At 37.6% G+C, this 72089-nt stretch overlaps 3 protein-coding genes and 1 pseudogene across 5 annotated transcripts in view; 3 read left to right on the top strand and 1 right to left on the bottom strand.

Annotated features, from left to right (window-relative positions):
* Positions 1-3479, top strand: part of gmpr2 (guanosine monophosphate reductase 2) — a 7590-nt gene extending 4111 nt beyond the window's left edge. The window contains exons 9-10 of the mRNA XM_036596203.1: positions 1153-1312; positions 2098-3479. Coding sequence (XP_036452096.1) covers positions 1153-1312; positions 2098-2287 — 350 coding nt within the window. The 3' untranslated portion in view covers positions 2288-3479. The remainder of the gene's footprint in view (positions 1-1152; positions 1313-2097) is intronic.
* A 9343-nt stretch (positions 3480-12822) lies between these two features.
* LOC118825540 (butyrophilin subfamily 1 member A1-like) lies at positions 12823-24446 on the top strand. 3 transcript variants are annotated; one of them, XM_036596196.1, is made up of 11 exons: positions 12823-12897; positions 16769-16828; positions 16971-17321; positions 17738-18010; positions 18137-18241; positions 19787-19813; positions 20090-20116; positions 22153-22179; positions 22442-22468; positions 23114-23140; positions 23849-24446. In XM_036596196.1, the coding sequence occupies exons 2-11, from the start codon at positions 16771-16773 to the stop codon at positions 24394-24396; spliced, it is 1470 nt and encodes a 489-aa protein (XP_036452089.1). In that variant the 5' UTR covers positions 12823-12897; positions 16769-16770; the 3' UTR covers positions 24397-24446. The 3 variants fall into 3 exon arrangements, with proteins under 3 accessions (XP_036452089.1, XP_036452091.1, XP_036452090.1); XM_036596198.1 differs by lacking the exons at positions 20090-20116; positions 22153-22179; XM_036596197.1 differs by lacking the exons at positions 22153-22179; positions 22442-22468.
* Positions 24447-32820: 8374 nt separating this feature from the next.
* LOC118825396 lies at positions 32821-45062 on the bottom strand (annotated as a pseudogene).
* A 4117-nt stretch (positions 45063-49179) lies between these two features.
* LOC118825838 (butyrophilin subfamily 2 member A1-like) lies at positions 49180-59294 on the top strand. Its single transcript, XM_036596683.1, has 10 exons — positions 49180-49245; positions 49415-49765; positions 50788-51063; positions 52350-52454; positions 52691-52717; positions 54287-54313; positions 56686-56712; positions 57059-57085; positions 58241-58267; positions 58581-59294. Exons 1-10 carry the CDS (start codon positions 49212-49214, stop codon positions 59126-59128), a joined length of 1449 nt encoding a protein of 482 aa, XP_036452576.1. The 5' UTR covers positions 49180-49211; the 3' UTR covers positions 59129-59294.
* Positions 59295-72089: the final 12795 nt, after the last annotated feature.

Genomic DNA, 72089 nt, shown 5'->3' with positions numbered 1-72089 from the left:
ATTTGCTGTTAGAGGAAATTAGGGATGTCAAATGATTAAAATCATTTTTTTAATTAATTGAATTATTTTATGTACTTTATCAGAATTAATCACATTTTGTCCTTTTTGCAAAAAGAAAGATTTTTGTCCAATTTAAAAAGCAGTGAATTTTATTATAGCTGTGTGAGTGGACAAAGCTCCATCAGAATTAATTTCTTTAATAACTTTCAATAATTCATAATTCATAAACATTATTTTAATCATGAAAATGCTTTTTCACCTAAACCTGAACATGAATATGACATGATATACACATATTGAATGCAGTTTTCAATTTCCAGAGAGCAACAGTGTCTGCATGTTCCAACCAATGAGTGTTTATATTGTATCTCTGTTGTTGGAACAAAATCTTCAAATGGTAACTTTACAGAAGAAGGAAAAAACATACTTTACTTTTAATGTAAATCAATGGAGCAAGAGTTTTTAACAAGACATTTTGGGCCGTTTCTTTTAATCCATTCGTCATGAAATTTACACACAACGTGAAGGCCAATAGGCATTTTCAAATTATGTCAAAAAATGAAAAACGTCAAAAATGGAGATTCAAGGTTTTGTCCGACAGCAGCAATATATATCATATATGCAGTCAATGGTTCCAATTCTACCATGATTATAGCCCCTCGCTCTTGTTCTCACTCATGCAACTCTTGTTACAGTGAAGGCTCTTAAGATGAACTGGTGCTGCTATTAGTTTGCTGTATGTTGATTTATCGGTAGGTTCTTTACAAGCACTGTCCAGTGTAGTCTGCCAAAGGTGCTGGTATTAGTTTAAAAAGCTGTATTTGAATGAGAGGGCTACAATTGCCATGTCTGACATAGCAACATACAGTGTACTGCAGCTGGGCTTCAGCCTGAACTCCTATGGATGGTTAAAAGGGTCAAACTAGGAAAGTGTGTTAATGTGTTAAAAAAGTACTGGAATAAGTAATTTTAAGTAACTTTAACTACCCCAGAAATAATACATACTGTTAAGATAATTCTTCTTGAAATGTCTCTGAGTGCTACTACCACATCTGTTACTGTAGCCAAAAGATAAATTCTGTGTTTTTTGTGCTCCTAGTGTCTGAAATCCATTGAACTTGAATTTGATTGGCTATTGTGTGTGATGGACAGGTGCAGGAGCAGACTTTGTGATGCTGGGTGGGATGCTGGCAGGTCACAATGAGAGCGGGGGTGAGATCATTGAGAAGAACGGGAAGAAGTACAAACTCTTTTATGGCATGAGCTCCGACACGGCCATGAGGAAGCATGCAGGAGGAGTAGCAGACTACAGGTAAGAGGCAGAGAGAGATAGAGGCTGAGATGTGCAAAACTGAGAGATTAATGTCCTGGTTAAAGTCACTACATTTTAATCAATATTTGTATACTATAGAAAGTTTAATATGCATCATTTTAAGATTCCCAGCAGTTACTCTTGTATGCTACATATTCAGGACTCTTAATCAGGTGTGAAAAGATCTTTGGTTTTATTGTCCCCTCTGGTACAAGCGGAAACTGATATATGCTCAGTTTGCTAGTTCAGACTGTGCCTTCAACATAAGATGGTAATATAAGGAGAGCCTATTTGAGGGAGCGGGGAGACTTCTAAGAACATGGACTGCAGTTCTGGGCAGCTTCTCCTTAGAGCTAGAAGGCGGGATGGAGGTGAGGATTGCAAAAATTTTGTCGCAGAAAACGGAAGGTAGAGATGGGAGTTCATATGCCGTTACATTGGAAGGAGGAAGGGTTTCAGGCAGGATCCCCCCCCCAAATTTCAGTTATTCCGTAACTCCATTATGTACTGGATTATGTACTCACACTGTGGTTTGAAATAAAGAAGAATGTCAATATTTATAGTCGTTTTTATAGATTTTCCAAATTGCTTATCATCTTAGCCCTAAAGCCCAGTATAATCGCTGATTAAAAAATAAACAGAACAGCACAACTTCCATTTGTCCCTCTAATTCTCACTAACTGCTATAAAGAGTTTTTAATCTAGTAATTAGCACAGTGCTACTGGGTAATGGTGCATGGTGGTTGTGGTCACTAGATGTATCTTTTTTGTGTGTTTGGGTGCAGAGCATCGGAGGGGAAGACGGTGGAGGTGCTGTATAAAGGTCCAGTGGAGGACACTGTGAGAGACGTGCTGGGAGGCGTTCGCTCCACTTGTACCTACGTAGGAGCCGCTAAGCTGAAAGAGCTGAGTCGCCGTACCACCTTCATTAGAGTGACTCAGCAGCTTAACACAGTGTTTGGTACTGATAACTAGACCACTACTGTTGCAGGTGACCGCTGGGCTGATCTGAGAACAGTCCAGTCTCAAGATGTAAACAGGTCCTTAATGAGCAAAATAGCCTTTAATGAATCCATGCAGTGGGTAATATATTTTATATAAATATCTACTACATTCTTTCTCTAGTAATAATCTGAAACAACGAAACATACGTTTAACTCATACACGGCACACACCAGCGCAAACCGCACACATTTTCCTGACACAGTGTTTTGTTTTTTGCCAGTTCAGCTATGAGCAGTTGTATTCAATAAGCAGCAGTGTTCAAAATGTAAAGAAATGATCACCTGTATTAATTTTCTCCCACTTAACTGCACTGATGAAGTGTACACTTCTGACGTTGAAGACCAGTTCTCATATTCCAGCCTTCACTGCCGTTAATTTATTCACACTGTATGTATTTGTCTTAATTTCAAATCTTGTTACTGAGCCTTATTTCTTTTATGCATTTTAGGAACTATTTTAGTCTTTAATTTTATTTATGTTTTTAAAATCTGCACTCATTGTATTTTCCTAATATTGGACCAAATTCAGAAAGCACTTCCACTGTGTTTGCCATTCCACATCACTCTTCATTTCAGTATAACTAATGTCTTAGTAAAGTCCTCTATGCACTGATGAATGAAGGAGACAGCTGTAGGTAACGGTTCGATCCTGCAAGCAGTTTATTTAAAAGTGTTCTGGTTGTGTGGTATAGAGGAACTGTATATGCATGCCAGTATGAGACACTGGACACACGTTCATTCCTTTACACAATTCAAGAGTGTTTTGAACAACCTACCTTTCAGTTTTATATGGAGTATCTGCAGTCTCCATAATCTGTAGTCAGGATTGTATTGTAGACTGTGTTCAGTGATTGATGTGCATCCTGATGATGTACATTCTGTTTCTGACACATGCTGCTGGTTATTAATGTAATATAACTGAAAAGATTATTTCCGTTTGGCAGTTAAAATGCTTTTCTTACACAATTGGCTGCAAGTTTCATTTTTAAATAAGTGTCATAAAAAGAAATGTACACCTTTTATCTATGTGTGTGGCTGATATACTTCTGGGAGGCTCTGCAAATTGAGTTTCTCTTCAGTCTTTTTGATTCTGGCAGTGAAATAGATCACAAACGTTCCATATGTTTCATATAAAGCTAATTAAAAAAGGTTATTAAAATCATGGCGTCTGTTAAATTTGTTCTTTCATGGATGTTTCTTATGTTTTAAATACAGATGTGTAAAGACAGATGGGTGCTTGATTTAGACTAGAATGCAGAATTATAGCATGCGTTTTCAAATCACAAATCACGTCATTGGGAGGAGCAGTACACAAAGGAAATTCGTAAATTTAAGACAAAAGAGAAAAGGAACTTAGGTCAACTGTGGGTGAGGTGCAACCAAAAACCAACAAAAGTTATCAATATTTTGTTTCCCACATTCAAGGCCTTTGTTAGATGTACAAGACTCAACATGATCCTCCTTCAAGGGGCCACACCTGTTCTTAATCTTAGAGAGGTATTAAATTGTTCCTGTTTTGATTCCTTAAAGAAGGATCATGTTAAGTTGTGTATTTCTGATGAAGGCATTGAATGTGTTAAATAAAATATTGTTAACCTAATAAAGGGCTGTTGTGGGTATAGTGAAGAGTGTGTTGCACCTTTTTCTTGATAAACATTCACAAGTTCAGACCATGTCTGAATGCACAGCAGATAATAACATACACTACTGGGCAAAAAAAAATGGGCCAAGCCCAAAATATTATGGATTTTACCAATGGCTTTGGCCTAGTCAGAGTCCAGATTTAAGCCATATAGGGAATATGTGGTTTTACATTAAAGACAAACTAGCTTGGTAATGTTTTTCAACTGTATAAAGAAAATCAGTGGAAAAATACTGACTACTCTTTGTGTAAAGCATAGATTTTTTAAAGAAAGCAAAGGGAAAGGCTATTCTATATTCATTATGACCCTCTACTTTATCTATTTGTTTATTGTTATTAAGTCCATTAAAAGCTTAATGTTTTGCCATTTTGGGCTGGGCCCTTTTTTGTAGTTGGGTGAAAGCTAGACAAAACAGTGGTAGTGTTGGTCAGATCAATTACATGCAGATGGTATTTGTCTACAGTGGATGTAAGTTTTCCTGTTGAAATAGTGATGGAAACACTGCTGCAGGGGTCGCCACACCTCCAAAGTGGTGGGACAACACAAATTGGTTTTGGTGGCTGATCTATTTCTTTACACTGTCTGCAGTACCCTGCTGAAAAAGACCATTAGAACTGTTAGAATTAAAGCCTGATGGTCTGCCTCTCTGCTGGGAATTGGCTTAATGGTTACCATGAAAGACCACTTGTTTCCTGCGGGACACCTTTAGGAAACCATCAGATGCATCTGGAGTGAGTCCCATAATACCTGTTACACCATTAGAATCCTTTACACTGTGATGTCAACCCATCAGGAAAACAATATACTGTTAGTGACTTGGACACCACCAGAAACCAACAGAAATTTTTATTGGTTGCTATGATTATTTTTCAGCAGGGCACTCACTGGATAATTACAACTAAGTAAAACTTTGAAACATGCTGGGTTAAGTGCCAGTTTGCCTCTGTTGATACAGAAGCTAACAAAGCTAAACTTTACCTGATTTCTGCTTCTATATGATTGGTTTACAAATTTGAATTCAACCAATCAGGTCATGAAAGTATGTTGTGTTTTGTTTGTATTACTTTATTGCTCATCTGCCGTTATTATCAGCAGCTCATGCTGCAGGACCTATATGATAGTCTTTAAGAATAAAATGCTAAAACAGGTGGATTATGTGGACAATACAGCTCTTATATGCACTGAGAAAATCACACTGTGTTGAATTCTCTCATTTGGTGTGCACCAAATGTGTTCCCACCAGCAGCAAAATGAAGCAGGGGTATCTGGTTCATGGTTCAGTTCTTTGGTGCAGACATGAATAGGGGTGGAGAGTTGCAACCTACCGTGTGTGTGGGGTGTTCATACATCAAAACATGCTCTGTGTAGTTTAATTTCTGCCAGAAAGACTGAGGAGGCAAAAGTGAAGGAAGACATTTTTAATCCTCGATGGGATTTCAGAAGTTAAAAGATAACGATTCAGTAGAACTTAAAGAGTCTTTGGTGTAGGCCCCATCCTTGGTCCAGGTTTAGCAGTGTCAAGAAAGATCAATGTGTCCTGATTTTGTTACACAGAGCCTTATGTTTTCCTCCATGTACATTACCATGTAAGTAATTCATTTAATTTACTTTTTTAAATCTGCACTTGCTGGAACAGATTCATCAACTTAGTGGTAACAGTGTTACACCATGCAAAATATGCAGCACAGTAAAAAAGAGCTATTATAAACTCACCTATTCATAAAGTCTTTTTAATGCTGCTGTGTTTTAACCAGTGTCCTAGGCAAGAGCAAATCAAAGCTAATATATTAATGAAGTCATACCCATTAAATACATGTGCTAGTGAAGCTCCAGTTTGGCTGCCAAAATGGATACAGAAAAAGAAACAAAAACAAAAAAACAGAGAAAACCAAGAATTTGAAAGAAAGAAGTGGCGACACAGAAGAAAACTGTGGAACATATAATTGCCACAGAAAATGTGATATGAACTGTTGTCCACTGTCAAAAGAATGAGATGTGAAAGAAAAGCAGGAGTCTCAGCACTCATCCTTTAACTTTTAAACTTAAAAAACAAAGTATTTTTTATCAGAAAATGCTGTTGATATTAGAAAAAATGGTGTATAAAAATCTAATTATAGCATCTTACAACTCAACTTTTAATTTTAATAATATTATTTTAAGATGTGAGGTTTTATTTCTCATTAACATGCAGCATTTTTCCCCACACAATTAAAAATGAAATTGACATGCTGAAATTATAATCTCCTGTTTTATCAGAAATTTCATTTGCACAATTCCACTAGTAAATTTTAAATGTTGGGAGTTTAGTTTTTACTTATAAGAAATAATTTTCACTAGTAAAATGTCATTTTCACATGTGTAAATTCAAGTTAAATTACTCTTCACTAATTTGGATTACAGACTAAACCTACTTTCCATAAACAGGAGGGGTTCACCAAACATGAAATTCCCTCCTTGTGTACTAGTGTGGTTAGAAGGTTTGGCATGATACTCAAAGCATCTGTTACGACCCTCTGTTAAGTCCAGGGGATGGGGGTCGCAAACATGTGGAAGGTGTGGTGGAAGAAGAGAAGTGATTTATACACAAGACACTAAGATAGAAATCCACCACATATGTTCTACAACATGTAGAAGGTAGGCAGTTCAATAATACAAGCATACAGAGTTCCAGTGTCAGCCTTTCTATAAACCAGGAAAAACAGGTTGGTGCATCTCTACAGATGGCACCAACGAAAAGAACTAAGCAAAACCAAACAATCTACCTAACCCTAACCTAAACAAAAATAAGACATCTGTCCGCCCTCTTACCTAGTGTGTTTGACAAAGGGCTTCCTATGTGTTGTTAGATTACAGGTGCGCTGCACGTTTCCCCTAGGTTTTAAAAAAGCCACCAACTGGACGAAACTTCCCAAGGAGACTTCACAATATTATCAGCAGGGCTAACAAGGAGTTTAATCTAGGCTCTTAGATGTGCAAAAATATTATAAATTATTATAAAGCAAACTGTCTACAGCATCTCTTTTACAAACAAAACAGCAGCAGCAGACAGTATAGTAAATATGTGCAAAGGATAGAAGCTAACATAATTCTAAAAGTGTGTCTGAGGGCTTCTGAGTGGCATATGGCAGCCTTTCTGCTGTCTTGTCTCCACAGGTTCCCCTTTCACTGTTGTTCTTCTGGATTGTTCACTTGAGGAAAACAGAATCCACCAATGGATTCTGGGGCAGACAAAGAGAGACAAACAAAGAGCACACAAAACACATACTTGCTATGGCACATAACAGTGTCTTTTAAAAATAATTTGTCATAAAAATAATCAGCTGAATGGTTGAACATGCATAATTTGTTGATCACTTGTAAGTGCATGCTTTCAATGTTTCATAAATGAATCTGATCGTCTGTTTTTGTTCTAGTTATTGTTTAAATCTGAACACCTTTTCATTAACATGTTCTGGTGTTCAGAATTTCTGATCACCAGTTTAAACTTGTGCATGTTTGGCAACCACTTTTCTTAGTTCCTGTTTGTCATTGTTTGTTTTGCTTTATATGCTTCTGCAGTTGTTTAGATCATCTATTCGAATGTCTGGGTTTGTCATCTGGTGAGGAATTAAATATGATCTGACTGAACATCACTGATTGTTGCTGTGGATCTCTGAGTTTATTGAACTGCTATAAACTCAGAGTTTTAAGTTTCTGCTGCTGTTCTGCGCTGACATGTTCCTCTGAGCTGCCTTTACATGTTCCTGTATCTGCATGTTTGGCTAGTTTGTGAGTGAGACTGCACTCTCTTTGGTGAAGAGAGCTCGTACAGACTGTGAGTAGCAAAAGTAAAAGTGAGATGTTATTTCATTTTGAAAGCTATTTTTCTGATGTAAATGCCATTAAAATCTTTAAGAATTAATGTAATGTAGGCAGAGCTCAGTGTGTAAAACCTTTCATAAGCAGAGCCCATCATATTTGATTGCTTCATGCAGCTCTATTCTGATGGCACATGACACATCAATGCATATAATCTACAAAGCTGTTACAGAGAGGAAAAACGAGACTCATAACCTACCGGACAGGTTTGTGTAATGTTACACAGTCATATCTTTATCTGTCAGTCATTCATAACTTTGCATCAAGAAGTTGAAAACAGGGACTTTCTGACTTTCAAATAAAAACACTATTAATAATCCTGTAGATTCACTTGTTTTAGGCATTTTTTGATGTGTGCAAACTTTCACAAATAATGTGTGATTAATACCCAATTAATTTATTCTCATTATATACTTTTAATTTTATGATTTTTATTCCTAGAAGATTTGTATGCCTCTATGCACTCTGAGAAGAACAAATAGGTCTGAGCAGTCATTGATTGACAAGCAAGTTCATATATTTACGTAATTCTGGGAAGCACTCATTAATAAACATTCTTAAACCTGTAGGGTGTAAGTAGAGCCATCATGTGGTGGAAATATACAACTGCAAGTGTATCCTTCACATTAGTGACTTAGAGAGGTGAATGAAAGGCAAGGCAAGTTTGTTTATACAGCATATTTCATACACAAAGGCAATTCAGTGTGCTTTACATAAATAAAAGAAAATGGGAATAATATCAAAAGGAAAAATAAAGTGCTAACAACTTAAAGAAACAAAACAGATAATTAAAATAAAGCAAAAAGTACATAAAAAGGAATTTAAAGGAATTTAAAGGAATTTAAATGGCTTAAGTGTTATTAAAATTTAAATGTAGCTTCAGCAGTCTAGCCCAAGAACTCTGTTCTGGTAAATTGTGATAAATTACACATCAGTGTTAAAACAAACCTGTGAATGTACAACACTGCGAGTGAACACTTTCTCAGTGTGTATATACAGTTGCGTGCAAAAGTTTGAACACCCCCAGTCAAATGACGTTTTAGTGATTTTCTAGGTGAAAAAACACATCCTCTACAGAGGACACACTTGCAGACTTTTCTGCAAATTTTAGTGCACATTTTAAAATGTATTTATTTAATTAAAAAGGCAAACATTTACACAGGTTACAACTTATGTTTTATTTTCCCCACAATAAATTCAACAAATAACAGTAATTGTGTATTAAAAAGTACAGGAGTGTGTTCTTCTAAAAGCAAATGACGTTAGCTGTTCAGATAAGGTATGCTCTTGATAACATTCTCCCTATCTAAACTTGTCTCTCTAAACACATTATGACTGAATTGTTTTTGTAGCAGGGTGCTTCCCTGTTTTGCTCTATTTCGCTCTGTTTTCAGAACTAAATTTTTAAATTTAACCAATATTTCTTCTAATTGGTAAATTAACTTATTTTTACTCTGTAATTTTATTAAAAATTAAAGTAGCGAAGTAAAAATACTTCATTAAAAATTAACTTAAATAAAAAAGTACTATTATTTAATTCTACTTTAAAACTACCTTTACAGGGCTAACGTACAGTAACAACAGAAAATATTATTTGTTACTTTTCACTTCAATAATGCACAGGCAACATAGAGTAAAGGATTGTTATTTTGTTAAAATGTCAAAATTATTCTACCAATGCTGATCTTCCGCAGCTCCACATGGTTTCAACTATTCCTTACCTTAAAACACCAGATCCAGCTCATCAACTAATTAACGAGCCATTATGAGCTGATTATTTGTGTTGGACCAGGAATGAATCTGCGGTGCTGTGTGTTGAGGAAAACACACAAACTTATTATACCGAGTCAGATTTACCATACATAGATGCTGTGTTGGGTTCAGCCAAACATGTCAGTGGTGCCGCCACTTTGGGGCGGTCAACATCATTGCTGGATTGTGTCCAGTACCATTACAGAGCTGCAGTTTAAGAAAGGTACTGTCCAAAATTACACAATTTAAAGAATATTGCACCCAGAAAGTGGGACAGGATTATATAATGGTGAGATCTCAGTGATGCATGCTCATATTGGTGTGATATTTATGTGTAGATATGGCTGTGTGGTTGGTGAGGCACAGAGAACCTGCTCCTTTTATTTTAAGCTTTTTTCATTTAATAGCATAAACAGGGGATCTTAACTTGATGTAGTTGATATAGTTGGGGCAGGTAAAACACTCAGTACTGAGCAGTGGAAAAGTAAGTGTGGAAAAGTAGAGGAGAGTGTGCTGCTTTACCTCTTCTGTTGGAATGGAAAGGTGATAATGTATCATATGTTTTATGTTTATGTAGGCCATCTGCTCATTTGCTGTGGCAGTTGAGAAAGCACGCTGATGGTACAAAATCGCTTGGACAGACTTGGCTGTCATTATAGCCTTGCTGTACTGCTCAGAATGGAGCTTGCGCTTGCATCATGACAACATTTTTTAACAAGACTACGTGCGAAACCCTGCCTGCATAGCTCAAGGCATCTGCGTTTGCATTCTTGCGTGAAGTATGTTTCGGGCCTTAATGCTACCATGCAACCTATGTCTGAGGATTATAACAAAACAAATTTAGTGAAAATCATAATAAGGAAGTAATAAGGCAGTTATGGCCATTAACAAGCACTACAATATGTAGTTATATCAACACAGTTAAAATGTCTGTGCTAAAAGGAAGCCTTATGTTAACCATGTCCAGAAGCATCTAGGATGGATCATCACACAAGGGCCTCAAAGTGAGAGTAGAACTTATTAATCTCATCCTGCAGTGTGGCACAGCTGTTTGTGACCCCCCTGCTCCTCTGCTGGTAATCTGTGATGTAGTGCAGGCCTTGCAACATGCAGCAGGAGTGCACAGTGATGTAATATCCCTGTAGTCTGATGAATAGAGGAACACAGAGATGTGGTCGGACTGTTGCAATGATGCAATGTATAATTAAAACTTCATGCCGAGGCCTTTTTAAAACATCGTGCCACTTTACCTGAAAATATGAACATACATAATCTAGAACATAAAGAATATTTAAATCCTTCATTTCGCAAAGCATGTAGTTGGTTGCAGCATCACTCCAATAGTGTTTTGTTGCCATCTTGCAGACACTGTGTTAAATGCTGTTTATTACTGGTACCACAGTATTTGCACATGCACAGACTGAGAAATCCAAAAGAAATAAGAATAAAAGTATACATGCCCTGAACAATCCGATTACTGAGCTAAACTCCAGCTCTCGTTCTTAATCAGACTTTACTCCGATCTCAGAAATCAGAGTATGCTGTTTACATGACCCTTTGAATAATCAGATAACTGCAGAAATCTGTTCATTCCTTTGCACAATTTAAGAGTGTTTTGAACAGTTCTAGTCATTCCACTGCAGCAACATACGGAGTATAGAGTATCTGCACTCTCCATGTAATCAGGATTGTATTGTAGACTGTGCTCAGTGATTGATGTGCATCCCAATGATACATCTGATATTCTGTTTCTGACACATGCTGCTGGTTATGAATATCATATGCCTGAAAAAGTCAGGTCGATTTGGCAGTTGAAATGTGTTGGCTGCTTCATTTTTATATAGGTGTCAATCAGTTTTACACTTACACTTGTGTGTATATGTGTGTGTGTCTGATATACTTCTGGGAGGCTCTACAAATTTCTCTTGAGAATTTTTGATTCTGGCAGTGAAATAGATCACAAATGTTCCACATGTGAAATATAAAGCTAATCGATTGTTAAAAAATGTTATTATGAATCATCGTGTCTGTGATAAATGTGTTCTTTCATGGATGTTTCTTATATGTAAGATGTGTATAAATGCAGCGAGAGTTTGCAGATTGTTCTTTGGGATTAGCAGAACTAATTCATAAAATCAAGGCAAAGGAGAAAAGGTGCTTCAGTCAACTGTAGGTGAGATGCAACCAAAAATCAAAAAGGCTGCAAGGTAAAGGTGCAACATTTTTCTGTCCACATACAAGGCCTTCATCAGATATACCACACAGTTTAAAACCTCTCACAGATTAAGAACAGGTGTAGCCTCTGAATTAATGTAGGACCATGTTGAAGGCCTTGAATGTGGGAAATGAAATGTCATGTTTAAACCTTACGAAGTCTTTTTTGGTAAAGTGATGAGTGTGCTGTGCTGTATTTTTGATACACATTCACAAACTCAGACCATGGCTGAATGCACAGCAGATAATAACACATACTGTTAGTCCTGCTGTAGTTTGAGTTTAACTGAAAGCTAGAAAAAGACAGTGTTGTCAGATCAATTACATGCTGATGGTATATATATTCAGTAGTTGTAAATTATCGTGTTGAAATTAGGCCCAATAGTGACTGATAACACAACTTACAGGAGTCGCCACAACTCCAAAGGTGGTAGGACAAAAGAACTTCTTGTGGTGGCTCATTTTCTCTTTCTCTATACTGTCTGTAGTACTCACTGGATAAAGCTAAGTAAAGAAGTAAACTTGGAAATATGCTGGGTTAAATGACAGTTAGCCTCTGTTGATACAGAAGCCATGGCTGCTTGGAAAACTTTCTGAGAGTTTCCTGCTTTTCAGTGCAAAGCCAGGCTAAGAATCTGACCACTATATCAGTGGAATGGAGTGTTTTTTTTGTGTGTGTGTGTGAGATGAATAAACAGTATCTGAATGTCTGAAAAGCACAGAGTTAATACGCCTTCTGAGCTACAGCATAATTTCTACAGTTAATGTTCTAGGATCTTTCAATTAACTCAGCAATAATATGTGGCAGATTTAACTAGTGGATAATCAAAGAAAGCACAAGACAAACTGTGAAGTTGTTTCCATTGTTTTTTTTTTTAAACTGATAATCTGTTTTGTTGTGATCTGTTTTATGTGTGTAGTTTTCGCACAACATCTGAGCAACTTTTAATTTGACTAACATGTACTGGTGTTCAGAATTCCTGCTTACTGGTATAAACCGGAGAAGTCTGTGTGAGCCGTGTCTGTATTATGTGTGTGGGTGGGGACTAAAAATGAAAATGAAAGGTAACTCTCAGAAAGTCTTTACTGAGAGTTTGAGGACAACAGGTAACAGGTATGTATTCTAATATTAAGTTTGGATGAATACACGCTTGATCTGTTAAGCACGATAAATGTTAAGAGTTTGTGCTTCATTACTATATAACAATGAATTTAAAAAACTGCGGGGGTTTGGCAACCGCTTTTTAGGTCCTATTTGTCACAGTGTGATTTGCTTTATGTGCTGCTGCTGGTGTTTAGCTTGTTCATCTCTTGGTATGTGTCTTGCTTTCTGGTGAGAAATGAAATATCTGAATGTCACAGAAATACTCCAAAATCTATCAGAATTACACCTCTGAGCTTTGCTTCCGAAATCTTTTTCTTATAACTGCAAATCCTGATGAACGAAATTGGTTCAAATCGAACATTTTCACAGCTCTGATTGTCTGTTAGTAACTCGAGCGAAAGTGTTTGTTTGTTTGTTTGTTTTTAATCGTGAAAGTTTATTTCCGACTCAAAAGCCATGAAAATCGACGTAAAATCATTTGCTGTAAGCAGAGCTTGAAGTGTGAAACTTGTTATAAGTTTGGTATGTTTGATTGCTTCATACAGCTTTCTTAATGACACGTGACATGTCAGTTAATTTAACCTGAAAAGCTTGTTTAAAGGAATGAGATCAGAATCAGAACTCCACGAGTGATGTCTGTAATGTTTCACACTCACACTCACAGACTTTGTGTCATTACATTGAAAAATAGGACTGTCTGACTTTGGAGATTTTTTGACTTTAGAAGTTCTAACACAATCAATAACCGTGCAAATTCACTTATTATTATTATTATTATTATTATTATTATTATTATCTCCCACTGATTTGTGATTTTGTGATAACATACTTCTTTGTTAAAGAATGGGATAAAGGCTAACTTTCTAACAATAAATACTGATGAAACTAAAGTTACTGAACAAACTGAACCTAAGCTACTTGGTTTGAAACTGCAGAAACATCTTACTTCTTGACTTGATTAATTAATTCCTTCTTCACTGATCTGCCTTCAAAAACCCTTCTGAGATTTCAGTTTATTCAAAACATGGCTGCTAAATTGTCAGTACCACTAAACATACAGAGCCAGGTACACCAACTGTCAATTTAGTCATGTAGAGGGGCCAACAAATAAACAAGTAATTGTACATTGAAATGTGCAGAAGTGTGTTTCTGTAGGGCATGTGTTACTTATTTTCACTTAGAAAATCAACAAAACCTGATTTTACCAGGCGTGCCTCTTTTGTGTACGACTGCAGTCTACAGATTCAAGTAAAACATGCTTCTGGTCATCATCTTGTATTTTCATAGCTTGATCATCTGCAAATTCTGACAGCAATCAAACAGATATTTCTCCAGATTTTGCACTATAACAGTAACTTCTTTTCATCAGAACTTTTTTTAAGTTACTGCGCTGTGAATGTAAATCACAGAATTCATGCTGATCTAATTTTAATCTCTCTCTTGGTGGCTGTAATACAGCACCACTTTAAAGAATGTAAATAACTCACAGTGAGAGCTTTCCAGGCTAATATGCCACCTCCACATGTTGTGTTCATGTGTCCATACCTCCCATTATAAATTGTTATTCACACATTAATCAAAAACATACTACGGAGGTAACATAAATAACACACATTTAAATTTTATCATGCTGATATTTGCTGTTCTACTTAAAAAATCAATTTGCCAGTGATACATGTTTTGATGTATATATATTTATGTATTTAGGCTTTTAGCTTGTCTGGTTCAAACAATATAGAACTATGTTAAATTAATTGTGTTTTGCATTAATTTACCAGACATAACAAAACTGTCAAAACTAAAAAAAACTTTCCTTCCATCTGTTAATCCCACTTATCTGGTAAGTTCCAGGTTGTGCCCTTGGGCAAGGCAACTAACAGTGGTGCTCAGCTGGCATCGCTGTGCTGCTCCCAGATTGGACATAGTTAAGCAGCAAAATGAAAATTTTCCCTTGTAAGAAAACTAACTAAAAGAACATCAAGGTGAGTGATAAAAGAATAAAAAACAATTCCTCCAGGACTGAACATTGGAAAAGCAGGAAGACCTGATGGCCCTCATAAGAAAAGTTAATGAACAGAATGAAAAGATGGGTCATTAGCTCATTATGAAAAAAACAAGAATAAAGGAGCTTGAACAGATCTTCAGATGTAATAATGTGTCTCTATAAAAAGATGAGAATATCAAATTATCCAGGCTGTGGTCTTTTCTGTGTTTTTTTTATGGACATGAAAGCTGGACAGTAAAAAAGCAAGACAGGAAAAAATATTGATGCCTTTGAACTTTGGTACTGGAGAAGACTTTTAAGAGGACAAGAGTTTTCTTTGGTTAACAAAGAAAATAAACATAGCCAAATCAAGCCTCAGCTCTCACTCGAAGCACAGAAGCTCTACTCTTTTGGATATATTATGTAGCAGGGAACCCTAAAGGCCTTCTAATGATAAAAAAATGCATGTTTGTAATGTTTTGTTAATTTTTTTCAGTAGAATTATGTTTGTATTTGAACTCTGCCACTGTTATGGTACTGCTTACATTTCATTGTAAAGTTTTGGATGGAAACATAAGGCTTACATTCATAAGGCAAACACAGTGGAAAACTGGCCAATCAGTAATACTGTTTCTCTCTGGTATATAGACAGATTTAGCCAAGTGAGCTCTGCTGTTGGTTACGACTTCTAGAGCTCAACTGAAGTCCTATCAACTCTAGGGCTTTTGGAAGATATGTCACTAAATATAAGTGGTAGCTTGATCAATGGGTTGTTAGAAATGGGGAACAGTGGCAGCAGCTCTACATCAGGGCTCTCTACTGAAAAAGACACTGTGAAACTACTACAAGGTAAAATATATGCTAATATGTCTGCCACAAGCTTGGACCAGACAAAACATGGACCGTCTTAAAGAAGCTTCATATGTCTGAGTTTAATCTATAGTTGCCTTTTTAAATTTTCCATCCCACCTTAAATGTTGCAGCAGTTACACTCTGTTGCCTAAATGCAGCATTTAAGGCAGAACAGAAAATTCGAACAAGAAGCTAACTTCCACATCATCAGAAAGTGTTAATGTGAATCTCATTAGCTTAGCACTCACAAACTACTAGAATCCTATAGAGATGCCAGCAGAAGTTAGCATTATTGTTTGGGTGGGTTTTTTTACCTCATGTTTTGACCAAGTTGTGACATTTATGGCCCAAATTAAAGGCATGGCTCTTATAGAAAAGGTTTGTCCAGGTATTATGAGAAGAAAGAATTCATTGGAAAAGGCATTTATGCTTGGAGCAGTTTACAGGAAGGTGAAAGAGGAAGAGCACGACCAGCAACAAAATGGTTATAGATAATCAGAGAAAATGTGAGCTATTTAGAAGCCTGAAGACCCAAACAGAATTCTTCTTCATGTGCTACTTCATGTGGTAACAAGTAAATTAGCTAGTTTTATTCAACCTAAACTTTACGTTGAATGAATTATTCATTTAATCAAAGTCATTTTTGAGTTGAATAAAATTAGTTAATTTACTTGTTACCACATGAAATACAGTTTTTAGATTAAACTGATTAACCTTTTTTTTTTTTTTTACAGTGTAACCTTAGAGCAGAGGTGTCCAATCTTATCCGCAGAGGGCTGGTGTGACTGCAGGTTTTCACTCCAACAAAGCAGGAGGTCACCTGATGAAATGTTTGAAGACTAAGACCAACTGATTAAACAGGTAGAATCAGGTGTGTTTCAGCTTGTTTGGAGTGAAAACCTGCAGCCACACCTGCCCTTTGCGGATAAGATAGGACACCCCTGCCATAGAGATTAGTTTAGAGTTTGTGGAGGAGAAAGCTTTCAAAGATACCAACATGACCCAAATTACCTTAATTCACCAAAAAAGTGTTATTATTTTCAGAAATGAAGTTCCTCTGTGTGATTCTGCTGATTCTCTACAGCTGTATGGAATCTAAATCAGGTATAAATTTAACACACAAACCTCTTTCTTTTCATGTTACTTCTATACCTCAAAAATGAATCTGACAACAGAACAAAAACCTAAAATCAAAGGACATATTGTTTAGTCAGTTTTCTTTGTTTCTGGATGTTTCTCTGTACAGAGCATTTTAAGGTGGTTGGTCCAGCTGCTCTTCTTGTTGCTGAAGCTGGTGAAGATCTGGTTCTGCCCTGCTCTATCCAACCCAGCACCAGTGCTGTGGATATGAGAGTAGAGTGGTCCAGAGTAAATGTGGTGGACTCATTAGTTCATCTCTACAAGGATAATGAAGACAAAAATGAAAACCAGGATCAGTCATACAGAGGAAGAACAGCACTGTTCAGAGAGGAGCTTCTAAAAGGCAACACTTCACTCAAACTCTCAGCAGTCCGAGTCTCAGATGAAGGAGCTTACAAATGTTTCATTAAGGACAAATCCTGGTATGATGACATTACAGTTAATGTCATTGTTAAGGGTAAGAAACACTTGCTTAATTGATAGGCTGTTTATTTTAGGGCAACTGTAAAAGAACACATTACATCCTATTAGAAGAGTTAGAAGACCCAATGATTCTATTGTTCATTTTCCCCAAACACCTTCAGTGTTTTGTGTGAGCAATTTGAATTTACTGTTTAAACAATTGAAAATGTGCAGGAACAGAAAATTCAGGATCATTAAAACTATCCTGTACAATACAGTATAAACATCAAACAGTATTGTTATAATTACAGTAACATAAAGACTAGAGACAAATGTGGGTAATAGACTGAAAATAAGCAGAGAAATATTACAAATAGAACCTATATTTTAATTTTAATTTTAGTTATATTTTGCTTTAACTTAAATAAAATAACATGATGCGATTTCATCCCACCATTTTATTCTCTGTAGCTCTAGGAACTCACCCAGTGATCACTATGGAGGGCTTCAACTCAGGAGGGATCAATCTAGCATGTGAATCTAGAGACTGGAATCCTGAACCTGAGGTTTTGTGGCTGGACAGAGAAGGGGTCACTCTGACTGCTGAAGATACAGAGACACACAGAGACACTGAGGGCTTCAGAGTGAAATGCAGCATCACTGTTTATAATAGTGACTCCAACAGATTCTACTGCAGACTTCAGCAGAGACACCACATGAGAGAGACAGAAATCATCATCTCTAGTAAGTGTACATGATTAAATCTATTATTAATTATATTCAAATTTAAATTGTGAATTTTCACTTTGCTTTTACAGTGTCAACCCAATTTCAACATTACATATTAATTATCACTGGTTTGAATTTCAGGTCAAGTTTTTAATTCTTGGACGTCTGTTGTCGCCGTCATTTCCGTTTTAGCAATAATAATTGCTATGGGATCTATTGCAGTTGCTGTTATTTATCATAAGAAAGGTAATGTTTATAGGTAATATTGATTGTGATTATTTCCATTAATGATACCACAGATGTACATTTACAGAGCTGTTTTGAACTCTCACAAAAGTAGTAACAGCAGAAGAATTTTACTTTGTTCCAGCGCATAATCTTACTCTTGGCTACATCCAGTTATTTTTATATATACACATGTATGTGTGTGTGTATATATATATATATATATATATATATATATATATATTTTATTTAATGTGATAAAATCATTGTTATGTGCAGTGGAATAGTTTAGAGGAAGTTGCATTTCTGTTGTATTGCTCAAATCTAGCTTGTGAGATGTGATATATAAACCCAATTAGTTTATGAAAAGTATATGAAATGCTAATAAAAACAGGAAGCAATGATTAGTAAATTCTGTTTGACCTGCATTGAATTGAAAACAGTAAAAAAAAAAGCAATATTTGATGTGGTACTGTTGTTGTACTATTTGTAAAAAATGCTCATTCTAAATTTGATGCCTGCAAAATGTTCAAAAAAGTTGGAATAGGATCATGTTTAAGACTGTGTTATATCACCTTTCCTTTTAACAGCACTTAATAAACATTTGGAGACTGAAGACACCAAGTGGTCCAGTTTTGAAAGCAGAATTTTTTTGCCATTTTCCAATTATGCAAGGCTTTAGCTGCATATGGGACCTTTGTTGTCATATTTTGCACTTCATAATATGCAACTTTTTTCTGTATAAGACAGGCAGAATGTACTCACTGAATTACTATACCATGCAGTTTTAACATGTGCAGAATATTTCTTGGAGTTGTCATGTCAGCATATGTTGCTCCAAAATGAGCATTAATGGTACCATGAGCACTAATGCCTTATACCATGACACACGCTGGCTTTTGAACTTTATGCTGGTAACAATGATCCTTTTCTACTTTGGCCTGGGGAACACATTTTCATAAACAATCTGAAAGATTCACTCAACAGATCACAATACACGTTTTCATTGAACATTGTTCAAAAAAATGTTTTCTGAACATTGAACAACACTCCTAGCCTTGAATTTCCCCTGTTCCAAGTTTTTTGGAATGTGTTGCAGGCATCAACTTCAGAATGCATGTATGTTTACAAAACACAGTGATGTTGTTATGGTGAAACATTAAAACTCTTGTCTTTGTATTGTTTTCTTTCAAATACAGGTGAACATGCATTAATAATTCACTGCTTTCTGTTTTAATTAGCATTTCATATACTGTCCCAACTGTTTTGGAATTGGTTTTGCCAAAATTCTCATTTAAAAATTAAAATAGATGATCACTTATTGTCTGTAAATTATGAAGAACTTACACAGAATTTACACAGAGACTATGAATGAGCAGCTGACAAAAAGAACATGCATTTAACAGAATATACACAATTCATGTTTTAGTATCTGCAGGAAGTTGTTATTTACAATAATCAATCGCTGTATGTGATGACCATTTAGAATGTAAGCTGTTCATACTTGTGTTTTATTATGACATTACAATCTCATTGAAAATGATCTTTGTTCTTGAATATTTGCAGACGCTGAGAGGAAAAGACTTCAGGAAGGTACATTTTTCATGCCTTGATGAAGATTTGTGCTTGTGAACTGATTTTACAGTGTGAGATTTATATATCTCACAATATTAATACATTAACCACCCTGTGATATGTTACTCAATTTTTGCTCCAAAAAAGTTACATTTTATGATATAATAATAACCTAATTATAATTTAATATGATTTATTCATTTAAAAGGTGTGATTTGTGCATTATATTGCTTAATCCAACTGCATATAGAGACATTTACACAAAAATACATGAACTGATTTTACCTCTTTCAGAGCTTCTGAAGGAAAAAGTGTATTCAGGTGAGGAGAACTGCTTTTGCCCTTTTGAATTGATACTGATAAATAAATTAAACAAAATAAACATGATGTCGACACAGAAGGTATGTGACCAGTCACGATGAAATATTACCACATGCGGTTTTACACGCCTATTTAAAATCCTATGATGTGGCCCTAGAATGAAACAAGCAGTTTTCTCTTTTTTGTTGGGCTCATACAAAATTTGATAAGCACTGCTCTGATTTGCTGGTTTACAGTGAGGCACTGCTTTAGCTCACACAGAATGTCGAAGTAGACACATCAGGAAAATAAAATGAACCTCTATGTAAATAAGCTAGGTCTTCATAGTAGACTATTTACTTAGCTATGCTAATTACTTGGAGTTTGCTAGTAGCTAGCATTACCCACACTAATTGCTTGCATTCAAACTCAACAACAACACAAAGTAAACTTAAGCTGTGAGCTCACTATGAACCTGTAGTTTAAGATGATCTGGCTTCAGCTGTCAAAAAGTGGATAAAATCAGACAGCATGGCTGCTACGAACAGGTTGTTGTTGGGGTTGTGACGCTAATAAACTGTGAACTGCCCCTAGTTTCTTTAGTGTGAAATACTAAGTGAAGCCTGCTTTATATTGTCCAAGGCTTGAGAAACTGTCTGGAGTGAAAAGTGGGAGCTGAAGTTGGCCTCCTATTCACCAGCTTGTTTTGAGAATTTTCGGTTACACATTAAATGATGTAATTATTTATGTAATGTCTTTGATAATAAAATCATTGGTATGTGCAGTGGAATAGTTTAGAGGAAGTTGCATTTCTATTGTACTACTCAAATCTAGCTTGTGAGATGTGATATATAAAGACAATTTCCAAAAATTTGTGAAAGTATATGAAGTGCTAATAAAAACAGAAAGCAATGATTAGTAAATTCTGTTTGACTGTATTATAAATTCTGTATTGAATTGAAAACAGTACAAAAAAAGCAATATTTGATGTTTTACCTTATAAAATGTATTTCTAAAAAAATTCTCATTCTAAATTTGATGCCTGCAAAATGTTCAAAAAAGTTGGAATAGGATCATGTTTAAGACTGTGTTATATCTCCTTTCCTTTTAACAGCACTTAATAAACATTTGGAGACTGAAGACACCAAGTGGTCCAGTTTTAAAAGCAGAATTTTTGCCATTTTCCAGTTATATGATTCTTTAGCTGCATAAGCGTATGGGGCCTTTGTTGTCGTATTTTCCATTTCATAATGTGCAACGTTTTCTGTAGGAGACAGGCAGACCAGACTCTCTAATTACTAAACCATGCAGCTTTAACATGTACATAATATTTCTTTTCACTGTGTGTCAGTCCATTTCAGATGAGCTTGAGCCCAGAGAAGTGAGCAGCATTTCTGAATGTTGTTGACTGCGTTGTTGAAGTGATCAGCCTCGACCCATCCTTGCTTATGAAAGTCTAGGCCTTCCCTGGATGCTTTATTTTTACACCCAAGCATGATTACCTCACCTCTTAAAATGTTTTCTGAACATTGAACAACACTCCTAGCCTTGAATTTCCCCTGTTCCAAGTTTTTTGGAATGTGTTGCAGGCATCAACTTCAGAATGCATGTATGTTTACAAAACACAGTGATGTTGTTATGGTGAAACATTAAAACTCTTGTCTTTGTATTGTTTTCTTTCAAATACAGGTGAACATGCATTAATAATTCACTGCTTTCTGTTTTAATTAGCATTTCATATACTGTCCCAACTGTTTTGGAATTGGTTTTGCCAAAATTCTCATTTAAAAATTAAAATAGATGATCACTTATTGTCTGTAAATTATGAAGAACTTACACAGAATTTACACAGAGACTATGAATGAGCAGCCGACAAAAAAGAACATGCTTTTAACAGAATATACACAATTCATGTTTTAGTATCTGCAGGAAGTTGTTATTTACAATAATCAATCGCTGTATGTGATGACCATTTAGAATGTAAGCTGTTCATACTTGTGTTCTATTATGACATTACAATCTCATTGAAAATGATCTTTGTTCTTGAATATTTGCAGACGCTGAGAGGAAAAGACTTCAGGAAGGTACGTTTTTCATGCCTTGATGAAGATTTGTGCTTGTGAACTGATTTTACAGTGTGAGATTTATATATCTCACAATATTAATACATTAACCTCCCTGTGATGCTCAATTTTTGCTCCAACCAAATGTAACTTCTTAATATAATAATTTAATTTATTACGATTTATTCTTTTAAAAGATGTGATTTGTGCATCATGATGCTTAATCCAACTACATATAGAGACATTTACACAAAAATACATTAACTGATTTTACCTCTTTCAGAGCTTCAAAAGGAAAAAGTGTATTCAGGTAAGGAGAACTGCTTTTGCCCTTTTAAATTGATACTGATCTTGATATTGTCCAAGGCTTGAGAAACTGCCTGGAGTGAAATGTGCAAAGCCTCCTATTCACCAGCTTGTTTTAATAATTTTCAGTTATACCTTAAATGGTGCTGCACTCTCCTTGTTTAACTTTGCTAATGTAAATGCAGTTTTCCATTCTATGGCACCTTGAAATGAACTGTTGATTTTTTCTGTTATCAGAAATACACAGAAAGAGGGTGAAAGATGATAATTATGTCTCAGCTTGTAAATTTTCAAAATAAAAAAAAAAAATAGATGAATAAAAAGAGATTAGGGAGGCAGTTTAGACTGTCATTAATGCACATAGGATCACTTAATGAATGAATGAAATGAAATGAATGAAATAAACCTTTTTAGCCAACTGTGTCTGAACACATCAGAATTAGACCTCCGCATTTAACCCATCCGTGCAGTGAAACACCACATACACACTAGCGAACACATACACACTAGGGGGCAGTGAGCACACATACTTTAATATGGTGCTGCAAACAGACTTCCATGATGTGCATAAATACATGAATTATGAATGTTGTTGAACTGTATTTTAATGAACTAATATAAAACATTGCTTCATTATTTGTGCTTACAGAGCTTGTAAAGAAGAAAAGGTCTTCAGGTAAGAATCCTTTTCTATCTCTGTCTTTATCTGTAAGATGATACTGTTTAGTAAATCTAGCAGCTTTAAAACAGAACACATATGAAACAGTAAATGTGTTTAACACAAGAAACAGATCCCGTTTGTCATGTTAATATAGATCAATTAGAAACATCACTAGATTCTTTCAGGTGTAAGACACACACACAGATACACATACACACTGACCCTCAGTGGGCCAGATTCATAAAATGCACTGTCAGATTTACTGTGAGTTTAAGAACAAATAGTGTGGTGGTAAGGCTTATTTTTTAAAATGAGGATTACTGTTGTGTTTTACTGCTTGTGTGATGTGAGGCATGATCTGGCTATCAAGATTGATTGGCTGATTGACTGATTCGCTCTTATGTAGGACATTGGTGAAAATATTGAAGTGTTTAAAAGACACTACTCACCACCATGGTGACCTGAACAGCTTTTATATACTGTGCCTCACATTTTGCATGGTGCAGCGCTGTTTCTGAATCTGGCCCAATTGCTCCAGCAAAGGCTCTGTTATGACACACACTGCAAACATACATTTAGATCCTTCAACAATTTACACATAGATCACCACAACAGTATTTTAACAATCTTCCACAAACTGTTTTCCACACCTTCAATTAAATGTAAACAGCTGAGTGATTCATTAGTTTTGTTGCAAAATGTCTTATTTTCTGTTTCTCTCAGTTGATGTGACTCTGGATGCTGATACAGCTTACCCCTATCTCATCCTGTCTGATGATGGAAAAGAAGTGAGATGTGGAGACACAAAACAGAATCTTCCTAACAACCCAGAGAGATTTGATAGATGGCCCAATGTTCTGGGAAGGGAGGGATTCTTCTCAGGAAAATTTTACTATGAGGTGCAGGTCAGGGGGAAGACTAAGTGGATATTAGGAGTGGCCAGAGAGTCCATTAACAGGAAGGGGGAGATTACACTGAACCCACAGAATGGATTCTGGACTGTGTGGTTGCGGAAGGGGCATGAGTATAGAGCTCTTGCTGGTCCCTCAGTCATCCTCTCCCTAAAAGAGAAGCCCCAGAAGGTGGGAGTGTTTGTGGATTATGAGGAAGGTCTGGTCTCCTTTTATGATGTGGAGGCCAGATCTCATATCCACTCTTTCACTGGTCAGTCTTTCACTGAGAAACTCTATCCATTCTTCAGCCCCAGTAATAATGATGGAGGTGAAAATTCAGCTCCACTGATCATCTCAGTTGTCAATCATGATGAATGAATATCTGTTCTTCTCAGTATTTAATATTTATATATACTGTATGTTCACCAAATGCTGTAAAAGTATTGTTTTTTTAATATAATTTTTAAAAAGATAAGATTTCTGTGCTATTTCTTATGACCAGCACAAAAAATAAAATTAAATAAACAAACGTTCTATAATCTTTTTTTTAGAATTACATGTATAGGTTTTAAAATGAAAAGGTCTGCAGAAAAGATACTTCATTTAGGTAAGAAACATTTTCCTTCAACATATTTGGCTCCAGCTCAACAGCAGTGCATGAGAGTGTTTGAATGAAAGAAATAATAAATCTCCATTAGCTCTCCTCATAGTTTCACTTTGAATCCTGATTCACCACAAGCTTCCAGTCTGTTTTCTAATCAGTTTGGGGGCAAACTGACAACGAACCCCCAGCCATCTTAACAGCCACCCATGAATTGCTACCACAATTCGCCACACTACTAGGGCTGGCTAAGCCAGGAGCTGTGTTCTGCACAGTGGGCTTGTCCTCATCAGTCACCGGAGGAAGCACTATGAGTCAAGCTCTGGGTCTAGTGTAGATTTTTCCATGTCTGCGAACATCCACTGACCTCACTTGACCATCTCAGCTGGGATGCACCTTCATTACTGTGCTCACAGGCCACTGTGCCCTTGGCTGCTGAGGGTCTACTGCCAGAACTATAGCTTTCACAGGGATTCCAAGTAAGGCTTTGAACTACTTGGTACTGACGTGGTTCTAACTCCACAGGGGTACCCCATCGTGCTATGATCCTCCTGAGGAGCGTCAAAAATGAGTCAGTGTCCAAGCTATGCAGAATCTCTATGTATAGAACCTTTTTGGTCAGGCACTTGTAAAGAACCCCCCACCTTTTCTCTGAGCACTGACCCCTTCTTCACAAGGAATGGGCTAAAACAATCCATTTCGGTAGAATGAAATGCTGGTTTGAACAAATGCAACCTTGACTCAGGAAAGTCAGTAATCTTGGAATTAACTGGCCTGGCCTTCCATTTCCAGAAGTCTGTCCTCAGGCAAGAGGTGAACTCTGTGGTACATCGCCCATTTATCCCCACTGACAGCATGTTCTCTGGAGCGAAGTAAGACTCCAAGGCAGTGAACAGCCAAGGGTGGGCCCAGGGTGGAGCAACTCATTAAGACTAACCCCACCTGTCTTGAAAGAACAGTCAAATACAACTCAATTTTGCCATTGTGCATGACCATATGATGTGGGACAAACCAAGATTCTCTCTCATTTACAGGCTCCCATTCAAGCTTCACCACATCCCCTGACCGAAGTAACTTCTGAATTTCTGCATTATAGGCTGCTGCACATTAGGGGTCAAGCTTCCACTCTGTTCTCCTGATTAGTGGTAACACTACAGCAACTGAACAAAGTAAAGCCATGTCCCACTTATGTAGTAGAGGGGTCCCATACCATATCACAGTCTTGGTTTGATTGATTGCATTCCTGAAATGGCATGGTGTTAATTTGCCATAATTTCTCCATGCACTGGAACAATTCTATATCACTAGGAGCAACTGATTTGTGAAGGCGCTGTTGGGATAACTGTTGTTTCACCAGTCTGGCAGGCCCTTGAGTGTCGACCCCAGTCTTGTATGAATAGCTGCAGGTCCACTTGAAGGGCCCAACTTCAAATTGAATAAAATCAAATCATGTTTGATTACTCCAGCAGCACTGCTAGAATGTGCCCAGATTCTACAAGATACAGATAGAAGATGTACAAGATGTCAATCTATATGTGTAAGTATGATCAGTGAGATCACAGTGAGTCCGTTTGAGGTGTAGATGCAGTGTGGAATGTCCATGGACATCATTATAATGACGATTCAGAGGTGTAGTGACAGGCCCATAGCTCCGTTTCATAATTTCAGTGGTACGTGCATTCAGAGCTGCACGAACTTCACAGTTAAGCCATGGTTTCTGATAGGGGTAAACTGTTTTTGTGGGCACAACATCCTCTATGCACTTTCTGATGAATCCGGTAACACATTCTGGGTATTCATCAATGTTATTGTTTGATGCCTCCCGGAACATCTCCCAGTCTGCATCATCAAAGCAGTCCTGGAGACCAGAATCCGACTAGCAGTGGACCTCTCTGATGGTGCTGATGAAGCTTTTCAGCTTCTGCCTATAGGTGGACAGGAGCAGGATGGAGATATGATCTGATATGCAAATTGGAGGTTGGGGGAGGGCTTTGTACACCTCACGGAAGGGGGAGTAGCAGCGGTCCAGCGTGCATGACTTGTGTGTGCTGCATGAGATATGTTGGAAGTACTTTGGAGCGAGTTCCCTAAAGTTCGCTTTGTTACAGTTCCCAAACAACAATGGAGGCGGCCTTCAGGCACGCAGTCTCCTGCCTGTTAATAGCCTTGTGCAGCTTCCCGAGTGCCAGGTCTGTATCAGACTGTGGTGGGATGTGCACGGCGGTGACATTGAACCCTGAAATCTCTCTCAGCAGCCATAGCGGTCTGCATAAGATGATTAGATATTCCAAGTCCAGGGAGCAGAAAGACTCAATGAAATGTACATTTCTCAGATCACACCAATCCTTGTTGATCATAAAACATACACCTCCCCCTTTACTCTTCCTGGAGAGGTCCTTTGTTCTGTCCGCACGGTGCACAGAGAAGCCCGCAGGCCCAATGGCCTCTCTGGGAATCTCCGCTGATAGCCAGGTTATTTTAAGATCCTTTTAGTCTAAAATAAAAGCTGAACCAGCACCAACAGAGTGAAAACCAGAATTAAGATTTCAATATGAAGTGGAGCTGAATAAAAATGTGGATTGTTTTCTTCACACAAAAGCTACTTGAGTAGCTGTCATTTGAATTTACTCAAAGAATTTCAAATCCATACACTTTTTAGGTAAGCTGAGTAAATGTAACTAAGACTCTTACTGTACCTAAAGCTAACTGGCTAAGCTTTGAACAGCTCACTAGATGGCAAAGTTAGCAGCATAGATATATAGAGAACATTCAAATTCAGTTGACTGACATTTATAAATTATTCTCAAAGAAAGATTTTTTTTTACCATGAACAAACCAATATTGTTAATATTGTTAAGCTTTATACTCATGTCTGACTTCATGCTAGCTAGCTAACAAACTTGTAACACTCACTGACCAAGGAATGAGGTTAACAGAACTTAGTAAAGGGTGGGTTGCCTTTCCTAAATAAGAAATAACCACACATGATTACTTTAATTTAGTTTGAAACAGAAGACATTTTACCTTTGTATGTACATATAGAATATAGACATATCCACCAAGAATAGTCCCACAACCAGTTTCAGCTATAAACAGATTCATAACATTTTAATAATGCAGAAGCAATATATATATCTATCTATATATATATATATATATATATATATATATATATATATATATATATATATATAGATAGATATATATATATATATATATATATATAGATAGATAGATATATAGATAGATAGATAGATAGATAGATAGATAGAGGGCGGCACGGTGGCACAGTGGGTAGCACTGTCGCCTCACAGCAAGAATGGCCTGGGTTCGATTCCCGGCCGGGTGACCAGGGTCCTTTCTGTGTGGAGTTTGCATGTTCTCCCCGTGTCTGCGTGGGTTTCCTCCGGGTACTCCGGTTTCCTCCCACAGTCCAAAGACAGGCAGTCAGGCTGATTGGACGTGCTGAATTGCCCCTAGGTGTGAGTGACTGTGTATGTCTGTCTGTCTGCCCTGCGATGGACTGGCGACCTGTCCAGGGTGTATCCTGCCTTCCGCCCAATGACAGCTGGGATAGGCTCCAGCACCCCACCGCGACCCAGAAGGATAAGCGGTTTAGATGATGTATGTATGTATATATATATATATATATAGCAACTGGGAAAGGAATTTCCCCAGTGACAGTGACTGCATACACAAACTCAGATATCTTACTTTGAGCTGGGGGGCTTGGAAGCAGTGCTAGTGATACAAATCACAGTACAACAAGTACTGTGACAGTCGAAATAGCCTTCACAACAGCAATGTCACAATCACAATGTCAGAGCAGACAACAGAAACTCCCTCAAAGCATAGTTTGAATTCCTGCAGCATTAGATCACGTGATCAACGCGCACCACACCACAGACAATGTTCGCTTATAATACTGTGTGGAATTGACTTACATTTAACTAAATGTTTGCATCACTCATAATTATTTTTTCCTTTTAGGCATTTTCCTGAGTGTTTTATTGTGTTGCACACACTACTACATTCTATGTAAAGCTAAAACATTTCCGGTAGGAGCTACTTAATATGAGTAACACTTGTTGAGCCAACACAAATGCATCCTGAGAGAATACAGAGATTACTATTGTGATGAGATGGATCAGATGTGTTGGTAGCAGGAAATCAAATAAAATGTACATGCCATGGGGTTCTCCAGGACCAGGGCTGGGAACCACTGAGTTAATCTAATACTATTATTAAAATAGGCATTAATATGCATCTATTAAAAGGCAGAGTATGTTACAGTGTATGCTAATTTGGTATACTAAGCATGTATTTGAGTACACTGTAGTACGAGTAACCACAAAATAGCTCTGCAAAAATACTTGATTGTACAGTATTTGTAAATATACTACTAATATACTGGAACAATAGAAATTGATATACTCCCTCTTCATCAGACTTGAAGCTCATGCAGGTTGCCAGGCTGAGGACACCTACCCTACATGAACGACTCTATGTGAATGAACAAGACAAGTGCAACATTAAACATGTAACTAAATGATCCGAAGTTACACAGAAATTTTCTTAAGTGCAAAAGTCTGCCTACAAATCATTGTGTGTGTTTTTTAATTGAAATAGACATTAAACAGAAAATGAGACATCCCAGAACAAAATGGTAAAACAAACTGAAACTTTACTGTCCCAGCAATATGTTTCAAATATTATATTCATCCACACCCAGCACCAAACAACCAAATACTATATACACATTTTCAGTCTTTCAGTTTCTGTATAAACCGGCTTCCGAGCTGATTGAAGAAAGCAAAGGATCAGTCTCACTGGCTTTCCTTTTTCTTTGGTGTTTTACAAAAGCTGATAGAATAATCCTGCAGTGTTACTATTAGTAGACCCCCAACATGACAGTTTAGGTTAAGGGGCTATTGTTGAAAAAATGTTACACAGTCAGAAAATGTCCTTGTGAACAAATAACTGTTGTGATGGTTCAAGTCCATGCAGTAACCAGAAAAGATCCCATAAAAAACTCCTCCTGTATGAACAAAGCCAACATTCACATAAATCAATCAAAAGGCACACATAACCAAAGTAAACATCCAGCTGAAAGAACATGGACAAAATTACAGTTTTGTACTTCAGTCTTAGAAACAACAGTTTCGCTGTGAAGAGTAGAGGGAAATCCTAAGCAATATGCTTTTCAAATACCGATTGTGTAAGGGCCCAGCCTGTGGCACCGGACGCCAGCAGAGGGCGACAGTGGCGAGGCACCACAAGTTCAGGGAACTCCAATTCCCAGAAGCCCTCAGGCTGATTAGGCCCTCCCTGGCACACCTATGGACTCCTCTACTTAAGTCTGTGGCAAAGAGCAGCCCTTTGTCACACCTTTGTAGGGGGGTGACTGGTATGGTACTTGCCCCCAGGTGGGTATTTAAATGAAATTAAATGAAGAGAAAAGAAGACAGGGCTGGAAAACAAAAGAGAGAAATTGCCCCCAAAACAATTTAAATGCCAAAAACAAGGCTTAAACAAGAAACGGCTCCAAGCCGTACAAAAAGTGTTTGCTCCATAATCATAATCACAGAGGAAGTGTCTTTTGTTTTCTGATTATCTTTTATTTCACTTTTCTATCTCAGCCTGTGCTTCCCAGTGGTGCAGCAGTAACTCCTTGGACCACCAATCTGTATATTGGTGGTTTGAGCCTGGCTCTGAGCCCCAACGTGCACAGTCACCCAATTCATGCTTCATCACCTCAATAAATTAATTTAAGACCCTTTCTCACAGGTTTTCCTCTCTGCACTTGGGTCCGCCTCTTTGCCGACCCATAACAGATTGCTCTCTCACAGAGATTTCTTCTTCTATATGTATGTAAGAGTCTAGTCCCTAAGGTTTCCCACTATGAGTCCTACACTGTAAGCTGATCAGCTAATGTATATATTTGCAGCATCTTTGCTTGCAAATTATAAACCAGTTCATGTTGATTTTTTTATAACTCTGTCAGTGTTAGCTAGATGCATGGCTGGCTATGTATGGTAGCCAAAACTAAGCCCATCATCCCAAAAAACAAAAGCTCATCACACTTTAAATACTCACTGCTTTGTCGGCTTCTTATTCACCAGACTCCTCTTAACGTGGTAACATTTGCCTGAATACAAAAAACCATGGGCAGAAAGAAATTAAGGATATGCTAGACATTGGGGTAGTCAAGGAGTCCTACAGTGACTGGAGTAGTCCTAAAGTGTTTAATCCCAAGTTGGTCAGGAATGTTCACTTCTGTGTGGGCTACAGAAAAGTCTGCTTGGAGTTCTCACTACATGTCAGCAGTTCACAGAATTCTCCACTCTAGCAGCGCATTTGCCATTGGCTACCTGGATGACTGCATAGAGTTTTAACTCCTTTTAGGGTTTCTGATGGAAAAAAATCTTAGCAGAGGTGCCTGACAAAACCTACCATCTACGTTATGCAGTGGCAATATAGAGCAATGTCAGCAGCAGCTGATAACAGAGATGACAACAGCAAAGATATCAGTTCATCTGCTCATAAAAAGGCAATGCTGAACCACTTCTGTACTTTACCAACAGAATGACAACAGATTCATTGTTGAGATTAGACCTTCAGGTCAGAAGGCACTCATCAAATGATTGAGGAAGAGCTAAAGATTCCTTCAAATACAGCGTGTGAGTATGAGGCAGCTAGAATACAGCCCTCTGGATGTGTAGTTGCTTATGCTGACAAGTGAGAAAAGAGAATTCAAAGCTGCAAAATCAAAGTCATGTACAGAACACACCATTGACTACTTTTAATGCACAAGCTCCAAGTGAGGTGAGAAACAATGAAACCATCCAACTTCCACAGGAAGAGAACATATGACCTGTCTTCAGGTTTCAGAAGTTGGACATAATTGGTAGAGAGCCAAAGGAGCTGTGAATGGATGTAAAAGAGGTCATCAAAGATGCATCAGAGAAAAACCTGGAAGAATGAAAGGGAGAAATAAGTCAAAGTGGATGAGAGATGATAGTGGAAACTGCAAAAACAAGAGAAGAGAAGCCAAAATCAAGGAGGATAAAATCTTTTAGGAGAACTAAACTGAAATTCCAGACAGCTGCCAGGAAGGACAAGGACAATTAAAAATCAATATCAGAATCTTTATTTGTTAAGTACCATGTTTACAAGGAAGTTCTTTTGGGGAGGTGTGATGAAACTAGATCCAATAAAATAAATATAAAAAAACTAAATACTGTGTAAACAAATAAAAAACAGTACACAAACAATCTGCAAGTAAAAGGATGTGCAGTGGGAAATAAGTACAGACACAATCAAGTACTGAAGTACTTAGGTACATATATATAGTATGTGCATCTATAGGAATTGAGCTGCAAATATAAATAAAAGTGGAAAAAGGTTCTTATTCAGAAGTATCATGGCATGGGATATACAGGAGTTATGTGCATTACACACAGTGTGTAATAAAGTGCATGTGCAGCTGTTTAAAGCTGAGGGCTGTAGGAAAAGTATGTGTTTAGGAGGATGATGGCTGGGGGGAAAAAGCTGTGGAAGTGGCGGTTGGTCTGAGTTTTTATGGCTCTCACTCTTGGACTCCGCTGGGATGGAAACCACTGGAATAAAGTGACCAAGTGACCAGGGTGTGAGCCATAATTTTCGCTGCCCTTTTCCACTAACATTATCACTTATGGTGAAGATGTAGAAGTAGTGGACAGCTTTGACCTACTTGGATCAATTATTAACTACAAAGTATTCAAGTATAAATATACTTCACTTAAGATTTCACTAAGAATATCTCAGGGTGCCAACAATTGCGGTATGCACAGATCTGAGAAAAGATATAAGTTTTATGAGAAGGTTTAGGTTTTGAGTTTAAGTCCCGTCTTTTGTGTTGTTTCTCCACACAACCAAAGGACCTTTTTTTCCCTGGTTAAAGCGAATCAAGTAATTTACATATCTATCCTTCTTCTGGGTCGCGGTGGGGTGCTGGAGCCTATCCCAGCTGTCATTGGGCAGAAGGATACACCCCGGACAGGTCGCAGGGCAGACATACACATTCACACCTAGGGGCAATTTAGCATGTCCAATAGGCCTGACTGCATGTTTTTAGACCGTGGGAGGAAACCGACACAGACACGGGGAGAACATGCACACTCCACACAAAGATGACCCTGGTTTGAGAAGGGAAAGGATATTCACTCATCATGACTGATGGGTGAGATGATCAGTGGAGCTGAATTTTCACCTCCATCATTATTACAGGGGCTGAAGTATGGATAGAGATTATCAGTGAAAGACTGACCAGTGAAAGAATAGATATGAGATCTGGACTCCACATCATAAAAGGAGACCAGACCCTCCTCATAATCCACAAACACCCCACCTTCTGGACCTTCTCTCTCAGGTAGAGGGCTACTGGGGTAGCAGCACTGGCTTTATACTCATTCTCGTTCCTCAGCCACACAGTCCAGAAGCCATTCTGTGGGTTCAGTGTATTCTGTGTCCCCATTCTCAGGACAGAGTGTAATCTTCCCCTTCCTGTTAATGGACTCTCTGGCCACTCCCAAATCCCATTTTGTCTTCTCTGTGACCTGCACCTCATAGTAAAATCTCCCTGAGGAGAATCCTTCCTTTCATTGGAACCTCTATAAAATCTCTCTGAGTTGTCAGGAAGATTCTGTTCTGTGTTTCCATCTGTTACCTGTTTTCCATCAGACAGTTTGAGTCTAGGATGAGCTGTATCAGGATCCAGAGTCACATCCACTGAGAGAAACATACAATAAGACATTTTGTAACAAAACTAATTTATTACTGAGTGGTTTATAATTCATCCTGTTGTGGAAGTTTGGGAAAGATTCACAAAAGCACTGTTTTGACTGTACAGTGTATAAAATGTACAAAACCTATTTGAGGAGAGTTGCCCTTTGCTGAGGACACTGAAGGTCACTGTTTGTGTGTCTGTTTGTGGCATTACACAGGACCTGTTTCTTTTTGCACATACTTTTACATATTTTGTGTGAGTTTTCTAATGTGCTAAAAGTATTGTCACAAATGACTAAAGGTCATCCTTACCTGTGTACTGTTTTCTCTTTAGAAACTCTGTAAACAAGTAATTCATCAATTTTTACATTTTTTTCCACCAAATGACTTGTGTATTGCTATGATTGTGCTGAAAAATGTAACTCTCACAATCAATAACATCTCTAAGTTTTATTACGTATACTAAATTCCAAAGTCTTTCACAAGCTGAGGTTTAATTACCATCTTCCACTCTCATTCTCTGCATCTCTGAAATGAAAATTTTGAAAGACAAAATTGAAATAATTAATTAGAATATTATAATGCACAAATTTAAGTAGTTAAAAGGCAAAATTAAGATAAGTTTCACTTGAATTGCCATCACATTTAATTCTGAGGAAAATTATGTGCAATCAGTGTTTAAAACGTCTTTAAAGGACAGTATTGCAGGTTTGAGGTTAACATTCTCATTTTGGTACATTTACTGGTCAATATTACCTTAAAATCGGGAAAAAAATCTTCCTCACCTGCCAACTGTTTTTCTTTTTCAATCTCTGAAACAGACACACATTTAAAGCATTTTTGTGTAAATTTCTCTATCTGAAGTTAGTTTAAGTAGTATGATGCAATCATATTAATAACATTGACAGCATTTTTTCCAGAACAATTTGCAATTTAATAATTTTACATGTGACTGCAGTGTTAGGAGTCTTACCCAAAGCCTCTTAGTTGTATAGTGTGGTGCTACTGTCTAAGGAATTAAACTCCAGTCTACGGTATAAAGGGTGGTGGTGTTAACCACTGTACTATTCCAACCACTCTCTAAATTGATTGCACAGAGAAAGGTGATTTTCCACAAATAGTTACTCATGAACAGTTGACAAAAACACCTAAATATTAGCAGAACCAGCTAGTTGACGCTTAGAGGTCACAGTTATTTGTTATCATAACAAAAGCAGGTGTCACACTTTTGGGTCCCTGTACGGCCATTTACCAGCATCACTCAATAGCACTGCATCAGTCTCAGAGCTCAATAGTAAGTGTAGCTCTACATTCAGCCAGTTGGACCTGACACTTGCACCTATTCTCAAGAATTTTATGTCTTTCAGTTGTTCCAATTTCACATTTTATATAGTTGCCTCCCCTCCAGGACTGTCCCCCCTGAACGTAAGATTGCTGCTCTTACTCCTATTCTTGGGAAAAGTAGCCTAAATCCTAAATCCTCTGGGGCAATAAGCATATTGCAACTTCTGGATTTATATCATCTCCCATGATATACTTCTTACCTGTCTTTCCACATGCTGTTTTATTTCATATTTTTGTAACATATAGCTGTTCTATATTAAGAAGTATAAATCCTCCTCTTATCCCATTACACAGAGTGTATCACAGGGCTTATTTCATGGACCAATTGTCTTTGTTCTATGTTAGCACCCACTCTAAATCAGCCTCCACGATGGTTGAATGGCAATTTTCTTTTGTTTAACTCTGAAGACCAAGGTCATATTAATTAGCTCCAGATCTGTCATATCTCGTCTGTTCAGCTTCAAAATTAAGCTTGACTGTGTTATGGTGAAGCTCTTTTTAACTGCTCGTTACGTTGATGTAATCTTCGTTTCTTAAATTACCTTTACTACTGACATTAGTTTAATAGTAAAGACTGTATTTTTCCATCTGCACAATACTGTGCATCCCTGCATATCTGATTCTGAAGAATTAATTCAAATATAATGGTCACATCTTGTCTAGGTAACCGTAATGCCTCACTTACTGTTCTTCTTGCCAAATCATTTTCCAAACTATAGCTTGTCCAAAATGTTGATTAATGATTTAAGTTATCTTACTTGCTATCTGTGTGAGTGATGTATGTGCAAAAAAGCCTATAACTTTCAGACCATCAAAATGTACATATTTTTGCAAAAATATACACATTATGTAAATGTTATTTCACAAGCTTAAGGTTTGTCTTGATTACCTTCCTCTAGATTTGTCTTCTGCACCTCTGAAAACAGACAAAATGATTTTCTTATTACTAAGCACAATAAATTATTAAGATGTATATTACTGTTTTTTGATTTCCACAGAGTTTAAGATGCTTAAAAATTTGAAGTAATTCTGTTATTTATACCCTACATGTAAGTTCCTAACAAACTTACACCTGTGATGTCATTAAAGGAAATACCTTTTCTATAATAAATAAGTGTAGCTGCTATCAGTCCAACAGCAATGGCTATTGTAATGCTCATGACAGCAAACCTCCAAGCCTGAAAAGCTTTACCTGAAATTCACACCAAATGTAAATACATACAGTGAGCTTGATAACTATTGGCATTCTTAGTAAAAGTTTTAAACCCTATATTTAATTGACAATAGTACAAGGACAACATATCAAATGTTAAAACTGTGAAATTTTATTGTTTTTTGCAAAATATATGCCCATTTTGAATTTGATACCAACAACATGTTCCAAAAAAGTTGGGACGGGGGCAACAAAAGGCTGGTAAAGTTGTGTAATGTAACAAAGAACACCTGGTGGTTGATCGACAACAGGTCAGTAATGCGATTGGGTATAAAAAAGCATCTCAGAGAGGCTGAGTCTTTCAGAAGTAAAGATGAGGAGGGGTTCACCACTCTGTGAAAGACTGTGCGATCAAATAGTGCAACAATTCAAGAATAATGTTTCTCAATATAAAATAGCAAAAAACCTTTTGCTTTTCATCATCTACTGTACATAGTAACATTAAATAATTCTGAGAATCTGGAGAAATCCCTGTATGCAAGGGACAAGGCCAAAAAACAGTATTTGCTGGCCATGATCTTTGGGCCATCAGGTGGCACTGCATTAAAAACAGACATGATTCTGTAGTGGAAATCACTGCATGGGCTCAAACACGTCTGAAAATCACCATCTGTGAAAACAGTTCATTGCTGCATCCACAAATGCAAGTTAAAACTCTAAAACACAAAGAAGAAACCATATATAAACAGAAACCAGAAATGCTGCCACCTTCTCTGGGCCCAAGCACATTTAAAATAGACTGAGGGGAAGTGACAATGTGTCCTGTGATCCGACTAATCAACATTTGAAATTCTTTTTGGAAATCTGCGGGCTAAAGACCATTCAGCTTGTTTTCAGTGCACAGTTCAAAAGCCAGTATTCATGATGGTATGGGAGTGCATTAGTGTACATGGTATGGGTGACGTGCACATCTGTGAAGGTACTATTAATGCTGAATGATATATACGTGTTTTGGCAACATGCTGCCATCCAGATGATGTCTTTTTCAGGGAAGGCCTTGATTATTTCAGCAAGGCAATGTCAAACCACATTCTGCATGTATTACAACAGCATGGCTCTGTATTAAAAGAGTCTGGGTGCTAAGCTGGCCTGCCTACAGTCCAGACCTGTCACCCACTGATAACATTAGGCACATTATTAAATGAGAAATACGACAAAAGACACCCCAAACTGTTGAGCAACTGAAATCCTACGTCAAGTGAGAATGTGAAAACATTTCTCTTTCAAAACTACAGCGGTCAGTCTTCTCAGTTCCCGAATGCTTACAGAGTGTTGTTAAAAGAAGAGATGATGAAACACAATGGTAAACATGCCCCCTTTCCAACTTTTTTGGAACGCGTTGTTGGCATTTCAAAATGTTGGCATATAAATTCCAAAAACAATAAAATTTCTCATTTTCAACATTTGATATGTTGTCTTTGTAGTATTTTCCTTTACAAATATGGTTTACATGACTTGCACATCATTGCATTCTATTATTATTTACATTCTGCACAACGTCCCGACTTTTTGGGAAATAGGATTGTAAAATAAAATAAAAGCAGAACTGGAGTATGTTAAATTTTTGTCCAGGAACTCAAGCAGTCATCCATATGAGGTGACACAGAGGCCAAATTCATGTAGTGATTTATCAGCATGGGGAAAATACACATATGAAATGAAACAAAAGTGTGTTGACCTTCATAAATCAGGCAATGGCTATTAAAAAAAGCAACACACCTGAAAACGTCCGTATCAACTGTTAGAGTACAAATGAAGAAGTTTTAAACAACCAAAGCTGTAGTGAACCCGAAGAGGACGCAAGTATAGGATCCAGAACCCTGAAATATCCGGGGATATGTATTAAGGAGCGGTCTCAGATTCCTTGCTCAATATTTTCTAATTCCATCAAATATTATAGAAGAAGACTCACTGATTCTACATTGGCAAAGTGATGCGCAAAGTACTAAATCCAGGAGTACCATTAATTGTGACAAGTGGTTTTGTTAAAAAAAGTTAAGGCTCTTTTTTTGACAAAATTGACTAACTTTACTAATTACTAATCAAATTACCACTGAGTAAAATGTCACAATCTAAATCTAAATGTCACTTCTATCATATTTACTAGAGATGATGATCTCTGCCTCCCTCATGTGATGCTTTTGTTGAACTCTGCAGTAGAATCTGTTGGAGTCACTATCATAAACAGTGATGCTGCATTTCACTCTGAAGCCCTCAGTGTCTTTTTGTGTCTCTATATCTTCAGCAGTCAGAGTGACCCCTTCTCTGTCCAGCCACCAAACCTCATGTTCAGGATTCCAGCCTCTAGATTCACATGCTAGGTTGATCCCTAGGTTGAGAGCAGACACAGCATCTACAGATCTCACTCGAGAGGCCACTCAGGTGCTAGTGCAGTCTCTTATCATCTCAAGGCTTGACTAATGCAACCCGCTCTTGGCTGGTCTTCAAATGCAGGCCGTCAAGCCTCTGCAACTCATCCAGAATGCAGCAGCACGGCTCGTCTTCAATCTCCCCAAGTTCAGCCACGTCATCCCACTGCTGTGCTCCCTTCACTGGCTTCCTGTAGCTGCACGCATCAGATTTAAAACCCTTATGCTTGCCTACAAAGCCAAAATTGGACCAGCCCCTCCCTACTTGATGGCAATGGTGAAATCTCGAACTGTACCACGAGCCCTTCAAGCTTCGAGTACAGCTCGGCTTGACCCGCCATCCTTCAAGGCACGCGGAAGGCAAGCATCAAGACTGTTCTCTGTGCTGGCACCCAGGTGGTGGAACGAACTCCCACTGGCTGTCCGTACAGCAGAGTCTCTTGCTGTCTTCAAACGCAGACTGAAGACACACCTCTTTATACAGCACTTAAATGAGCACTGAGTTAAGTATTGATTGTAATGTATTGTACAGCACTTATGTATTGTATTGTATTGTATTGCACTGCTGTGTTTAACTCTTCCTTTTTCTCTAGGTGTCAATAATGATTCTAGCAGTATCTGAGCTCAGGACTGGCTTTCTCTCTAACCTATTGGTAACTAGCAAAGATACTTTCTCTGGTTAGACAAAGCACTTTTTGTACGTCGCTCTGGATAAGAGCGTCTGCTAAATGCTGTAAATGTAAATGTAAATGAAAAGAATCTCACACATTCCAAGAGAGTATTTACCAGCACAATAGCATTATTTAACCTCTCAAGAGACATTTGTGTTGTTTGTGAACAGAAGGAGGAAGGAGCTTGTAACTCGTGACAACCCAACACATTTGCTTTTTGCAAATAATTAAAAATGTATCTCAGCAAAATGAGCAATGTTTTATACAAGCAACCTACACAGTAGTGCTACAAAATGAAAATGGAAACTGTTTCCAGCTCCACCTTTTCTAAACAACACCTTTTCAGCTGAAAGTGTAATAAAGTGCAAAAAAAATTGTAGCAAGCTGCTACTGGTGGGCACTGGCACTGAGAGAGTGCATGACTATGCCAACAGCCACGCACAAAGCCTCACGGTAGGCGTGCCCTCAGACAAAGAGACTTAATGTTGTTGTTTGTTTAGGTCATGTGTATGTATTGCTTGTGTTGTTATGTGTAGGGGAATGTACTTAGTTGGGGGTGTTTTATGTGTAGGGGATTCACCGTATGGGTGAAGTGTAGGGCTAGTGGTGACCTCCCCCTTGGTTAGAGTGCTCTGTATATGCCTTTCTGCTGGTGTGTTTTACAAAAGAGCACTTCTTGCAGCCAAATCATGGCCTCCCCTGTGTCTTATTCTATGCTGATGCTACTAAATGTTTATCAAAATGAATAAGTCGAGGTAGACTGTGTCATTCACTGGCAACTTGAAAACAAGACTTTAAAATAATGGCACGATAATATTTAATTTTATTGTATTTATATAACATTTATTGAACATTTTCGATGAACCAACAAATGATGTGCATTTATATGTGGGAGTATGGACTTTGCTTATTAGCGAGGCCTGTCATGTACTAAGAATGGAAATATTAAATATAGCCTATGTGTTAGGCAGTGTTATTATCATTATCATTATTATTATTAGAACTTACAGTCTCCTCTGAAGGTATTGGAACGACAAGGTCAATTCTTTTGTTATGGTTATGCACTGAAGACATCAGGTCAAAAGATCAATATGAGAGGATAGACTAGAGGTTCAGCTTTTATTTATTGACATTTACAACTAGATTTGTTAAACATGGCACTGCACTTTTTCTTTGAACACACACATTCCTTAAGTACAAAAGTACTGGAACAAGATTGACAGGTGTTTCTTCTTGCCCTGTTAGGTTGACAGGTTGTTAGTCTGATGGTTAGAAAAAGTTGTAACTTTTAACTTGATGCAGCACAAATAATGTTTGTTCCAAATAGCTAATGTTTTTTGCATGTATGCTAGCAGAATGAGAATTTTCTGTGTATGTTATCACTTTTCTGGTCTACACATGATTCTGTGTAACTGAGACATTTGTTTGAGGGTGTGCATGCGCCCAACAGTGTAGTGTATCAGTTTAACAGCACTATCAGTGTTATCTACTAAGTTAACATTGCTAGGAAGCAAAGTGACCAATAAGCCAGTTTGGCTATTTAAGTAGATGCATACAATAAACAAGATAATTAAATCGTGAATTGCAATTATTTACATGACAAATTTCATGATTGTGACAGCCATCGGTGGAATTTGGCAATATATCCACATCTGATGCTCACTATGTAAATTAGAAGAAACCCTCAGTGCTGGATTGAATTTTTGACTAATATCTATACTATAGATTCTACAGTTTTCAAGATGTTTTTACTATGAACTGGCAGAGAGCAAATTCTGTTGGTCTTTTCTGATCTTTTCTGATCCTGGTCTTTAAAATTTTTTTCTGCCATTTTCTTCTGTTCGGTTAGAGTTGAGTGGGACTGTGGATATGACTGTGTGGTTGGTGAAGCACAGAGAACTTCAGGTGCAGACTGAATACTTTCCTACTGCTGCGGACAGCTAACCAGCACGATCACAGTCATTAAATAAAAATTAAAGCTACCAAGAGCAGTCTGCGCAACCCAGACAGCAAAAGCATTTGGCCCAGATCCTGATAGGAGTCCTCTGCTATTTGGGAACCTGGATTAATCTATGTCTGAAGATTATAACAAAACAAATTTGTTGAGAGTCAGTTGGGTATTAAGGACGTTATGACCAATTTAATCATGAGGAGTCCTTATATCTCAGTACATGTGTATTTGTTTACAAGCGGATCTTGACTGCTCCAACATGGCGGACACACAGACTTATTGCTTCAGATAGAGAACAACAGACATCACAGCATCTTTGTATGTATATCCATGTTCCTCTCCCTCGCATAAAGTTACTGCTGTCTTCCTGCTGTGTGTCCCAGACAAAACTCCCAGCAATCAGGTTATTTCAACTTTTCTAAAAGTGTTACTCCATTGTTTGTAGCATAGCTAGACACTGTTTCCTATTTGCATTAGCCACTTGTTGCTGAATCCTATTATAAGCTATTAGCTTCTTTTTATAAAAGAGTGATAGCTAAAGATCCACATTAATTGTAGGAATAAAAAGCAAATACGTTAGCTACTCCCCTAACATCAAGCCTCACGATTCCTACAATTTCAGTGCTCATCTTCCCTTAAATCCTAGGCTAACAGTTAATTTAAATAAAATGATCTTGCAATTGTCATTTTATTCCTATTTTTATGATAGCATGTTTTGTTTAAAACAGTGATCAAGATGTCTCTAACTCATATAAGTGTTCTAGAATTCTGTTGGGTTCTAAAGGGCATAAAAACAACCAAAAAAAAAAAAAACTTTCAAAACAATTACATGATTGTCAAAATAACTGCAAAATTTCTTGAATAGCAATATAATCCATATAAACTTTATATAACCAAAATAATCTTTCTGTATAAGAAAAGTTGAATGCTTTTGTCACAAATACCCACACATATTTACACAAGTTGTAAGCACAAGCACATATGTCATATTTTACAAAATTTATACCTGATCTAGACGTCATACAGCTGAAGAGAATCAGTAGGGTCATACAGAGGATGTTCATCCATGAAGAACAGTTTCATATTATTGTTACATTGTAATGAACCACATTTCACAAACTACTGAACACATATTGAATATCATCATTTGATCAATGATTTTAATTTCAGTAAATATATAGAATCAATTAGATATATAGCATTAACATACACAACAAAAATTAAATTAAAGCCAAGATAGATAGCTGTGGCATGGGCTGAAAAGACAAAACAATTTAATGAAAAATATGCAGTCAGATTTTGTGCAAACCTTATTTAGTGGAGGTCATAGCTTCATTATGTGTATGCAGCATGTGACCTCCACTTTCACAAACATCTACAACTGTACTTGCCTGCCCCACCCAGTAAGCCATAAAACCCTCCCACACAAGCCTGTTGGCTGTTCATCTGCTATGAAATATGTGCCTCAGAATTATTTATGGATCACACGAGACCTGCAGGTTAACCTGCCTCGTGCAGACCTCCAGTGTGAAACTTTTCACAAACAGTGCTTACCATATTTGATTGCTATTTCCCTTTGGCATGTGACCCATCAGGGCATATAACTTAAAAAGCTGATGTAGAGGGATGAGATCAGACTCAATTCTACAAGGTTGATTTATGTAATGTTTCACCCTCCTGTTTTTATGTCAATTCTGCCATTATATACTTTTTACTATATTATATGTATGTCCATAAGCAGTTTGTGAAGAACAAGTACATTTGGTTAGTCATTAATTTACAGGAAACCTCAGGTAATAATGGCTTTTTGGAAACACTCATTAATTAACAAACATTCTTAAAGCTGCACTAGGCAAGTTTGGTGTTTTAGAGCCCTCTGTGGTGGAAATGTATAATTACAAGAAACTTGTGGTAGAACACTTTTTTAACATCAAGGCCCAATCCCATTTCTTCTTTTTACCCCTACCCTTTGTTTTCGAGTGTCACCCTAACTGAGTTACAAGGGGTAGTGGTTGAAATCTTGCCCTACGAAATGGGACAACCCTCAATTAAAAAAAAAAAAAAACCTTGCTTCATTAACAGGCTACTAGCGCTGCTCTGTAGGCGACCCAGCCCGTCTTCAGTGATAGCAGAGAAGGGAAAAGTTCAGCGACTTCGCTTCTGGGCTTTATTTACATTTAGGGCATCATATGCCTTCAAAGAGCGGCAATAAGACAATTATTTATTATCGCCCACCGCTAATTCTTTGGTGATACGAAGCTGAAGTCAGATATTCACCAGCTTCTTGTTTGAATCTTCCCATTTCACCTTAAATGGTGCAGCAGTTACATTCTGGCGCGTCAGGCGTCAGAACTGCTGGACTATTTAAGGTGGAATGGGAAAGTTAGCTAGCTAGCTACTGAAACATTAACATGCCATTAGCGATTTTTTATGCTTGTTATGAAGAAATGACCATAATACATTGAAACGACATTAAACTAAGATAATACGATAGTTATTGTAATTTTTTAATGGAGAAAATTCTCACATTTGTGGGATTCTTTGGTCACTCACACAGCCATCTTGTTGGTTTTTCTATTTTCTCATAACACTCTGTTTGGAGTGTGCATCTGAACAATCTCAGTTTGGGAGGCTATGTAGCCCTAACACTTTGCCCTACCCCTCCATCTCAACAAAAATCAGGACACCCTAACCCTAGACGTGAACGCGCAATACAGAGGGCTAAGGGCTAAGTGGTAGGGGCAAGGGGTGAAATGGGATTCGGCCCAAATGTGCTGCACACTTCTCCAATGGACTAATCTAGGCAACCTGCTCTTTCAAAATACAGTATCCTCCATGTTCAACAAGTGACAGTGGTAGACAGTGGTAGTGGTCTAGCCCAGGGGTGGGGAACCTTTTACCCACTGAGGGCCAGATTAATAAAACTAATCTTCTCAAGGGCCAAAGACTACAATGCTGTAACACCCAGCCAACTAATGTGGGCTTAATAAATAGGATAAAAAATAAATAAATAAAAAATAAAAAGCAGTTAATTGTTTGTAGGATTCTGGTAGATCCCTGTTGCTGTGCCTGGCCTTTAGTTGATAGTTATTCTGATGTTCAGTTACCTCTAGCTGCATGCACTCTGGTACATCAACTGCATTTATTTTTAACATTTAACAAACAGTGGACTAGTTAATTGAAACTCAGAAACACTATCATGGTTGGGATCATCACAAAACAAGTAACACAACATGTAACATATTAAAATGTAATCTTTAAGGTAAGTAATTCGTACCATCACTACCAGCCGTCTTGTTGCCTAGAACAGACCCTGAGACCCCAACGTCACCTGATGCAGCTGACCTCGAGCCATTTATGCAGGAACTTCTTGTTATCCTAAAATGTAGAAGGAAGTTTTCCATTAAATGAATCAAAGAAAATTTAAAAGTATCTTTCTGATTTTTACAGCAAATAGGTTTTGGGCAGTATGATGCTAGCATTATTGCTGAGCGGCTGTAGGGGGTATAGCCTATTTTTCTTTGGAATTTGTCTTTATTTATTGTTAGACATTTAGGTTAAATGTTTTGTACCTGTGTTTACTTTTGTTTTTTTGGGTAGGGAAATTAGTTAATTGAAAAGGAAATGTTTAGTTTGTTTTGGACTGAGACAACTCCTGAAGCCCTTAGCTTCTTTAGACAAAAATAAAGCTTTTCTGAAACTAGTATGTCATGTTTTGGTGTAATTGGTCTGGCAATTTCGTGGGTGGGAAGGTTGGGAAGGCTTCTTTATATTGCACCCTAATATTATATTGCAAAGTAAATCAAGACGGTTTGTCTTTTCTGGAACATTCTTTCCACATCACCTTTTCTTTCTTTCCACATCACCTTTACTCCGGCTGTATCCATCACAACTGTGAGGCCACATACAGCTGCTGATAACTCATTGTCAACTTTTTTACTTGCTGAGTGATATTTTCTACAGCTAATGTACAGTTATGACATGTGCCCGTCCCCCACTCACTCGCGGTTCTCTTCTACCCACCGTCCTCACCGGGCTTCGTCCTTCCTCGGAGCTCAGCCCCTGCCTTCCTGCCGGCTCTCGCGGTCATCATTGGGGTCTGAGGGACGGGCGCATGCCATGAGACCATGTTTGGCTCCACAACACATTGACACAAGATAGGTAAATCCAACAACAACAACAGTGCACATTTCACACCAGCGGCAGCTCAAAGTGCTTTATACATCTTGGCAACTTTTTTGTTCATGTGTATGTGTGGGCTGGGTTGGAGTGCAGGTAAGGACACAGAGTGAATTAATGACTGACTGGTTTGACCTGTTTCTCTACTTACAAATGAAAGTAACTCTGCCAAAGATGAAGACAGGTACGTATTTTAATGTTAAGTATCAGTAACTTAATGTCCAAGTTAAGTGCATTAAATGTTAAGAGTTTCCAAATGGGGCACTTTACACTTGTTTTTCAAGTAGGAATATGCTGTGCAGGTGTCCTGTTTGTTTGTTCGTTTGTTTCATGTACTGTCTCTGCCATTTCAATCGTTCATCCTTTTGAATGTCTTGGTTTGACATCTGGTGAGGTATAAAAATGACCTATATTTTGTTGATACATTTTTTGCTTCTGGAACCGGTCTTTAGCTTCCAAAATCATTCTTTTGCTTCTTACTTTGGCCACATTTTTACAGGGGTGGGTTTTAGAAGAGGGCATTCACCTGCTCTCTCTAGTGGTCTACTAATATGGAGTGACAGGTCTTCTGAACACAAAGCTATGCGCACTCTGAGAGCTGTGATCTGCTTCAAAAATGACAGAGCACTTCATTCTCAGTGTAGTACTGCCACAGAGTATTATGCTGGACATTACTTTTCATCCAGATGTTGTGTTTCCGGTTGAGAGTACGTAGTGCGCGTCTGTTGCTACCTCTTCTCTCCGGCTTTTGTTTTTGCTGTGTTTTGTTGCTGCCGCTGTTGCTTTTTTCCATTTTTGGCTTCTCTGCTCTCTGGATCCTGATCGTTCTCTGGTTTCACGTCGGAACTTCCCCCATGTATACCTGACACTGCCTGCTAGCCACGCACGAGCCCTCTCCCTTCTTCCTCCTACCCCTCAACTGCAGCTGCGGTGAGTGAGTTTCTACCCCTCACCAAGTTCTGTCGATTAATCTGAGGTACTGGGCAGTTTTCACTTTCCTGTACTGAAATAGCTGGGTTGGGGTTGTTGGTCTGGCTAACGTGCTTTGGTGGTGTTAGCGGTGGTGTAGTGCATGCTGTGGTTGTCTATCAAGCCTGCTCGCTCCTCTTTCTATTCTGATCTTATAAACTCTGGCAGTCACAGGCCTAAAACTCTCTTTCATACTATAAACAAACTTCTTCAACCTCCTTCACCACCCACCTTGAACTCCTCTGCCCAGTGTCAAGCTTTTTGGATTTTTTTCTGGATAAAATTAATAAGATCTATCTGCATTTCCCTGTAGCAACCAGCACTTCTCTTTCTCAGGCCTCTGTTTCACTCTCACCTGATAACTGTCTCTCTGTTTTCTCCCCTGTGAACTCTTCCACCGTGTCTGAGATTATTTCCAAATCCTCTACTTGTACATTTCAACTAGATCCTGCTCCTATGGCTACTCTTAAGTCTGCTTCCTCTGTTATAGCACCTCTCATAGCTCATATGATTAATCTATGCTTTTAATTAGGCACTGTTCCTCCATCTCTCAAAATAGCTGCTGTCACTCCTATCCTAAAGAAACCTGGGTTGGACCCATCCTCACTGGCCAACTACAGACCAATCTCCAATCTCCCTTTTTATAGTTAAAATTATGGAAAGAGTTGTAGCCTCTCAGCTGCATGACTTTCTAAACTCCAATAACCTATATGAGTCTTTTCAGTCTGGTTTCCGCACCCTGCACAGTACTGAGGCTGTCCTTGTAAAAGTTGTAAATGACTTGCTGCTGTCTACAGGTGCTGGATTTCTTAACATCCTGATTCTTTTTGATTTAACACCAGCTTTCGATACAGTTAACCATAATCTTCCTATATCTGGACTGTCATCTGTTGGCATTACTGGCCTTGCCCTTCAGTGGTTACAGTCATACATTGCTGACAGGCATCAATACATTTCTATGGGCTCCCACAAATCTGGTATTGCTCCTGTAGGTTGAGGTGTACCCCAAGGATCTGTCCTTGGGCCTCTCCTCTTTATCATTTACATCTCCCCACTCGGTCAGATCATCCGCACCCATGGTTTTAACTTCCACTGCTATGCTGATGACATTCAAATTTATGTCAGCACTACTTCCCTCTCTGCCTCCGCCCAGGCTTTCAGTTCTTGTGTCAGATTTGAAAACTTGGTTGCAAAACAGTTACCTGAAACTAAACGCTGATAAAACCGAGGTTCTGTTAGTTGGAGCTAAAACCTCACTTTCCCAGGTTTTGAACTTTTCAGTCAATATTGATGGTGTCGATATTAAGCCAGCCCAATTTGTTAAGAACCTTGGCTGTCTTCTTGATTTATCTTACTTTTGAGTCTCACATTAAGCTAGTCACCAAAACTGCATTTTATCATCTGCGTAACATTGCACGCTTACGCCCTATGCTGAGTGACACTGACGCTAAAATGTTGATCGATGTCTTCATCTTCTCTCGCATCGATTACTGTAACACACTTTTCTATGGCCTTCCAGTTAAACTAATCAATTGTCTTCAGTACATCCAAAATTCAGCAGCAGGGTTCTTACCTCCACCAAGCGCACAGCTCATATCACTCATGCCAGTTGCATTGGCTTCCTATTAGTTCTAGGATTAAGTACAAAATCCTTCTTCTTACCTGCAAGGCTTTACATGGTCTGGCTCCGACATACCTTTCTGATCTCATTCCATTATACTGTCCCTCTCGTGCTCTCTGATCTTCTAATTCTGGATTCCTCACAGTTCCCTCAACTAGACATTCTACTATGGGTGGCAGAGCTGCCCCCAAACTCTGGAATTCTCTACCTTCCACTCTTCGCATTTGCTCTTCTCTGTCTTCCTTCAAAACTCTGCTAAAAACCATCCTTTTTTTCTTCTCTGTAGTGTTCTAGATTTTTTTTGATATTATGTAAAGCGTCCTTGGGTTTGTGAAAGTTTTGCAACATATATTGGACATATTGATATTTGACATTTTTCTTGTGGAATTTATTGTTTTATTGAAACTTTCAGCACAAAATGAACTTCTTTTGTACTGACCTGCATGCAGCTGCTGGTTTGTGAGTGAGTCTGCACTGTCTGTGTAAGCAGATGAATTTTAATCCCATGGACTTTAGGGGCTGCAGGCCAGGGCTCATTCCATTAGAGTCCTGCAAGTGTGACTGCAAAGGGAATAATTGTGAAAGCAACTGTAAAATATGCTTATGTTCCAGAAGGTTTGACCTTTCTGAAATATCCATAGTTTCATGCTAAGCTTTGTCTTACACTGATAAATTTGAGTGTAGTTCCAGCAGTTGTGCTTTATGTGAACAGCAAGTGGAGCTGAGCTGTGGTATCTTTATTATACTGTAGGGTTGGCAGAAGAAGAAACGCAGGGGTAGCCATGATTTTGCTACAAGAAGTGTTCTTTATTGAACACACTGGCAAAAAGGGGCACCTACAGAACACCTCACTCGAGTCAGAGCTAATAGGTTTAGTTGTCATTATAACTAATATACAGAGCATATCACCCCTGTCTTATAGATCTACAGGTTACACTGGTAATACAAACTTCTTTGCATGGGCTAGCACTATTTTACTTTTAGCTTAGTTCCTTCATTCTTACAGCCCTAAATTTACACTCAGGACATCTATCACAGGGCTAATAGCTGTCAGACTAAGCTCTCTTCCTGGTGTGGCAGGTCCCTTTGTGCTGTGTTCCCAAAACTCTGGATCTCTTTACTCCAGCCCACTAATAAATGCTTAGCCATCTTCAGAACGGACTTGAAAACATGTCTCCTCAGCCAGTATTAATTTCTACTTTGACCTTACTGTATTTGTTGTACATTTGTAATCTCAGTTTCTTCTGCCTGATTTTCTTATTTTTTAATTTGTATTGTTTTCTTATTTTTTTTTCCTTTTGAGTACCTCATGTCATTACTGTGCTTCTTTGTTTGGATATGTTCCCTCATTGTTTTTGTGTTCCTCTTGTTATCACTGGGCTTTGCTGGCTACTGTTGGTACTTTGAAAAGTGACCTTGAGCTCTATTATTATTATTATTATTATTATTATTATTATTATTATTATTCCTTCAGGGATGAGCTTCCTCTGTATAGCTCTCTTCAGCTGCATGATTCTCTTCAGCTGTATGGAATCTACATCAGGTATAATCGTATATACAGCATGTTGTATTTGTGCATATGTTATTTGGTCGTTGGTTCTTCTTCTGTTATTCTTCTTTCTATGGTGCCAATACATTTTAGAATAGAAATTAAAGGATGTGTCACTTAGTTTAGTTACTTTTTCTTTCTTTCTAAATGTTTTGTTCTACAGATCACTTTAAGGTGGTTGGTCCAGCTGCTCCACTTGTTGCTGTAGCTGGTGAAGATCTGGTTCTGCCTTGCTCTATCCAACCCAGCACCAGTGCTGTGGATATGAGAGTAGAGTGGTCCAGAGTAAATGTGGTGGACTCATTAGTTCATCTCTACAAGGATAATGAAGACAGAAATGAAAACCAGGATCAGTCATTCAGAGGAAGAACAGCACTGTTCAGAGAGGAGCTTCTAAAAGGCAACACTTCACTCAAACTCTCAGCAGTCCGAGTCTCAGATGAGGGAGCTTACAAATGTTTCATTAAGGACAAATCCTGGTATGATGACATTACAGTTAATGTCATTGTTGAGGGTAAGAGACATCTGCTCTTTTGAAAGTTTATTCACTTTATAGCTTTTCTCAATTGATTCTACACTTGTCTCATCTAAGATTAATGGTCATAAAACAATTAACAGTCATGTGATCCTTTTGTAATTTGGCAAAACTCATTGTAGTTTTTCATTGACTTCACACACGTTAAAAATTATGCACCATATATAGTGTTTGAATTAGCCTAACCTTTTTTTGGGAGGGGGCAGTGGTCTTTAACCTATTTAATCTGTTATAATGTACAGAAATGCATATCATCACTGCTGCAGCACTGCTGTATCTGATCCACTCGTACCAGCACAACACACACTAACACACCACCACCACCACCACGTCAGTGTTACTGCAGTGCTGAGAATGATCCACCACCCAAATAGTACCTGCTCTGTGAAGGTCCATGGGGGTCCTGACCACTGAAGAACAGGGTAAAAGGGGGCTAACAAAGTTTGCAGAGAAACAGATGGACTACAGTCTGTAATTGTAGAACTACAAAGTGCACCTATATAGTAAGTGGAGCTGATAAAATGGACAATGAGCGTAGAAACAAGGAGGTGGTCATAATATTATGCTTGATTGATGTATAATGCAGAGGCACATCCAGACACGTTTGTCACAAAATGAAATTTAAAGGCAACAACCAATAACCGGAGCCAGTCGGCCCTATATGCTCATTATGCATGTTGTGTAGGGCCCCCCACAAATTAGGCAAGGGCCCCACCTTCTTCTCATGTCAGTGCTGCCTATTACTGACAAATTCAATGAGAGAATGAAGTGCAACTGTCCATTTGGACATTAAAAAAAAAAATAACTGTAGTAACAAAAAGTTCACAATAATTAATGATATACAGGATCATGCTTATATTTTAATCAATTGTAAAATTTGTAATAGTATAAAGACTAAAGACAGATTTCAGTTAAAATGAGCATGAAAATAGAAATAGAGCTTGTAAATAATGCAATTTAACACCAATATCTGACACAGAACTGTTTTTTATTCACTCCAGTTCTGGGAACTCAGCCAGTGATCACTATGGAGGGCTATGATAGCTCAGGAGGAATGAATCTAGTGTGTGAATCTAGAGACTGGTATCCTGAACCTGAGGTTCTGTGGCTGGACAGAGAAGGGGTCACGCTGACTGCTGAAGATACAGAGACACACAGAGACACTGAGGGCTTCAGAGTGAAACGCAGCATCACTGTTTATGATAGTGACTCCAACAGATTCTACTGCAGACTTCAACAAAAGCATCACATGAGGGAGGCAGAGATCATCATCTCTAGTAAGTGTTTATGATTAAAATGCATGTTCAGATTTAGATTTAGTGTGATTTGTACAGTGCTCTATTTGTACATCATCTGATTTATTAGAAAGGTGGTCAGTATTAATGAGACATAAAACACTGGCAAGTAACTTTTTCATTATAACTAAAGCATCATTATCCCATCAGTTCAGTTTTATTTCTTTTGCACTTTTAGATTTCTGACATTTTCAGTGTTTTACTGTATGAGCACTTCTTCTGCTCCTTCTGTAGTTGTTCAGTTATTAAAGGGCACATATTCTGCTCTTTTTTTTACATTTTACATGATTTTACATGCTTCAGTGTTCCAAAACCTCATTATTTTTCTCATACTGTACATCACATTAGAACTCCTCTGTGTTTAAGCCCCCCTCCCTATGACCCCATTGTATTCTGATTGGTCAGCTTACTCAATCTGTTTTGATTGGTCAACTACCAGAGTGGTTCTGCCCCTGTCTTGCAGTCAGCAGTCTAGGACCCACTGCACAGAGAGAGGCCACAGCAGACGAGATGTAGTGTGTGCTTCAGCTGCACTCACACAAAATCCCTTCTGCAGGGTTGTGTCGAAGTGTCAGAACATAATCACCATGAAACAAAAAATAAAGTTTTATTTCACTGCCTTGTTCTCGCTAATGCCGCTCATTCAGTCTTTAGCTTGCTAGACCACTGCTGCTTTCTCTCTCTTTCAGCCAGCTTTGAATGTTGTGTTCAAACAGCAACCACCAAATCCTTTCTTTCCTTTCATTCTGTCTTTATAGAGCCTAACACGACCATGTTAGTTTCTTGTGACTGGCTGGTCCTCACTGTTCAGTGAAGACTGGAGTGGTTTTAAGGGAGGCAGTGAAATTTGGGCACAACAATAAAAAGAACACTACAATTCAGCTCCCTTTGTTCGTATAAAAGAGCCATTCAAAAGAACCAGATCTTTTGTGAACGTCACATTACTAGCAGACAGACCCTTTTCTTCTGAGTGGCTGTAAACACCAGGAATTCTTGACATGGCCACAAAACAGAACAAACTCTTCCCAGGGCATTGTGAGAGGGCATGCCAAGCTTGCTGGTAGGCAGGCAATTGGGACTGTGTTACTAGCTGATGTCACCTTGTGACAGGGGAAAGGGCTGGAATTTCAACAAGAAAAGTGATTTCTGTGGCAGAGAGTTACTCCCTCTGGAGTGTACTTTGGGCTTTTATATATGTATACATACATGTATGTATTTCAATAACAAAATTGTTTTGAATACATAATTACACTCTTTTTGAATTTCAGGTGAAGTCTTTCATTTTTGGAAGTCTGCTGTCATCACCATTTCAATATTAGTACTGGTTATTTCTGCAGCATTGATAGTAGCTGTGGTTATTTTTCATCGAAAAGGTAATATTTAAATCATTTCCATTAATGATCGCAGGTGTAAATTTAAAGAGGTTTTAGAAACTTAGATGTAAAATGGAAGTAAAAGGATTACCTCAAACAGAAGCATTTTAAGCTCAGGGGAGATCAGAAAACACAATCAATTGCTTACCATAACACAAGAAAAGTTAATAGTGGGTTTTCTCCAGTTATTTGTTATGTAATCAGTTTGTTATGTAATTCATTTTGTCTGTTTTCAGAGGCTGAGAGGAAAAGGCTTCAGGAAGGTACATTTCTTTGAATGTCTAAGTCAAGAAGAACTATAAGCTTACATATATATGGGTGTGTGTGTGTGTGTGTGTGTGTGTGTGTTGGTATTACACCAAATCAGAAAATGATTGAAAATGCAAATAGCACTGATTTGCTTTTACTTGTATTTCACTGCACACGGTATGAACAACAAGATATTCATGATTTGTCTGGTCAACTTCATTTAATTTGTAAATATACATCCATTCCTGCCATTCAGACTTGCAGCACATTCCAAAAAAACTGTGATGCAGCAATTTAACGAGGTAAAATAAATAATGATATGATTTGAAACAGGTGATGTCAACAGGTGATTGTAATCATGATTTGGTACAAAAGTAGCATCCAGGAAAGGCCTAGTCCATCAGGAGCGAAATGGGCCAAGGATCGTCAGTTTGCCAACAAATGCGTGAGAAAATCATTGAAATGTTGAAAAACAATGTTTTTCAAAGAAAGATAGGAAAGGATTTGGATATGTCACCCTCTACACTGCATAGCATAATTTAAAGATTCTGTACATCTGGAGGAATGCACAAAGTTCAAAGGAACAAGCCTAATCAAATCATATAACCACACTGGCTCAGGATTACTTTGGCAAACCTTTATTAAGCACTGAAATACCTAGCTACATACACAGATGCCAGTTAAAACTTTACTGTGTCTACACTTCACTGTGTGTCTACTTTACTGCTGTATGCTCCAGACCAAAGACGAAAAGGACCATCCAGACTGGTACCGGCAAAAAGTCAAAAAGACAGGGTCTGTCATGGTATGGGATTGTGTCAGTGCCTTTGGCAAAGGTACACTTATATAACAGCACCATTTATGCTGAAATATACATAGAGATTTTGGAGCAACATATGCTGCCTTCAAGACAACATCTTTTCCAGGGACACCCATGCATATTTCAACAAGAAAATGCAACACCACATTCTGCACACATTGCACAGAGAATGTGTGGCGCATTTTAAAACCCAAAATGTAATGACAAAGACCGTATACTGCTGCACACATTAACGCTTGCCTACAGCAAGAATGGGACAAAATTTCACCTAAAACACTTCATTATTTTGTGTCATCAGTTCCTACATGTCTTTTAAATGTTGTGAAAATGAATGAAAAGAAAAACCATTACAAACTGGTAAAGCATTACTGTCCCAACTTTTTTTGAAATATGTTGCAAGAATCATAATTGAAAACAATGAAATTCATGAAGTAAAACACCAAATAATGTACTGTTGTACTGTTTTCAATGTAATACAGGTCAAAAATAATTTACAAATTACTGCTTTCAGTTTTGACATACAGTCCCGTGTGTGTGTGTGAGAGAGAGACTGTGAATGAATGACTTATTTTCAGAGAATATAAAAGAAAAAAAAAAGGAATGTATGTTTAAGGTCTAAGAGTAATGAGCTTCTATATCACAATAAAACACCATATATTATACTGCAACTCTAAGCTAATTCATTCTTGTTTTTTTGTGATATCATGTTGTCATAATTTTAATTCAATTGAAAGAAATGTTTATTTGTTCTTGAACTTTACAGAGGCTGAGAGAAAAAGACTTCAGGAAGGTAAATTTCTTGTTTGGCTTAAATCAAGATTTTGAAATAACATATATAATGTATATAAATATATACATTTTTACAGAAACATGTATGTTTTAAAAGCCTGAGAGTAGTGATTAGCTTTGTTCAATATCGTTGCTGTCCAAAGAAAAACAAGTACTATTTCTCCAAAATGGCAATTTTAGAGAACAGGGCAAAAACCATGTAAGTTAATGTAAATGATTTTGTTCCAAGAAATTCTGGCGCATTTCCATTGGTCCATGCATCAAGAAATTTTAACATAATATACAGGGCGGCTATTGTACTCAAAGGATAAAGAAAAACAAAAATTGGTTAAAAATGGACAGCAACAATATGCTCTGTGTCACATACATCACTCACAACACAGATTACAATATGCAAGTACAACCTTGTTTCCAAAAAAGTTGAGACGTAGTGCAAAATGTAAATAAAAACAGAATGCAATAATGTGCAAATTATTTAAACCCTATATTTAATTGACAACATATCAAAAGTTAAAACTGAAATTATTTTGTTTTAAATTATATATACGCCTATTTATAATTTGATGCCAGCAACACGTTTCAAAAAAGAGCAAAATGCAATGTCTGCACATGCAACTAGTGCAACAATTCAAGAGTAACATTTCTTAATGTAAAATAGCAAAGAATTTGGGGATTTAATCATCTACAGTACATAATATCATTAAAAGCTTCAAAGAATTATAAGAAATCTCCGTATACAAGGGACAGGGCCAAAAATTAATGCTAGATGGCCATGATTTTCATCTTGAAAAAAAGTGTCCTGTGGTTCAAAAATCAAATTTTGAAATTGTTTCTGGAAATTATGGAACGCCATGTCCTCTAAGCTAAAGAGGAGAGGACCATCTGGCTTGTATCAGTGCACAGTTCAAAAACCAGCATCCATGATGGTATGGAGGTGCATTAGTGCACGTGACATGGGTGACTTACACATATGTGAAGACACCATTAATCTAAGGGTAAATAAGGGGTGGAGCCCAAACCATGAAAAACAGCCCCAGACCATTATTCGTCCATTAGACTGTCAGATAAGATTCATCACTCCAGAGAATGTGTTTCCACTGCTGCAGAGTCCAGTGGCAGTGTGCTTTACACCACCCTAGTTGACGCTTGGCATTTTGCATAGTAGCTTGTGTGCTGCTGCTCAGCCATGGACACCAATTTCATAAATATTCCGACACACAGTTTTTGTGCTGATGTTGCGGTACTTTGGAGCTCTGTTCTGAGTGATGCAACACAGGATAGGCATCTTTTACCTGCCACGCACTTCAGCACTCAGTGGCCCCACTTTGAGTTTACTTGGCTCTACCACTTTGTGGCTGAGCTGTTGTTGCTCCTAGATGCTTCAGTTTCACAGTAATAGCACATCCAGTTGACCAGATCAAATCTAGCAGGGTAGAAATTTCATGAAATGACTTGTGGCAAAGTTGGCATTCCATGACAGTGCCATGTTTAAAGTCACTGAGCTCTTCAGTACTGCCAATGTTTGCCTACTGAAATTGCATTGCTGTGTGTTTAATTTCATATACTTGTTAGCAGTGGGTGTGGCTGAAACACCTGAACTTAATAATTAGGAAGGGTGTCCACATACTTTTGGCCTTGCAGTGTAAATATTCCCAGATAACAACCCACCAAAGGGGCATGTTTACCTGTCAGCACATAGAATGACTCAGAAACTGAAAAAGAGCAGTATGTGTTTCTTTGCCACCCCTGATAATTGCGCACTATTTATGAAAACAATACTGATCATTCATGTCTGTTGGAGTACAAAAGTCACAGAAAAACTATAGCTGCTTTTTTCTGCTAACAGTTGCATCTTTGCTAACTTTATCCCCAGCAAGGTTGATATTCCACATTATTTAGGTACAAATGAGCATCTGTCTATATACATTATAGTACTTTGTTTTAAACTGTACTGAACATTTTTAGAAATGGCTATTTCTGGATCCACAGAGTTGCACTGAAATGATTATTTTCCAGTCAGAAATGTTCTCCTAGCAGAGTATCACTTTAATCCTGTTTTTTTCAATACATTCTTTAGAGTCATTTATACAATGGCTTTCAAATGTACAAATTCAGATTACAATGCTCGAACATAAACAGCCTCACCTACTGTGCAGAATTTTGCTTTATTTCCACTTTAAAAAAGAGACATTTATTTGCTTAGAACTTGTACAGAAATGGTACATTATCAGACCAAACACATACATTATAAATGTCACACAGTTCTTGTTTCAGACTCATATTACTTGCAATTGTAAGTTGGTTAATACTTTTTAACACATGATGTCATCATGATGCCACTGAAATTAATCATTTGATTTTGAATGTTTGCAGAGTCTGGGAGGAAAAGGCTTCAGGAAGGTACTTTTGTTTTTTGAAAAGATGGAAACATGCTTCTGTGATGATTTTGTTGTGTGAAATTTCTGTCACTCAATGCACATTAAAGTGCACACATTTTGACCATTTTTGTGAAATCAAATTTTATTACTGATTTGTGCAGTTAATCTAGCAATATGATAGTGTCACGCAGCTTAATCTGTTTGCGTATCTAAAATGTAGACAAAATGCTTAAACTGATTTTGTTTAAGGAAAATGCAGGTGAGAGAAATCTATCAGTAATTGATATTTGCAATATCATGCAATATATATATATATGCATATAGACAAAATTACAGAAAAACACTTAAACCAATTGTGTCTGTTTCAGAGATTGACAAGGGAAAGCAGTATACAGGTGAGGAGATTGTTTGCTCTTTTAAGAAAACTCTGATTAGTAATTTATCCAAAACTTAACAGAATAATGAGGAAACATTGAGTAGTCAACGTCTGAGCTACAGCACAGTGCTTTAACAGAGGTGTGTGTCATAGTCTTTATCATAATGCAATGATGACACACACACACACACATATACACACACAAAAAAACCCTTTATTCTTATTTTCTATTTATTCTCAGTGTAATGTCCTTAACGGTAATGCTTTAATTTTGTCTGATTTTCACAAATGTCATGCCAATAGTTGCGAGCATTTCATCATTTTTTGTCACTTATATTTATATAGAGCCTGTCCCATGTTCAAAGATGCTTTACAATCACATAACATGAACACATTAAACAAGGGGTATATAATTAACAACATAAGACATGACTATCAAATATATGTAGACATTACATTGAAAGACAAGAGGAACATTGGTAGCATATGAAAACAAATATGTCTTTAACAGAGATTTAAATGAGGACTGAAAAGGCGTCCTGAATAGACTTGTGCAGAGAATTTCAAAATTTGGGTAACTACAGTAATTGATTGATAACTCATAGGCATAAATTAGTTGATTGTAAGGTATGGGATGGGGCATATAAATGGAGGAGCTCCTTCAGGTAACTGGGAGCTAGGCCATCCAGAGGTATGTATGTAATAAGACAAACCCTATACTGAAGACGGTACATAATAGATAACCAGTGAAGGATAGGGGTGATAGGGCCAGTAGGTGAGGTGCCTAGCAGCTGCATTCTGTACATACTGTTACCTGTGAAGGGTTTTGAGGGCTTTAGGACTACTACTGGTAATTTCTCAGTACACTGATTGTGTACACAATCATATACGTGATCTTTAATTCCTTAACATTGCTAGCGTATTACACACAAAGGCTTATTATTCAGTAGCTACAGGGACTTCAATACAAACTGGTTGAGCTACTATTAGATTATAGAAGTATGTCGTAAAACTGTTAAGGGGTTAAATAGGGCAGATTAAAAGACTGGACAATTGAAGCAAAAAATTATTTGATCAACATTCATATTAAACATATAAATGACTGTGATATGTGCTGTTTAACTGTGTTTTGACAAACTAATGTGTATCATTGTGTCATCACTTGTGTTTACAGAGCTTGTAAAGAAAAGACATTATGCAGGTATGGATGACTTTTAGTGTTTCTGAGACAACTGTTTAGTAAAGCAGGCAAATTTCACACAGAATATATTGTATATGCAACAAGGTCTGGTATATGAGGCAATAAATGGATTTAGCAGAATCACACACAAACAGATCCTCCTGTATCTTTTCTGACGCTGTGAAATTATATTTACTATTTACATGTAGATGATCACAACAGTTTGCCATCTTCTACAGCTTAATCGAATATGAACCACTAATTATTTACCATTAATTATTATTATTGTTAATATTTGTATTCAAAACCGTCTTGCTGTGTTTTTTTTTCTCAGTGGATATGACTCTGGATCCTGATACAGCCTCTCTATACCTCAAACTGTCTGAGGATAAAAAAGAAGTGAGATGTGGACACAATGAACAGAACCTTCCTGATAATCCAAAGAGATTTGATTGGTATTTTAGTGTTCTTGGAAAGGAGGGATTCTCCTCAGGGAGATTTTACTATGAGGTGCAGGTCAGGGGGAAGACAAAGTGGACATTAGGAGTGGCCAGAGAATCCATTAACAGGAAGAAGAAGATTATCCTGAGCCCAGAGAATGGATTCTGGACTGTGGCTCTGAGGAAAGGTTATAAATATGAGGCTTATACTGATCCGTCAGTCCCCCTAAACCTGAAAAAGAAGCTCCAGAAGGTGGGGGTGTTTGTGGATTATGAGAAGGGTCTGGTCTCCTTTTATGATGTGGAGGCCCCATCTCATATCTACTCTTTCACTGGTCAGACTTTCACTGAAAAACTATATCCATTCTTTTTCCCTGGTAGTACTGATAAAGATAATAACTTAGCTCCACTGATCATCTCACCTGTCAGTCACGATGAATGAATATCTCTTCTCAAATTTCTATATACAGACAGGTAACAAATGGAATGGAGGCCTGAATGGAGAAATGTGTGGATCCCTCCAGACAGATGTACTGAAAGATGCAAATATAGTTTTTTTTCTCAATTCATATGGAACTTTTCTTCAGACTAAGATCACTGGCCCTCATTCACCAACTGTCCTTCAGAAGAAATTTCTTAAAACCCACTTGCCCAGTTTTCACAAAGATTCTGACATTCACCAATGTTTTCTTATTTGGGATTTGTTCTTGGGTAAGAACAGAATCTACACACACTCAAGATCACAAAGCTGCGAACAATTCTGTGGTTTAAGAACACATCCTGTATCTGATGTAAACTTTTTCTTGGGTCATTTCTCAAGAACAACTTTAAGAAAAAACGTAGGACAACATTGGTGAATGAGGCCCATTGTTCTCAAAACAAGTCACACAGCCATCTAACCCTTTTTGTAATTTTGCAAAGCCCATCACACATTTTCATTGATCACAAATTACAAATTATGTACTCAACTTTCTCTAAACACTGCACACAGCACCCTTTCAACCAAGCAATTTCAAAAGTCACACAGACACCTAAATGCTTGATGCACTTTCTAGTTTCCTGGTTTTTGCCCACATCACAGTTGTGTATGTGACATTTGAAGTAGTCTAACTTCTTAATTTAAGTAACTGTAGCCTAAGAGGCTGATCCCTGTTTAAGAATAATGTGGCATCAGCACTGAAGAATGCATGGAAAACATAGCACACAGAGGCTAAAGCTCTTATTTTTGCGAAAAAAGCCCAGCCCAGCGCTAAAACATGAGCAGGGCTAACAATGAAGGAAATAACATGGAGTGTAGACACATCTAATCACAGTTACACTACAAAGCCCATTCTGCCCAGACACAATTTAGTCTAAGCAACACAGCTACACTAACAACAGCAACATTAACAATAAAAGAACAATAACTGTCCATTTCTTACTGGGAGCGTGGTGTCTCCTGAGAGCCACTTTGCATGGCCACACTTCTTAAGCTCCTCATGGCAGAGTGGATTGTGGCAGATGTCACGAATTAAATTGCTCAGCCAAGCTGCCTTGTAAAGTAAAGATGTCAAGTTTTTCATTTGAAACTCTGATCAAGGTTCTTTTACCGGATCAACAGCCAGACAATCAGACATCATTCTCAGCAATGCTGGAGGACATCAAAATCCCCTTTACAGAGGAATTCAGCAAGAAATATAAAAAATATCAGTCATGTGACAATGAACTCTTAACATCTGGGCATAGCATAGCTATCTGACCAAACCCTTGAAGTTCATAAAGTTTAATGCACTTTGAATGTATTTGTGCCTTTGGTCGTTGGGTTAATAAACGTTTAATTTATTTCCACCAAGTTGTCTTGTCTTGATATTGAATTACTGGTTGCTCCCAAAATCTTTATCAAAATAATTTACTTTCATTAAAACATTTAGAAATCAACTCTGTTTTAAATTACAGATTGTGATCTTTATGATTTGATTTATATATGAGACATACAGTGGGGCAAATAAGTATTCTCTTTTTATTAAATATATTTTCAGTGCAGCAATTAACATTAAATTAAACATTAGACTTGCCAGTAGAATTAAGTCAATAAAACACAAAAACTATAAAACCATAAACCATAAGAGTTATGTGCAACAAAGTGGAATTACATAGGAAAAGATCATTGAACACAGTAAAGCACTAAACCAGCTGATTTCAGTAATTAGTTCGCCAACCTGTGCTGATTAGAATCAGCTGGTGTAGTGCTTGTTGGTAAGTTAGTAATTTAGAGTTTAATTTGCGTTTCAGCTGCATTTGTGCCGTTGAAAAAATGTTTTTGCTGTTGTATTTATCAAGTTATAGGACAAAGAATCATTTTTTAATAGGTGAAATGTGTCAAAATGGTATCATTCACTGGTGCTGCGTTTGTGCTGTTTTGTGCCATTAAATAAATGTTTTCACTATTTTCTTTTTTGAGTTAGTGGATAAACAGTTTTTGTCACAAACGATGACTTAATTTACCACATGATTGTCTCTGGCCGATAACAAAGATCTCAGAAATACACTTTTTGTCTCCTGAGCAGCTGCCATTCATGATTACAAGCTTTTTAAGCTTTAAATATTCAGGTTCATAATTACATTGAGTAGAGTAAGTAAAGAGCTGACTAATAGTGATTATTAAAAAAAATATTACCTAACTATTTAAACACATCTTCAAAATGATTTTAAAATATTCCTTTTGGTTCCACACCAAGCTAACTTGGATTTGGATAAAAAAAAAGGTGTGCTGCAAGCAGTTTTAGAGTTTTGATTTTTTAAAGCCCACTCTAGAAAATGGTCACTCCTCCCACCTTATGTTAAATGCTCAGGCAGATCTCCACAAAATAGCCACACTGTAAAAATCAATAATTTTTAACTTATAAAAGTAAATAAACTGGTTGTTTTGAAGGGTTCATAGAACATGAAATAGAAAGTTAACCGAACAATTATCATGAGTGGTATATTGTGTTAACTCATTATATGAAGTACAATAAAATTTAAATTTTAAGACAGCCCGCTTACATACTATTTTAAGCAAACTTTTTAAGTAGAAACTCCAAATTAGTTGTTGTAGTGCAGGGGTGGATGTCAGGAGATTTCTCAGGTGTTTTCTCAGAGAGGAAACAAAGTGTGATTGTAGCACTTTTTTGAGTAAAACACTCAATAATAAATGTGTTATTTGGCCTACAGGCCCAGAAGCAAAAGGATGTATCTATAGTTATTATTTAGGCCCAGAAAATGTTGTAAGGATTTTTAGAATTTTAGAATATGGGCAAGTCACCCATGCCATGTACACTAACGCACCCCCACAGATGCTGGCTTTTGAACTGTGCACTGATAACAAGCTGGACAGTTCCTCTCCTCTTTAGCCCGGAGGATGTGGCATACTGGATCTTGATCCTGTTTATATTTGTTTTCTTCTTTGCATGGTAGAGCTTTAAATTGCATTTGTGGATGCAGCAATGAACTGTGTTCACAGACAACAGTGTTCCTGAGACCATGGAGTGGTCTCTACTGCAGAAACCTGCCTGTTTTAATGCAGTGCCAGCCAATATTGGTATTCCACCGTGTTCCTTTACACACAGAGATTTCTTGGGGTTCTTTAAATATTTTAATGATATTATGTACCATAGATAATGAAATCCCCAAGTTCTTTGCTATATTACATTGTGCATTGGCATAGGGCTTTAGCCCTCTCTAAATGTAGTTTATCCCCCTTGTTCATCTATAGTTTGTTCTCATTCACAATATCCTGTAATAGCAGGGCACAACCTGGTGGACGTGCTGCTGCTGCTTTAATGCAGCGCTGCCTCTGCTGTACTACCAGAGATTGACTAAGGTAATGTTCAGCCAATCATATCAGATGTCATATGTTGTAAACCATTCATATTAGACCTGGGGGAGGGTCTCTGTTTATGCACAGCAAAGCAATCGGTAGCCAAGCTAAATACAGGAGCTGTGTCCAAAACTGTGCCCTATTTACTATATAGTGTACTATTTTCGGGTTCCACTATTTTGTAGAGGTGAAAACACGGTGCAGAAAATCCAGTGCACTCAAACAATCCCAAAATGCACCTCAATAAGTAGTGTACAACCCCTGTACCCTAGCGGATATGGGATACCCGTAATGCACTGCATTGGTCGGTATTAAGATTCAGAAGCAACTTCTCTTAAGAGGATTAGCGAGCCCAGCTTAATGGCAGCATCTCCACACACTTCTCTTCAGACCTGTCACAGATATAAGTCAGCTCCTCTGATGTGTGCATTCAGTTTATGCAACAGAAACTGCTGTTGCACATTAATGAGCAAACCCAGACGACTTAGTGTCCGAAATTGAAAGTGCCTATGCAGTGATTTCTAGTACAGAATCATGCCTGTGTTTAATGCAGTGCCACCTAAGGACCCAAAGACCACGAGCATCTTATATTGACCATGGACCTTGTCCCTTGCGTACAGGGATTTCTCCAGATTCTCTGAAACTTTTGATGATATTTTGTACTGTAGACAGTGGGATATCCCAAGTCTTTGCAATTTTACGTTGAACATTTTTCTGAGTTTTTCTCAGATTGGTGAAACTCTGTACATCTTTGCTTCTGAGAGACTCCGTTTCTCTAAAATGTTGTTTTTATACCCAGTCATGTGAGCTAGTTGCAAATTGCTCCTCCAGCTGTTTTTTATTAGTACTACTTAATTTTTCAGCCTCTGTTCCAACTGTTTTGAGATGCGTTTTGTTCTAAAAGAGTTAATATTTTTCATGAAATGGTAAAATGTCTCACTTTCAACAACTGATATGTGTTCTATGTTCTATTGTGAATAAAATGTGGGTCTATGAGATTCGCAAATTGTTGCATTCTGTTTTTATTTACATTTATTTACATGTTACACAGCGTCCCAACTTTTTTGGAATTAGGGTTGTATTTGGAAACAGTGATACCAGTATTGTTGTTTACATTAAGTTAACATCAGTGAAATGAAAGAGGCTGAAGCTGGCTTCCTATTCGCCCGATTCTTGCTCGAATTGTCCTGTTGCAAGGTGCAAGAATGTAACTGCTGCAGCATTTAAGGTGGAACAGGAAAATTCATACAAGAAGCTACTTCAGCTTTGTAAGAAAAGGTCATCATAACACAGTTCTATATCCCTCAATTCCTCAATCTGCAGATGGAAATTAAGATGCAGCAGCTCCGTCGAAGGCCAGTCAGATGAGACAATTTTTAAGTTAAAACAAACAAAATTGATTGGTCATTACTTCTTTGAGTTGTTTTGAGTAAATCTGAGTTTAATAAAATCAACGTATTACTAAATCAAAGGAAGAGAGGCAGAGAGAAGCTAAAGGAGACTGTCAGGGCTGAAGGAGCAGCTCTGATGGAGTTTAGTGATCAAGAAGAAAGCAAGGGAGAGTTGTAAAAGCTTATGGTTAAAATTAATACATGCCTACAGAGCAAAATTACACTCTTTCTGATTTTACTAACTGAGACTGAACTAATCTATAATCTGTGTGTTTGAATAATATTTTTAGGATTTTTAAGTTTTTCTAACATCCTGACTTCAGTACCTTTGCTTGATCTGCGATAGTGTTGATAGTGTTTAAGTCATACTATGAAGAGACAGATCTACTGTGTGCCAATTGGACCAAATACAAATGTACTTCATATTTTTCTAGCTGTTGCTGCTCCAAAAGTGCATTATAAACATTTTGGGGCCATTAAAAAAATTCTCTTTGAGGACCATGCCCCCATATCCAAGAACTTCTAATGATGGCCCTGATGTTGAGAAATGTTATTCTTGACTTGTTGCAGTATTTGCCCAGACAGTCTTTCACAGAGTAGTAAACCCCTCCCCATCTTTACCTCTGAAAGACTCACCCTCTCTGGGATGCTATTTTTATACCCAATCATGTAACTGACCTGTGGCCAATTAACCTAATTAGTTGTGAGATGTTCAACTAGATGTTTTGTTTGTTTGCTTTTTTGCCATTACACAACTTTACCAGTCTTTTATTGCCCCATCCCAACTTTTTTTACAAACGTGTTTCTGGCATCAAAGTCAAAATGACCATATATTTTTCAAAAACAATACCATTTCTCATTTTCAACATTTGATCTGTTGTCTTTTTGCACAGTATCCTAGCTTGTTTTGAAACAGTGTTGTATATCTGTTACATTTGTTCTCTAGTAATAATCTCCAAAGTGGTGGGGCAAAATTAATTTGTTCTGGTGGCTGATCTTCTCTGTCTCTATACTGTCTGTAGTACTCACTGGATAATTAAAACTAAGTTAAATGTCAGTTAACATCTGTTTATAAAGAAGCCATGGCGGCTTGAAAAACTTTCTGAAAGTTTCCTGCTCTTGCAATGCCAGGCTAAGATTCTGCCCACTATAAGAGTGGAATGGAGTGTGAGAGAGGAATAAACAGTGTCTGTATTAAAAAAAAAAAAAACTGATAATCTGTTTTGTGGTGATCTGTTTTAATGTGTGTAGTTTTCACATAACATCTGAACAACTTTTAATTTGACTAACATGTACTGGTGTTCAGAATTCCTGCTTACCTATAAATAAACGCGAGAAGTCTGTGTGAGCTGTGTCTGTATTATGGGAATTAGGAGTGGCCAGACAGTCCATTAACTAGAAGGGGAAGATTTCACTGAAACCACAGAATGGATTCTGGACTGTGTGGTTGAGGAATAGGAATGAGTATGAGGTTCTTGATTCTCCCTCAGTCTCCCTCTCCCTGAGAAAGAAGCCCCAGAAGGTGGGAGTGTTTGTGGATTATGAGGAGGGTCTAGTTTCCTTTTATGATGTGGAGTCCAGATGTCATATCTACTCTATCCATACCTCTGCCCCTGTAATAATGATGGAGGTAAAAACTCAGCTCCGCTGATCATCTCTCCCGTCAGTCATGATGAATGAATGTCTGTTCTTCTCCATATTATATAATCATACATACATACACCAAATGCTGCAAGACGAAATTAGTAGTTAGTTCTCTCTTTTGGATCACTAAATTGAGTATTATTATGTAAAAATCTTTTACAATTAAAAAAGTGAATGCACTGCCAGTGATAGCTGCCCCTCTATTCTTAGTGTTCTATTCGCCACATAACTTGCTTAATAAAAGAGGCAACAAAGATTAACAAAGAATTAACATCTACTAATCATGCATATCAGTACATGCAGTGAAAGTCAGCAATATTGGCCTCCTTCTTGAAAATGAGCTAAAATCAACACATTAAATAAACTAAACGTACAATGATTTATAATTCAGTTTTAAATAAATGGGTAAGCATATTTTTATTTTCACTTTAGTAACACTTTTTTTTAATAGGTTTTAAAAAAAATTGGCTCCCCCATTATTAATATTTGGTGAAGCCTTTCTTGGCAAGAATAACAGCACTGAGCCAATTTCTGTAATGCTTAAAGCTTCTCTCCCTCTTTACCTGTAGAGGGAGCACAGTCTAATATGAGTGCAGTTAACAGAAATAAAAATAATACAGTTTTTCAGTTTTTTACAATTGCTTACACACTAAAATTAGAAATAACACAGTTAGTGAAATCTGACATTGAAGAAGCAAAACCTCAGTGCAGATCTGCACAACTACAAGCACACTCTCAGCCTCACACTTTTAGCCAAGCACTGCACACAGCACTAAATGCACTTCTCTTCATTAAGAGACAAGAAATCTAACATGATGTCACTTCTTTGCCATTTGAAGACACCGCCTTTCAAAATACCAGATCAGTTGATCAACCATGGCCATCAGGTGTACAGACACTACTGTGCTTAATTATAAACTCACCAATCAGGTGTAAGCACTATAAAAAGGCAACAGGTGAGATTACCAGTCTTTAACAAAAATGGAGCTACTTTAGTATTTTTGGTACCCATTCACTGTATTCCATGGTTGACACAATGCCTTGTTCTTCAAGGGATCTTTAATGGTTATATATAGAACCATGGCAGCTCATAAAACTTTTGCATACTTTAATGGTTCTTTGCCTGGTGAAATGATGAAGAGATTTGATGAAATTCATTACGATAGGGAATGTGTTGTATGTGGTTCTTTAAAGAACATTTTTGAAAATGGCATTATATAGCATCAAAAGGGTTCTCCTATAGTTTCAAACTGGATGTCATAACAATAGCAGAACTATTTTTAGTGCTATATAGTGCCATTTTCAAAAGGTTTCTAAATATAACACATTACCTATAAATCAGATGAACCATTTCACCATGCAAAAAACATTTAATCATGCAAATAGTTCTTGGAGCTGCCATAGTTCTATATAAACCTTCACTAAAGAACCCATGAAAAATCTTACACAAATCTGGCTATGGCCAGATCCAGCTAGGAGAACAGATTTTCCACAATTTTTTTGCTGTGTTTATGTACTTTGTTCTGTTTAGAATATGTTCTGTTCTAAATGCTGCCCTTGGAAATCCATGGATGTACTGACTGATGTGACAATGCAGAGAGGAATGAAAACTTTAATCAGTGTGCAGTACTAGTCTTGTATGCTGTGTTTGGTTGCTCATATACTTTATACTCTAACGATATCTCAGAGTAAAATCAAACCTGACTAAAGGTGTCTTAGATTGAGCACAGCAGTGTGTAACTGGTTCAAACAGATTCAGATGGTATGACCCCTGTGTGTGCTATATGCTGACAACATTGGGCTTTTATAAATTATTGTATAGTTTTGAGTGAAGGGTTTAATTTAGCAAAAGATGTAAGATGAAAAAACAGTGTCTGAATATCATGGAACAGAAACAGAGAAAGCCATGATTCTGCTGCAGTAAGTACTCTTTTATTAAAACACGAGCAGAAAGGGGAAATACAAAGTACTGTACTCGCCCCCAATAGAGCTATACATTTCACCCCAATGGTGACCCCCTATACACACAAAACCTGGACAGCTAAAACCACATTCCAACACAGAATGACACAAACACACACCCCATACCTTTAACATAAACAACACAAATAGAGGACAGGCGCCTCCCATGAACCTCCTGGTGTGGCCGTCAGCATCTTTCAGTTGACTTCCGTTGCAGGTTCAACACATTTGGATACTCAAAAGTAGAGCATGAAAGCACAAGACAAACTATGAGGTAATGTCCACTGTTCTGTTTTGTGTGTGGATGTAGTTTTTGCATAACCGTTTTTAAAACTATTGGGATGTTAAGAATTTCTGCTTGCCAGTATAAACCTAAGACGTCTGTGTGTGTGTGTGTCTGCGTGTGTGTGTGTGTGTGTGTGGGTGTGTGTGTGTGTGCGTGTGTTTGTGTGTGTGTGTGTTGGGGGGTGGGGGGGGTTGAAACAGAAAATGAAAGTGAAACTCTTCAGTGAGGGTGAGAAGACACTGACAGCAGGTACGTATTCTGTTGTTAGGCTTCAATGGCTAAATGTCGAATCTGTTGAGTGCATTCAATGTTAAATGTGTTCAAATGGGAAACATTACTGTGTAACAATTATGTGCGGGTTTGGCTGCGGCATTTTAGCTTTGTCAGTCACCGTTTGTTTTGCTTTGTGCTGCTGCTGTTTAGATTGTTCATATATGTCTAAAAATACCTAGCACAGGCGGAAATAACGTGTGCGCGCGCAAAATCTGTGTAGATGGCCAAACATTCACGTCTCCACATGAAAATGTGTGACACCTGTCCATGTGGATTTCTGTCATACGAGGCCGCAGGGGCGTGGGCTGGGGATGCGCAGCTCAGTCCAGTACACTGTAGGACAGGAATGTTGTGGAGTGTCCTCCTCGGCGTTTCAAAAACGTTTTTATTTAGTGTGAGGGTCTACACATTCACACATCTTGCAGGAATCCAGTATTTATCATTGAAGTGTTTTGTAAACAAAATCATAAAAGCATCAAAAAACACTGAGAAAACACAGAGAAAACACTGCTTGTAATGGACACCAGATGTTTCCACCATAATGCCGTTATTAAAGACCACTGCTTATTTCCTCTCTCTCCACATCAACCATCTCCTCTACTCGTCTCCTCTCTGATGTCTACTAACAAAGAAACCATTGATCTAATTTTATACATATATATTTTACTGATAACTGAAAGATAAGGCTGATGTTCACGCGAGCTGGGGTGAAACGTCTGATGGTTAAATCTTTCGGAGCTAAAGTCCGGAAAGCCCAATCGTGGCGTTCCTGCGTGCAGGAGAACTATATAGGCTTGTAATAGCGGCATTATATTCTGCGTCAGCGCCGTTTTAAAGCTGTGAGTCTGAGAATGATCTGCTCTGGTGTTTTCCGGAGTGCACTGCTCTCTGGTGGACCGAGGAGGTATTACAGCTCAATGTAGAGGATCTGACCAGCTCATCTTTCTGACATAAAAGTGCTGCTTTTTTATTTTACATTTTCCACGTATGATTCAGTTTACTTATTTTGCCTTTATTATTATAATATGTCCAAATTCACTGCTATTGACCTGAAAACTTTTGAGGAAACAGTTTCTTGATGTTTTGTCCACTCACTTTTTTTAAAAAAAGCCCTTCCAGTGGACTTATTACAAACAATGGAGGGGTCGCTCCTTTCGGGCATCTTCACTGGGCTGTTAAAATCTGCTGTGATTGAGCTTCTCTTAAAAAGAGCAATTTAGATGTCTCTGTTCTTAATAATTAAAGACCTATTTCTAATCTTTCATTCATAGGTAAATTATTGAGAAATTTGTCTTCACTTAGCTCAGCCAATTCTTAAATGAATACAGCTGTTATGACAACTTCCAGTCAGGTTTCCGTTCACATCCCCAATTTGTCTGACATCCTTGGGTTTAGTCTGGCCCAACACACGTCCGGGTCCGGAGACCCTTATAAAGGTATTGCATGGCACTCATATGAACATAGATGCTGGCAAAATTTCTGTGCTGATGCTTCTTGATCTTTGTGCTGCATTTGATACTTTAGATTACAACATTTTCTAGACAGACTGTAAAACTGTGTAGGGCTTTCTGGAATGGTTTTAGCTGATTCCAATCATATTTGGAAGATAGGAGCTAGGTAGTGAGGGGCAAAGGCTTAAGTTCAGAGCTCATCTTGACAACAGAGATCTGAACATTAAAGATCAAGTCAGAAATCTTGGCAAAACAACTGAGTCTGATCTGAATTTCAACAGCCGTGTGAAAGTGATAACAAAAGCAGACCTTCACCATCTCGAGAGTATAACAAAAATTTCCTGTCACAACAAGACCTACAAAAACTAATGCATGCATTTATCTCCAGCAGGCTGGACTACTACAATGGTCTTTTTACTGGCCTCTGCAAGACCACCCCCAGAAGCTACAGCTTATTGCAAATGCAGCGGCTAGAATGCTTAGGAAGTTAAGAGATTCAAGCACTTTACTCCAATCTTCAAGTCACTGCACTTGGCTACCAATTAACTACAGAATTGACTTTAAATTACTTCTAACTGTGTTTCAATCTCTGAATGGCCTTGGATCAAAATACATTGCTGATCTGCTTGAGGTATACAAACCCAATTTGCTTCTCGGGATCGGTCAGTTAGTTGTGCCCAGAATCAGAATGAAACCAGATGAAGCAGCATTCAGTCATTCTGTTGCCAACTGCTGGAACAAACTTACAGATTTTGCCATTTTTACGTCCAGTTTGAAGATGTTCTTGTTTTCTTGTCCGTTTGTTTAGCATTGCCATACTTTTATTTCTTTTAATTACTTATTTTATTTTATTTTATTTTATATTTTTATTGTCTTATATCTCCACAATGCATTTTAATTTGAATTGTTTGTAACTAATTTTGCTAATTCCTTTCTGAGGTGTTAGATTTCAGGCCATCATAAGCTTTATTATTTAATGCTTTTTTTCTGTGTTTGTGTGAAACACTTTGAATTGCACTGTGTATGAAAGGTGTTATACAAATAAACTTTGCATGCCTTTATTTACTTTTGCCTTTGCACTCCACGGTTTTAAACTTGTACTCAAACAATTCACATGTAGTTACAGTGCACATTCTCAGATAATGTTTGGGACACAGAGATGCACAGGTGTTTATGATTACTCAGGTGTTTGTGATTACTCAGGTGTGTTTAATCGCTTCATTAGCGCAGGTATAAGAGAGCTTTCAGCATATCACTGTTGTCAGAAGAAAACCTTGTATCTCCAAAATAGTAACTTTACAGTAGCAGAAAAAAACCTACATTACTTTTAATGTAACGCATATATTCACAAGTTACCCATATATTATTGTCATGTGAATGTGGGGGTACCATTTTGTTATTCCAGCTCCTGGCATTTTTTGTGCAAGAGCCATTTTCTTATTGTACTTTTCTTGTAAAAGTTGCATAGTTTAATAATGTTTAAAATAATGTTCTGTTTACCACAATGTGATAATTCCTCAATAAGTGATAAAATGGGCTAAAATCTCACCAAATCACCATCAACCTAAAAATCTTGTTTAAAGGGATGAGATCAGACTCAAATCTACAAGACTGATGTCTGTAATGTTTCACATTCCTGTTTTCATATGTCAGTCTTTCACAGGTAAGACATTGAAAAATAGGACTGTCTGACTTTGGAGATTTCTTTCAGGTACAAACACAATCAATAACCATGCAAATCCACTTCATTTAGGGATTTCCTGATGTGTGAAAACTTTCTAAAATTGATTACTGTAATGGTCTCCAAACTGGACTCCCAAGAAAGATAATTAAACAGCTTCACCTGATTCAAAGTGTTGCTGCCAGAGTCTCACTAGGAGTAAAGGAAGACATCACCCCCACAGAACCATGAGGGTGAGCAGGCATTTGACCCACCACTTTTTAATGTACTGGGGTAATGACCCACTGCTTTTTGACTGACTTCAGAATGCTTGCATAAAAAAAAGGCTTTCCTGCTACTTTACAGAGCGCTGCCTAGCCCAAACAGACCATTTGAGCTGGGAGGTGGGACATTTCCTAAAAGTAAATCTTTAGTGAGTTGGTGTTCAGTGAGACGAGCTGCAGCTCACTAATCTGTTAAAAATGTCTTTTACTGCAACACACATACTTAATGTTACAACATTGTGTGGATTTACTAAATGTCAGTTTGAATATTTCTTATTGCTACCACTAAACTAAGAAAACCTTCAGACCTATCTTGGTTGGTGCAGACCAGTTGAAGGTCGGCACAGAAGAACTGTGTTAATTCACAAAGGAATTCAACACCAGAGCGTGTTTTCCTCAGTCTGTATAATCCGATTATACAGCTTTAACATTTTACCCTTTACAAATGCTCGTATCGTTGTTGCAGCAGGAGCTGCTGTTAATGAAGGCAGAGCTAGAAAACAAGATAAAAGAGATGCCTTTGATTTTGGCTCATGGATTGAAGAGTGGGGTCAAAAGAAAAACAAACACTGACCATGTTCATCGATAGATTTATAGAGACGTGTTGTTAGCAC

Source organism: Colossoma macropomum, unplaced genomic scaffold, assembly GCF_904425465.1.
Source record: "Colossoma macropomum unplaced genomic scaffold, Colossoma_macropomum, whole genome shotgun sequence".
Lineage (NCBI taxonomy): Eukaryota > Metazoa > Chordata > Actinopteri > Characiformes > Serrasalmidae > Colossoma > Colossoma macropomum.
This window is presented reverse-complemented; position numbering and strand designations above follow the sequence as displayed.

Coding starts and splice junctions, on each gene's coding strand:
- LOC118825540 (XM_036596196.1), top strand. CDS start 16,771: ATGAAGTTCCTCTGTGTGATTCTGCTGATTCTCTACAGCTGTATGGAA. Junction 22,469..23,113: donor AAAGGAAAAAGTGTATTCAG/GTAAGGAGAACT, acceptor TTGTGCTTACAG/AGCTTGTAAAGAAGAAAAGG. Junction 23,141..23,848: donor AAAGAAGAAAAGGTCTTCAG/GTAAGAATCCTT, acceptor TGTTTCTCTCAG/TTGATGTGACTCTGGATGCT.
- LOC118825838 (XM_036596683.1), top strand. CDS start 49,212: ATGATTCTCTTCAGCTGTATGGAATCTACATCAG. Junction 51,064..52,349: donor GGCAGAGATCATCATCTCTA/GTAAGTGTTTAT, acceptor TTTGAATTTCAG/GTGAAGTCTTTCATTTTTGG. Junction 52,455..52,690: donor GGTTATTTTTCATCGAAAAG/GTAATATTTAAA, acceptor GTCTGTTTTCAG/AGGCTGAGAGGAAAAGGCTT.